Source organism: Adiantum capillus-veneris, chromosome 16 (assembly GCF_014529385.1).
Source record: "Adiantum capillus-veneris isolate H3 chromosome 16, ASM1452938v2, whole genome shotgun sequence".
Lineage (NCBI taxonomy): Eukaryota > Viridiplantae > Streptophyta > Polypodiopsida > Polypodiales > Pteridaceae > Adiantum > Adiantum capillus-veneris.
The window spans coordinates 41,076,136-41,148,224 of NC_140946.1; the positions used below are offsets into that span (position 1 = coordinate 41,076,136).

The window sequence follows — 72,089 nt, forward strand, 5'->3', positions numbered from 1 at the left end:
TGCACTTGAAAGCTTGTACAAGTTTCGAGCAAGTAACGAGAGAGGCATTGTACTTAGTGGATAACTGTACGGTTTATGGAGAGGTGTCAGCGGATACAGATTTTGCATCCAGTAGCTCCTCCTCCGTAGCGAGCGAGACTAACACTAAAAAGAATGTTCAAACAACAACCATGCCAAATGTAGAGCAAATGATAGAAGAGGCTCTAAAAAGGATGGCACCATACCAAAAACCATTGCCAAAACCGCTGAAATGGTGTGCTATTGAGCAAAAATGGACAAATCATCCAACAGAGGAGTGCTATTACAACAAAGGGTATGTAAGGGAGCGTCAGTATGCACCTCCTGCTCAATTAGCACCACCTCAAGTACATCCAGTACCTCGATACCCAACGGGAAATGTACCAGGACCTATGGGGATAGAAAGACCGCAACCGGTATTGGGACAACAACCACCTTTACCAGGAGCAATACCAGTAAGCATTAGATATGCATCAACCTTAGAGAATCAGGAAGAACAAGCCTTAGTGCCTGTTCAAGCCTATTATGAAGAATCTAGTGCACACATGTCTCCAATTGTGTATTACCCACCAGAAGAACCCAAACAACCAGAACCATGGGGCATGATTGGGAATGTTGAAACACCAGCAGTTACAAGTGCTTCTGATGAAGAGAGATACAATTTGGACGCAAGAACATTGATGTTCATAGCTCATGGAGGGTTAACAGGACAAAGACCATCCTATCCACAAAGGACGAATCAAGTGGGACCAAGACCAGCACTAGGACCCTGTTACAAGTGTGGAGGTGACCATCTGATGAATGTTTGTCCACATACGGAAATCATTAGAATTAACGCTTATTGCACTGAGTGTGGGGTTACTCACTTCATTGAGGATTGTTCAAAGAATCCAAACAAAGTGCAAAAGACGACATTGAATATGCTAGAAACTATTCCTACCAGCAGTGGGTCTGAAAATGAAACTCTGATACCAACGCAAGTTGTTACTAGAGCTCAAGCTAAGAAAACCACTAGAGAACCTGAGAATGGAAACTTAGCGACTGAAATGGTTACTCAAGGACCGCGGAGTCAGAAAAACACATGGAAAGCTAGAAAAGCACGCATGAAGTTGAGAAAAGAACGTGAAGACGCTATTTTAGCTGAGGAACTAAAGCGAACGAAAGATAGATTAGAAAAACTTGAGAGTCAAAACGGGAAACGAGAGATGAGCCCGGAAAGAACGAAACAAAAGAGTATCAAAGAAACAACGAGCTTAAGCTCAGGAGGATCAGTGCTAGTCGACAAAGTACACGAACCATTGGACGCACTGATGAGAGCTTACCAAGCTAGGTTAAAGAACAACCAAACACAAGAATAGAGATGGATGACATACCCAAACGCGGAATTGGAAAAGCAGAGACTTGAAATGTGCCAGAGAATGATCGAAACTGCACAAGCCTTATTAGAACCACCAAAAGAAACAATGAATTGTGCAACGAAAAACCCAATTCAGCAAGAGACTGTCGTTTCACGGGTAGCTGAAAAGACTCCCAATGCACAAAAGCTTGAAAATACACACAAGGATGACCGCATAGTGTTGAACACAACCGATCAGGAGATAGAGAGTTTTCATCCAGTCATACAGAGATCTTACGGAAGAGATGAGGATTACAATGAATTTTGGAAACAAGTGAGAGAGGCAAACTTTGCAAACGAGCTAAGTTGCCAAGCTAATCAGACAAATTGGGAAAAGGACATCAGGAACCCTCCCATAGTGGAATTTGAGGCAGGATCTCAAGTGGACTTGGATCTGCAATCTTACTGGGGAGATGGGGGCTCTGTTAGAACAATGGAGAGCAAACCTCACTCACTGAAAACCTTACCTTCATACTTAGGACAGTATGAAGCAAAATCCGAGATTAGAGCACTTCCCTCACGAAGAATTTCATCAGAAAAAGTCATGGACTCGCAAGGATTGATAGAGATCTTGTCAACACCAGTGACATGCACTATCACTCTAGCTGAGCTTTTGAGGCTAAGACCACATATGTGGACCACTGTAGGAAAATGCTTCGAGAAATTCGGGATAAAAGACCCAACATCGAGACTGAAAGAGGGTATACAAGAGCTGAGCAAACCACAAAAGAATGCTAAGCCTGTACCCTTAAACAAGGTCGGAGAGTATTGCGAAGGTGAAGAGGGGAATACAACCTTACCAGTTGAATTCCAAGGAGTGAACACGATGGCAATACTAAAGAGCGGAGCTGGGGTAGCCATTGCTACAAAAGAAATCTGGAAAAAATGGGGGAAACCAGCAATAAGGAAGACTAGGTTGAAACTCCAATTAGCAGATGGACACATGAAGAAACCTATGGGGTTATTAGAGAAAGTTGTAGTGACTTCTTGCGGCATTGAATTCGAACATACTTTTGCTATTGTCGATTTTGGCAAGGAGAATAACTATGATATCATATTGGGAAGACCATTCATGAGACAGTTGAAAATGGTCCAAGATTGGGGCTACGATCACATATACCTGAGAAATATGGAAACCACTACACGTGTGAACCTGAAAGACCATAGCTACAAAGATGTGAACCGAACACCGGTGGAGGAGTTTGATTCAGCTACTTTGGCGGGATCCGAATTTCCATCTTGGTTAGGTAAACCCAAGGAGTTATGGATGTGTGGAGCTTCGAAATGTGGAAGTCTGAAACGAGAAGAATGTGTTTTAGAAAGGGCTATCGAAGACGAAACTTATATAGGAGAACCCTTTCCAGAGGACACGCTTGAACCATTAGAATGGACACACATTCTAGCAACCCTAGATGTTTGTGCAATTCCGGATGGTCCCACAACAAAATTTTGCGACAAGGACGGGTACGATGTGATTCCGTACTTCATGTTGAGAACTGTACTCGAAAAAGAAACTGAAAAGAACGATACACTGGAAAAGGAAGATGAAGAAGAGGTGTTTCACAACATTCCTGATCATACTGAGTGGGGAAATGAAGCAGACAACGAGTCAACGGACAATTCAAGCGGAAACGAAGAAACTATAACGGATGTCCGATTTTATGATTTTCCAAACCAAACTAAACAACGCCAGAAACGCTATAGAGCAAAGAGAAAAACAAAGGGGGTTAGAACCAATCCGATGCCTAGAATAAGAGGAAAAAATCAATTCCTAATGCTAGTAAAGGCGGAAGATTGTGTTAAGGACAAGGTTTCTGGAAGAATGAGAGGCAATGATCAAAAGAGCTTACAAAAAAACAAAAGAGGCTCAAGAAATCAAGTTCAAAGGAATGGAACGAAAACAGAAACGGAAAAATCAGAAAAGAATAAGCGCAACAGAGAACACACGGAGTCCAAGTTAGAACGTAGAAACAAGTACAGAGAGCTCAAGAAAACTCTGAAAGAAGTTTGGACGACAGAATTTGAGAGTGGAGAGGACGAAAACGCCAAAATCAAGGAAAACATGGATGTTCCCTCTCACTATAGGAAATTCACAATAGAGGATAGGAAGGTGGTATTAACCCAACCTATTCAAAAGAGAAGGGAGAACGAATCTTATGACGGACCGGAGGATGCAAAAAAAGTTGATTTAGCAGCTCCAGGTGAGACACCTAGACCGGTGTACATAGCCATGGATTTGTCTCCAGGCGAGGAAGAGAGACTTTTGAGTCTTCTCAGAGAGTATAGGGATGTGTTTGCATGGTCTTATAAGGACTTAAAGGGAGTTGACCCATCGATATGCCAACACATAATCCCACTAAAACAAGACGCAAAGCCTAGCAGACAGAGACCATACACATATAATGATACATTTGCTAAGCGAATCAAAGAAGAGATAGATAAGCTAATGGAAGCTGAATTCATATACGAGATTGAACACACCGATTGGGTATCTCCGATTGTGGTAGTACCCAAGAAGAACGGAAAACTCCGAGTGTGTGTCAACTTAAAGAAAGTGAATGCTGCAACAATCAGGGACAATTATCCCCTACCGATAACTGATCATGTTCTAGAGCGTGTATCAAGGAAAACAGCATACTCTTTTCTCGATGGTTTTTCAGGATATAACCAGCTAGCCATAGCACTGGAAGATCAACATAAAACAGCTTTTGCAACGGAGTGAGGAATTTATGCTTATCGGGTTATGCCTTTTGGTCTAACCAATGCTCCCGCAACCTTCCAGAGGCTGATGATGCATGCTTTCAAAGAATACTTAAGGTTGTTTCTAGAAATATACATGGATGACTTATGTGTACATTCTCTTCTGAGAGATGAGCATCTAGAACACCTAAGAAAAGTATTTGAGAAATGTAGGACATATCGCATTTGTCTTAATCCTGAGAAATGTGTGTTTATGGTCCGACAGGGCAGAATTCTGGGACATATTGTCTCACAAAACGGAATATCCACGGATTTAGAGAAGATAAAAGTTATAGTGGATATGCCTAGACCAACCAATGCGAAACAAGTACAGAGCTTTATGGGACATTGCGGATATTATAGACGATTCATTTACATGTACGCTATAATAGGCCAACCACTTTACAGGCTAATAGTGAACTTTGAATGGACAGAAGAGTGTGAGGAATCGTTCAAGAAATTGAAAGAGGCACTCATTACCGCTCTAGTCTTGAAATCACCAGATTGGGAGAAGATATTCCATGTGCATATAGATGCTTCGGCATATGCAATAGGATGCATTCTGGCTCAGCCAGAAGAAGGAAACATGGATTTTCCTATCTGTTACGCCAGTCGACAGCTCAACAATGCAGAGAAGACTTACACCACAACAGAGCGAGAAGGATTAGGAATGATATATGCTGTGAAGAAATTTCGGCATTATCTTCTAGCCAACAAGTTTGTGTTTTTTACGGATCACCAAGCCTTGCTCTACCTAGTGAATAAACCATGCAATACCGGGAGAATAGTGAGATGGTTCATTATCTTACTGGAATTCGACTTCACGGTAGTAGTAAAGAAAGGAAAAACACATCTTAGAGCTGATCATCTTTCGCGATTGATGAATGGAGAAGACCCTATAGGAGTGGATGACGACATGCCAGACGCGTACTTGTTCAACATAGAAATGATACCGAAGTGGTCTCAAAATGTCGTTAGCCTATTAACCTATGGAGGAGAGTTTGATAGAAGAGAATACAACCAGAAACATATTGCTATTCAGCAATCCAAGAATCTTCAATTGATTGCAGGAAGGTTGTATCAATTGGGAAATGATCATGTTTTACGACTATGCATCAATCCTGAGGAATATAATATATATCTGCGCGAAGCACATGTTCAGGAATGTGCATTTCATTGTTCAAGAAGGAACACATATAGGAATTTGTTACAATTGGGAGTCTATTGGCCAGGAATGAAAGAAAGCGTACATGAATATGTCACTGTATGTATTGTATGTTCATCAAAACCGCCAGCAGAGTATTCGACATTATATCAGATAATGATCGCTCCAGAATGGAGTCAATATATTGTTGAATATCTCACAAATAGAACTTTCCCAGAAGGAACGTCAAAAGCTCGTCAGAAATCTATAGAGACAGAAGCTAGAGATTACGCTTTAATAGGAGATCAACTCTATAAGAGATGTAAAGACAGTCAGCTTAGGATTTGCGCATCAGAGACTGAGTATGTGATAATCCTGGAGCAAGCTCATGGAGGAGTAGGTGGAGGCCATTTCTCAGGTGATAAGACAGCAAAACTTGTCTTAGCCGCAGGAATATGGTGGCCAACATTACATATGGACGCTGAGGAATACGTTAAACGGTGTGATGACTGTCAGCGGACCAAAGTACCACTTAAAAGAGATGATATGCCGCTTAGACCAATGATGGGGGCAAGAGCTTTTGCAAAATGGGGGATTGATTATGTCGGACCCATTTCACCTCCTGCATATAAGACTCATGCACAATACATCGTTGTGGCTACAGACTATCTAACAAAGTGGGTCGAAGCAAAGGCCACTCAAAAAGCAGATGCCAGGACCACGGCACAATTTCTATATGAATACGTCTTTGTACGACATGGATTGCCAATAGAAATTGTGAGTGATCAAGGCACACATTTTATAAATGAAGTGATAGAGATCCTTCTAGATGAATTCATGGTAATCCATCGGAAATCAGCCCCGTATCATCCACAAGCAAACGGACAAGCTGAAGCAACAAACAAAACCATATGCACGGTCCTTACGAAGATTGTATCTGAGTCGAGAACTGACTGGGACCAGAAGTTGCATTCAACATTATGGACATATAGGGTAGCATATAAAACATCAATAGGAACGACCCCATATAACATGGTTTTTGGGCTAAATGCTATCTTACCAATAGAATTCTTGATTTCAACCTTAAGGGTGGCTAAGGATCTAGAGTGGATAGGGCACGAGCTTTCTGATAGAATAGATGACCTGGAAAAGCTAGATGAGCTTCGCCTAAAAGCAGTAGCTTCTATCTACGCTCAAAAAAGGCGACAAAAAGAATTTTTTGATAAGCATGTGCGGACTAAAGAGTTTAAGGTTGGGGACTATGTCCTAGTTTACACTCTGAAACAGCATGCTAAGAAGCTTAAAAAGCGAGGGATGGGACCTCTGGTGATTAAAGATCTATCACCAAGTGGATCCGTCAAGCTTGCTACATTAGACGGAGAAGAAATGCCCAATTGGATTAGTGGATGCAGAGTGAAAAAGTATCTTTTGCAGCTAACCCAAGACATGCTTCTCAAAATACATCAAGAAAAGTTGCGTGTCCAGAAAAAGAAAATGATTGTGGAGTAAGCGCAAGCCGAGGCGAAGGAAAAAATGGAGAAAATAAGACTACTGCGTCAGAAACAACGCAATGAAGGAGCAATACGAATAAACGCAGTCAGTATAACAGAAATGGATAATGACAAAGAAGAACCCATCATTGAATGCAAGGTAGGAACCAACCAAATCAAAGCCAGAGCACTATTGGATTCAGGAGCTCAAGCTAACCTACTTTCACTCAGTTTGTATAGACAATTGACAAATGACACTAAACTACAAACTGCCAAGCAAGAGTTAAAGAGTTACTCTGAGAATTCAATCAAAACTGTCGGATGCACAGTTTTACATATACAAATTAACCAGTATGTGTATCCTCATATGTTTTACGTGGTTGAAGACCAAGCTACACAACATCCATTATTGCTAGGACAACCATGGCAGAAGCAATACAATGCAATGATTGACTGGAGATCTAAATCAGTGCTTATAAAATACGAAGGTGAAAGTCAATCAGTTAAGTTCACCAAAGGAGCAGAGCCAACTCCAAAGGACGCATCCAAAGACAAAGGTAAACAACAACCAGAGAAAAAGAAGAAGCAATGGCAACCAAAAGTTTCTATACAACCAGATTACTCTTCGACGAGGAATTCTCAACAGTGGATAAGGAAGACAAACAATAATATAACAGCTCAACCTTGGGAAAAAACGGAGTCAAAGTTGGTATGGAGACCAAAAAAGGTTGTGTCAGAGAACACAAAGGTGGAAAACACAGTCTTCAATACCAGACAACAGAGCGCTTCCAGACAATCAAGGACAGTGAAACAGATCTGGATTCCAAAGAAGTTCCTGACGACACAAAGCTATAGCAAGCAAATTTGGATCCCAAAGATTTGTAAACAGGAACTCCCTTCAGTACAATCAACGGAAACTCCTAGGTATTTCAAGGCGAGGAAATCAACACAAAAAACAAAGCAGGTTTGGGTCACAAAGAGTTTGTGGCAAGCACAAGCAAAGCGGAAGAAGATTTGGATTGTGAAAAAGAACAACAAGGTAAAGAAGAATCCATCTACTGATTCTACTACCGAAGTGCCAAAACCAACCCGAAACCCGACCAACAATCTTTCAATCAAACAAAGAGCAGCTTTATTGGAAAGGATGTTGTATCGTCGCTCTACAATTGCATTTTGAACTTATGACCGAAACAACTACAATGCTTCGCCCACAGACACTTCATAGTCATCCGGGAGGACTCAGACTAGGAGGGGAGGAGGTATACAGGTATACAGGAGCTACAGAGCAGCTACAAGCGAAAAATAACCAAAAAAAAAAACAAAAACAAAAACAAAAATTATATTACAAGGGCAGTGTCTTACATGATTTTGCAATTTTTATGTTTGATTGCAGATATTGATAATATTTATGCCCTTATATACCTTGTTTTGCAACAAGAAGAGATCAAATGATGAATTTGGGTCTCTAGACGTGTAAATATCACTAAATAAAAGTGTTTTTGGAGCTAAAAAGTGGAAAAAAGTGGTAATCCAAGTCCAAAAATCACAAATAATTGTATATTCATATACACAGAGTTACCAGCTATTTATTGTGTATGTTTGGAATTTTTTGGCTTCAATTTGCTATTTTCCTTTATTTTTTATGATTTTCTTGATAAAAGTAAAAGAAAAATAAAAAAGCAGGTGAAATGAGATCGGAAAAAAGAAAAGAATAGACGGTGATGGTCCTAATGACAAGGGCAACCCATGGTAAAAATTGGGTACAATTCTGAAAAAATTGCGGAAAGCCCGAAATGACAGAATTTTAGCAAAGTGGACAGATTTCTCAGAAACAGGTCAAACGGAGTCCAAATTGAGAAATTTCAAATCCTAAAGTGCCTTTCACGACGAAATAGGAGCACATGTCAAATTTGGTAACAAGTGATCCGGGAAGCCCGAAGTTAAGTATTTTTCACATCACTTTCAAGCTCATTTCCACTATTACCTTCTTGGAGAGAGCAAAGAGCACACAGGAGCATCCGACCTTCTACCGCCTTCTACGACTGCTACGAGAGCTCAGAGGACACCAGACATGAGAGGTAGACTCATTCCCATAAGCTTTTGATGCTTATCGTTAACTTTTGTCGCGAAAACTGACCAAAACCAAGAAACAAGAGCAGATGGGGAATGGGAAAGAACGCTAGGTAGGGGCACAACCGCCTAACCAAACCTTGCAAGAACTTAGAGGTGGGTTACCCTAGCATAGAAGATGGGTTTCTAACACTCAAAGCTCGAGAAAGAACGACTTGAAAAACCCTAGGTCAACAGAGCCTGCAAGAGGCAAACAGGAAAAAGTTGTCGAAACGACACAAAACATCTCAGGAAGCTTAACAACATCGAGGGCAATGCAACCATGGAGTATCTCCAGGTTTGGATCACCAAAAGTAGGTCGGAACAACCAATTCGGTTGCGGACACACAAAGCGTCATTTTGGCATAACGGCTAAAATTGACGACCAAATGACATGAAACTTCACAAGCAGCTTCAAATATACATGGATGACTTATGTTTGCAAGCAAAACCCAAAAGAAAGCTGATTCACTTACCGATGGTGAAAAAGACGCTTTCGGGAAACCAAATGGAGAAAGATGGAGAACGGGGAGCCAAAGTCAAGTTCAACCAATTAGGTGGCTTCACAACATATCCAATGAGCTGGAAATGCAACTCTCGAGAAGAAAAGTTGAAGAAATTCAACTCCAAGGCAAAAAGACGACTTCGGAGACTGAAATGCCTATAAGGGGGCTTTTTAGCTAAACTGATGACTTTTTAAGTTGAAAACTAGTTAGCAGGGCTTAGGGCACTAGCACAAAGCATTCTTTGCACAAAAAGACCAACATTTCAAGAAAAGACATCATACGCGTATGATGTCTCACAGCATGATTTTCACATCCATTTCAACATTTGAGTGCATAGCCTCATTCCACATGTTAATCACATCCTATGAAACAAGTATCATGAGAATTGGAGTTAGAAAACCCAAGGAAAACCAAAAAGACGCAAAGTAGGCCATAAAATTGATTTTTGGTCCTAATTTTGTCAAAATAACTCCAAACTCATTGAAACTTTGTAGGATTGTTGATTAACACATCTATAAGCTATCTGGAACCAAAAAGCACCATTTTGACACAAAAGACATCATACGCGTATGATGTCTATTTGCACTTACAGAGCCAAAACTGCTCATTTGACATCATACATCCATTATATATATCTAATACATGCTACATATGAAATTTGGAACCATTTGGTCGAGAGGATCACCCCATTAGCCCAATTGAGGGAAAATCCTTCACCTAAAGTCTATTTTTGACCCAAATCCAGCATACTCAAGTCCAAACCAAGATTTGAGTAGGAACAGTCCTTCACTAGTACATGGGGAGTCCACAGAACCAATCCCATGCAAAATTGATGAAAAAGACATCATACACGTATGATGTCTCCAGAGCCATTTTTAGCCCAAAATCTATCCAAACTTCATAAATCCACTGAATAAGCCTATCTAAAGCCAAATCCAAGCTTATAGAGAAATTTGGTCAAAAATTACACTAAAAGACATCATACGCGTATGATGTCTCACTATGTGATTTTGGCACCTCAGAGCTTCAACCACCAAACAGAAGTGATCTACATGCCATTTGAAGGTGAACCACCAAGTTTTATCCAATTTGGATCATAAAATCCAATTCCCTTTCAAAATTTTGCCAAGAGCCTGAACTGGACTAAACTGGCCAAAACTTGACCAAATGGGATCCAAACTCAAATCCAAGCATATGATACTCATGTATACACGATCAGCTACAAGCACAATCAATATGAAGTCATTTTGACACAAAAGACATCATACGCGTATGATGTCTCCAGCATGATTTTGAGCCCAGTTTGCATATTTTTTCACCTACCCTGCATCCTTAGGCCCTGAATAGCTCATGTTTCAATTTTCAAGTCATTTGAATAGTTAAAAGCTTCATTTCGGCTTTCAGTACTAAAAAGACGCTAACTTCTGAAATTGGAGTTACAGGATCCATGGATTCCGCCAAGTCATCAGCAACAAAGAGAAAAAGACCGACAATCAAAGATGCTCTTGCAGAAGCAGAACCCTTTGACATTCCAGCAGAAACCCTCAAGCCAACCAAAACTTGGGTGGAGGAAGCAGTACTGGAACAAGAGGGAATAAAGATCTACCAGGGGACTTTCAGAGATCCTCAAGGGCAAGCGGTGGATATACCGATGATCCCAAAAGAATTGGTGGATTATAGCAGGTCAGAGAACATCAGCAGGTACCTGGAAAGGGCAGACTTGCACAGATTCTTCACCTCGAGACCATCAGGTGTAGATACAAGAAGAGTGTATGAGTTGGCAACCTCCATTCAGAAGGATGGGAAAGCCACATTGACAGCAATAGATGGAGAGAAAGGTACAGATCACTCCACAGCTCATTGCAGATGCATTGAAGCTGCACAACAAAGGGAGCTCTGTCAGGGAAAGAAGGGAGGCTATAGAGATTTATGGGTCCAAGAAACAGAATGCAACCTATGGAGATATGGCAGACCAAAGAGCGGCAACCCTTTGCCGACTGTTCAACCAGTTTCTCCATATTTGCAGTAAAAGACCGCAAAAGTATACGACACCACCCCATGCCATTGCAACTACCATCACATGGGCATTGAAGAGCAATATGCCAAAAGAGGTGAATTACGCTCAACACATCCACGAGCAAGTAATTGCCATGCACAACGAGAAGCCAAAGTATATAGGAGGAGCTGAAGTTCTGACAAGAATAGCTTATGAAGCTATTGGAGCCAGAGATCAATGGCCAAAGGTTCCCTCCCAGAATGAGTGGCTTAGAGAAGCCGATGAGGAGGAAGAACAGCTTAAAGTATCCAAGAGGGCGTCCACAAGAGCACGCAGGAAACTAGAAATAGTTTCAGAACCTGAAGAGGATGTGGATGAGCCGCTTATGAAGAAAGCAAAGAAGAAGGTTGCTCCCAAGCAAACCAAAAGTCAGAAAGCGGCAAGAATGGAAAGACTGGTGGAGCAGTTTAGAGCGGAAAGAGCTCTAAAGGGGGACTTAGAAGAAAAGTGGGTGCCAGACCCCACTAAAGTCGGAACTAGCTCAGCCAGGCCACATGTTGATCAATATGATCAATATATTAGAGCTTATGAGGAGTCAGAGGCTATACTGGAGCAGCAACCTGTCGAGCCATACACTGAAGAGGAAGTACAGCTTTTAAAAGCTGAGCTGAAAAAGGACGACAAGGGGAAGAAGAAAGTAGATGAGTCTACTGAACCTCAAGAGAAAGACGGGCAAGCAAACAAAGGGAAAGCCAAGATGACTGAGGACAATCAGCCCTCCTTTACTGATGTACCAAGCCCGAAGAAGACGGAAATCATTGTGGAAGAGACCACAGTAGAGATGGACACGGCTGGTATGGAAAAGCCGGAGGCCGGGACCAAGGAAAAGGAGATAGATCCAATTCAGCAAAAGAAAAACGATTATGAGGATCTAGTAGCGATAGGGTACACTGAAGAAGAGGCCCTTGAGGCAGTCTATGGGATCCCCCTACAAAAACAAGATGATCGGAGAGGGACAGAGGAAAAAATAAAGAGTACAAAAGAGAGTGAAGAGAAACTGGACAAGCAGAACGTACTAGAAGAGCCGAAGCCAGTGGAGGTGGTGGCAAAAAAAGCTTTAGAGTTGACAGATGAAGATGAAAAAGACATGCACATGGTGCATGAACTGCTCAGCAAGATCAAAGAAAGATCCAAGGCAAAGGAAGTGGAGATTGAGACAGCCAAACAAAGGGAAGCCGAGTTGCAGAGGAAATTAGAGGATGCTATGACTGAATCTGAAAGTCATAAAGCATCACTCTACAACGTGGAAAACGAGAGAGACATCTTGATACTCTAGCTAGCCGAGGCTTCAAGAGAAGTAACAAGTGCACAGGAAGCAAGGGAGCGGATGGAAGACGACTTGGAGGCGGCTAAAGATGAGCTCATTGAGCTAAGGGAAAGAGTCGAGCTCCAAGAAAGAACAATCACTAGACTCAGAACTACCCCTAGAGCTAGCAGAGCAGGAACCGAACAAGAGGGAGCTCTTGTACCAGCTCTGGAAGACCAGGTCCGAAGCTTACAAAGAGAGCTAAGATTAGAGCAAGTGCAAAGGTTGCACATTGCGGAGGGATCATTGGCAGCAGAGGAGAGGCTCACTTTATAAAATCAAACACTAAGAACAGAGAATGAGACCCTCCGCAAACAGCTCCAAGATCTACAAGAGCAACAAAGAAGAGAGACAGAGACACCACAAGAAGAATCAGGTGGAGCAGCCATAGAGCTACCGGAAACTGGAGAGGCAACCACAATTGAAGATCCAACCCTAGTTCAAGAGGTGACCTCAACTTCAGGAATCTCTGAAGAAGAAGAACAAAGGCTCCATGACCAAATAGAAAAGTCAACAGAGGAGAGTGCCAAGGCGGAAATGGAATGGGAGAGGAGACTCCTAATCTCCATTAGACTTCAGGGACTAGACACAAAAGTGTTCCATGAAAAGTGGATGCAACCCAGCCTACCTTTCCCTTCGATGAAGTTTGAAGTGTTAAAAACGAAAAAGAAAATAGAGGAGGAGCAGTATGTCGCTCTTTACGAAGGCGACATCACAAAAGAGGAACAATCAAAGAAGATTGTAGATTCGCAGCTTAGATGGAGGAAAGGTTGGCTGAACAAATACCCAGCCTACCTCATCTACTTGGTAGAGGCACCAAAGGAAATTCGGGAGGATGCAACCTTCTGCCCGGTGCCAAGAGTCAGAAGCTGGAAAGAGCATGGCAGGATTGCAGAAAAGAAGCCAAATTGGCTTAATTACCCCAGGATGCCAGGACCAAAGGCAGGAGAGAGAATAGGTAAAGCCTACATGGTGAAAACCCTAACGGGCACCATCAAGCTCTTTACTGGCTCTCCTGACCTTTCGTGTCAGATGCTCAAGAAAATATGCAGGACCCTCTTAGCTTGCATTGAAGTGTTCGTGCCAGATAAAGCCACGACCTCGAGTCTACTATCGACGGCCGACACAATGACTGATATGATGTATGATCTTTCATTGCAACCTTCTCCAAAAGTGTTGCACCTCCTATACCAGAGGATTATGTTTTTGCCTAGCTTCCACATGCAAACATTCAAAGAAGCTTTCTACACCGGATTTTTCACCCACGAAAGTAAAATATTCGGCCAAACCTTGACCATCGGCAACCTACGATACGAATCACATTTGCAGATGCTCAAGACGACAGGACTTTATTGACCAAGCATAAAAGTCATGTCAGGGATGACATGAACGCGGAGGGGGGGAGTGTTGAGCCAGCAGAGGATCACACCCACATTTTTCCTCACACTCATCATTTTTGTAACCATTGATTGTAATAAATGTCTTTTCGACATTGATTTTGAATTGATCCATTCATTAAGTAACGGGACTCAATTGAGTTTCCAGCTTGTAATCCCGAAGTAATTTCACTCGCTGATGTAATTAGTTAGAGATGTTCTCACCTCCAAGGCTGAGGTATATAAGCCAAAGTTTTGTAACCTAAAGGAGGATTCAGTTTTTAATCAAAGTGAGTTTTTGAGCGCCGTGACTGTATCTGAGAGAGTGAGAGAGAGAGAGAGAGAGTCTTATCTACTTGCTACGCGAGCTACGGAGCCGCCATTGGAGAAGCGACACCGCCATTGTGTTAGCAACGGCGAGAGCTACACACTGATACCAAGAGTGCGCGCTATCGGCTTCTCTGTGTGGTAAGTTCCTACGAGCTTCGGTGTGAGTTTTCTTCCAACTCGTATGTCGGAATAGAGCATGCAGCATATCTATAGAACCACAACGAGTAGAGCTACACATTAGTACCATCGGGGTCAAGTTTCGGTCACCTGTATTTTTCGGCCTGTCTTCATACGCATTTACCGCACGGAGTAGTTATAGGTTGATTTTGCAGTTCAAGTCTTTAGGGTGTTGTTCTTACCTAGTGCATAGACTTCCCCTTGAGTTTGAGATCGATTCAATGATTCTAGATCCTGTTTCGTATAGCATTCGTTCGTAGTACGGATTTCAGTCACTTGCGTATTTTAAAACTTAGATTTGATTTCCTTAGTAGTGATTGTCATTAGAAGGTCGAGTAGGTGATTTGACACCCACCTAGATGTTTCTATGCGCCTGCGGGTCAAGCTCCGTCCTCGTCTGACAAATTCTGTTGTTGGTTGAGTTCTCGCTATTTAGCTTCCGCTACGGAGTAACCGGCTTAACACTTGGCGCCGCTGCCGGGGACGAGAGCCCTAAGTAGGTGACCTTAGACTAATCCTACGAGGTGAGTCGTATAAACTACTTTGTATACTTTAGTTAGAAAAGATCTAGGAGTGGTGGACTCCGAAGATCTCGAGAGATACTAGGAAGTGGGGTATTCCTGGGTCTTCCGTGTTGACAGTATTTTTAGTTTAGCTTAGATTTGTTGGTTGTTTTGTTGGTGTTGAGTAGTTGTTGATAGAAGAAGAATTTGCTAGTCCGTGAGTGGCAGTGGATCTCTTTAAAATCACAATTACCAAACCCATTTTATGATTAGGAATAGCTTAGGTAGGACTTCATTTGATCCTGATCTAGAGCTAGTAATCATTGGAATATTTGCTTGATATGGTTGATTGCTTGTTAGATCACTAAACCGTCGAGTTAGTAGTGAAACTTGCAATAAACAAAAGTGAGAGAAATTTTCTATGTATCGGGGAGTTGCTGAGCACTAGAGAAAGCTTTAGGAAGGATTCTGTGCCAAAAAACTGGAAATCTGCAACTTTAGACATCATACGCGTATGATGTCTAAATGACCAAACAGAGACCAAAACAGAAATTTTGACTTTACCAGAGTATTCAAAAGGGGGGTTATACCCTAATTTCAACTTAAAACAAGAGCATTAACACTCAAAGAAACCCAAAAAGACAAGTCGGAGTCCAAGAAACGCAAAGAAGAGGAAATGTTGGATTCAGATCTTGTTTTTACATTCAAACCTGACAAAAACACTTGAAACTCAATTATAAACATTAGAGAAGGCTTAAAACCAAGAATAGTCAAAATCTGGGACAAAAGACATCATACGCGTATAATGTCTTTTGGCACATCCACTGCTTATTTTTTATATCTGACCTGACAAGATTGTTACAAGCACTCTAGGAAGCATAAATATCAAGTTTTGACCCAAATTGATGAAAAAGACATCATACGCGTATGATGTCTTTGACCTAATTTTGGACATATTTTGATACTTTGCCAACATAGATCCATTGTAATAGCTGTCTAGAGGTTATATTTCAAGTTTCATCCCATTTGGATCACAATTGACCCAAAAAACAAGTCAAAAGCGGAAAATTGCCAAGAAAAGCCTAAATTAGCCATAACTTGCTCAAACAGAGTTCAAACTGAATTTTGTGAGTGGAAAGAGCATAAGGGGGCTACTGAGAGTGAGCATAACCAAAATAGTCTAAATCTGTGAAAAAAGACATCATACGCATATAATGTCTTTTTCAGCATAACTGCAACAAAATTCTCACTTGATGAAACAGAAGTTGTCCAACTGACAAGATTAAACAATTGACAAAGTATCAATCAGTTTGGATCAATTCTGACCACAAAAACTTGAGGAAAACAAATTGCCCAGACGGAAAACATAAAGTCCTTTAGGGGAATTGATGAATTTGAGATCGGGCAGGAACCTCCAGAATAACCAACCAAAACAAGGGGAACCAGCAAGTGTCATATCAACCGAGGGAAGTGTAAACCAAAGTTGGGTGCAACCATTAGAGCCGATCTTTGAAGGAAGTGTCTCTGATACTTCTTCGGAGAGATCTTACGAGATTTTCACCGAACACGTGGAACACCTGAACCTGAACAACAGAGAAAATATGGCAGCAGGATCATCAAACCCTTCCGCCACAATGAAGCTATTGTTCATAAAATATCAGTACGACAATGAGCAAGGTGCCAAGATCTACAAGGATGGAATGGACCGCTATTGTGTAAAGATAGAGGAGAGACCTAGTGAGTTCAAGGACTTAGTGCCTGTGAGCTATAGTGGAGATAGATATCTAGATGACGAGGGTACCATGTACTTGGTAGTCCGAAACCCTAACATTGTGGACAAGTGGGGCTTGATGGGCACCAAAGCCAAAGTAGATGAAGAACTTGAGGAAAAAGCACCAATAATGAACTTCCCTGATGCGAGGTTAAGAAGAGAGAATGAAACTACAAGGATCAACACTGATAACATCTATGTGGGGCTATACAAATATAATAATGGGGAGCAAGATCTCTATTATAGATGTGAAGAACCCTACACCGGAGAGTTGACAGACCAAAAAAGACTTTATGTATTTACCTACACAGAGGGATTGGAAGTGAAAATTGCCGCTTACGACAAGTATGGGAGGCAATACTCAACAATGGGCAAGAAAGAATTAGAAGGATATACATACTTTAGGGGACCACTACATCAGTATTATGTTACTTCTAGCTCACAAAGACCAGCACCAACAAATGGAGTGCAAAACCCAATGACGACAGGAGGACAAAGAACTCAGGCTGCTGACTCTTTCAGTCAACCTCAGTACTCGAAACCCGGACCAATGGGATCATTACATTCCAGAGAGTCAATGGATACGAATCGAGGTAGTGCAGTTCCAATCCCCACGTATACCACTCCAGGTCCAAGGTTCGAAGCGGAACCATCACAATTACCTCCTAGTAGTAGATTCAGAGCAGGGGAACCGACAAGGGTAACCCATGAGGTCCATGATGCTAGAGAAAGCTTTAGCCGGGACACAGGAGCAATGAGATTGGTAGCAGACCATAGACGTATGAGACTATCTCAAGTAGCGAAGTGTATGCCAAAGAAGTATGGTGGTTCAGGAGATCCGTATGCACATGTGTCACTCTTAATGCAAGTCTTAAGAGCTGAGCAGATAACAGATTTCCATACACAATACGAGGGATTTGGTCTTACTCTAGAAGGTACGGCATTGACATGGTTTCAACCACTGAACATAGGGGGATTCCATGACATTGACCATTTGCTAAGAGAGTTTGCTGAGGAATTCTCAAAACGAGGGATTAAGCACAATACGGTCTCACAAATATATGCTTTTAAACAGAGAGAACACGAAAAAGTGAAGGAAGCTTCACTTCGCTTCAAACAATACATTGAGAGATGTCCTGTACGTGAACGACCACAAGATGACAGACTATCTGTTCTCTTTATTGAGGGACTGAGAAACGACACTCTCAAGAAGGACTTGCACTTGAAAGCTTGTACAAGTTTCGAGCAAGTAACGAGAGAGGCATTGTACTTAGTGGATAACTGTACGGTTTATGGAGAGGTGTCAGCGGATACAGATTTTGCATCCAGTAGCTCCTCCTCCGTAGCGAGCGAGACTAACACTAAAAAGAATGTTCAAACAACAACCATGCCAAATGTAGAGCAAATGATAGAAGAGGCTCTAAAAAGGATGGCACCATACCAAAAACCATTGCCAAAACCGCTGAAATGGTGTGCTATTGAGCAAAAATGGACAAATCATCCAACAGAGGAGTGCTATTACAACAAAGGGTATGTAAGGGAGCGTCAGTATGCACCTCCTGCTCAATTAGCACCACCTCAAGTACATCCAGTACCTCGATACCCAACGGGAAATGTACCAGGACCTATGGGGATAGAAAGACCGCAACCGGTATTGGGACAACAACCACCTTTACCAGGAGCAATACCAGTAAGCATTAGATATGCATCAACCTTAGAGAATCAGGAAGAACAAGCCTTAGTGCCTGTTCAAGCCTATTATGAAGAATCTAGTGCACACATGTCTCCAATTGTGTATTACCCACCAGAAGAACCCAAACAACCAGAACCATGGGGCATGATTGGGAATGTTGAAACACCAGCAGTTACAAGTGCTTCTGATGAAGAGAGATACAATTTGGACGCAAGAACATTGATGTTCATAGCTCATGGAGGGTTAACAGGACAAAGACCATCCTATCCACAAAGGACGAATCAAGTGGGACCAAGACCAGCACTAGGACCCTGTTACAAGTGTGGAGGTGACCATCTGATGAATGTTTGTCCACATACGGAAATCATTAGAATTAACGCTTATTGCACTGAGTGTGGGGTTACTCACTTCATTGAGGATTGTTCAAAGAATCCAAACAAAGTGCAAAAGACGACATTGAATATGCTAGAAACTATTCCTACCAGCAGTGGGTCTGAAAATGAAACTCTGATACCAACGCAAGTTGTTACTAGAGCTCAAGCTAAGAAAACCACTAGAGACGCTTGCTTGTTGCCAAAAAACTTCTATCATTAAAAAGTTTCCCTAGAAAGTAGATTTTCATGAGTGTAACCAATAATTTGAAAGTCACATTCCCTTTGAAACCAACCATGGTAAGTAGATTAAAAAATCACATATCCGTCAGCCAGTTAACAAGTCAAATTACGTTATCCATCAAGCCATGTATGTCTGCTTCCAAAAAATAGTGTAAGCATTTACAAACATAAGCTTCAACCAGTTTTTCAAGCCGAACAAGGGGCCGTAAAAACCATATTATTCTAGTCTCGAATCCCCAAACAAACCTTTTGATTTACTCAAGATGTGTCTATAGTAGCTGCTAGTTCAATTCCCAACATAAGAATAACCAACAGTTTAGCAAAAACATTATTGTTGCAACCAACCAACCAGTAAAACAAGAGTCAGTCGTCGAGGGTAAACCAACCAACCAAACCATATAATTGGCCAACCAGTCAGTAATTCTATTAGTGTTGCAGCCAAACAGCAACAATACAAGAGTCAATCAATGATAAACTAACCAACCAAGCCATATAATCGGCCAACCAGTCCAACCAACCGGCCAGATAGCACCAAGTCCTTCACACAGTCCATATGTTTTTTGTACACAATAGCTGGTGAAAGACATAAAAGAGAGAGAGAGAGAGAGAGAGGATTAACCGCAATAGCCAGGGCCAGTAATGTACAGCAAACATTACTCCTTCCCATCATAAGAATACCCAACAGTTTAGCAAAAACATTATTGCTGCATCCAATCGACCAGTAAAACAAGAGTTAGTCAAGGGTAAACCAACCAACAAAGCCATATAATCGGCCAACCAATCAGTAATTCTATTAGTGATGTACCCAGCCAGCAATAACACAAGAGTCGATCGAGGATAACCCAACCAACCAAGCCATACACTCGGCCAACCAATCCATCCAACCGGCCAGATAGCACCTAGTCCTTCACACCATCCATATGTTTTTTGTATACAATAGCTGGTGAGAGACATAGAAAAGAGATAGAGAGAGGATTAACCGCAATAGCCTTTCGTCACTTGCGTATTTTAAAACTTAGATTTGATTTCCTTAGTAGTGATTGTCATTAGAAGGTCGAGTAGGTGATTTGACACCCACCTAGTTGTTTCCATGCGCCTGCGGGTCAAGCTCCGTCCTCGTCTGACAAATTCTATTGTTGGTTGAGTTCTCGCTATTTAGCTTCCGCTAGCGGCGTAACCGCCTTAACATGTGGTAAGTGCTGTGAAGATAAAAGCTTTCAACACTGAGGTAGAGGTAAATGTTTTTGTAATGCCTACTAAGGGGGAGGGCTATCCATTAATCTTGGGAAGGCCATGGTTGATGGCCAAAGGGATTATACCCTTAATGGAGCTCCCGCCTTGCTTCACTCTCACCACCTCACACTCACCTTGTTGCATCAACTTCACACTATGAAATGTGTGTAGAAATGGCCTCCTTTTATAAGCCATAAGGGCTGCCCTCTCTTATGAGAGACAGCCATGTGTAGCCGCCCTTGTGCGAATAAGTCCAAATCGGACCCTCCAATCCGCCCATGTGTGGCCACCCTTGAGAAGACAAGTCCGCTTTTGAATTCGGCCACCGGCCACCGGCCATTGACTTCCGGCCACCGGCCAACCGACCGGTTGTTTTCCGACCACTTTCCAGCCGTTGTCCGGCCATAATATTCCAGCGAAGAAGAATATTCCGACGAAAAAAGTCTCGGGGGCCTCCGCCCTTGAGGCCTTTAAAGTTGCCCCTGATTCTTGTCCGTGAAAATTTTGGTTTCCGGTGAGTGATTTTCCTTCACGCACGATGGATTCTCCTCATAATGGGGGCCTTACAAATGTGCGCTTTTACCACAGAAAATTACAAAGGGTAAATCAGGCTCCATACTTAACAATCTCCCACTTGGAGACTGATCTCCAAACCAAACCTGTGATTGCTTTCCATTCTGGCTTCTTATCCTTGAATGCCGATTGAAGATGAGCAAAAGCTCAACTTCTCCTTGTTGACCACCTTTGTAAACATGTCTACAGGATTTTCACTTGTATGCACCTTTCCTAGCTTTAGCTGTCCCTCTTCCAAAAGAGTGTGTATGAAGTGATATCTCACCTCAATGTGCTTTGTCCTTGAATGAAAGGCTGAGTTCTTCGCAAGATGGATAGCGCTTTGGCTATCACTGTACAAAACACAATTGTCTTGTTTGAATCCAAGCTCTTCTAAGAATCTGTGAAGCCACAGAATTTCTTTGCTTGCCTCCGTCATTGCTACATACTCTGCTTCCGTGGTAGAAAGTGAAACCACTTTCTGCAGCTTTGAAGCCCAGCTTACTGCTGTGCCTCCAACCGTGAACACATAGCCAGTAGTGCTCCTTCGAGTATCTTTGTCACCTGCCATATCTGCATCAGCATACCCTTCTAGAAAAATATGAGTTCCTCCAAAATACAAAGCATTTGTTGTTGTCCCTTTTAGATACCTAAGTATCCACTTCACAGCTTGCCAATGCTCTTTACCTGGGTTGTCCATGAACCTACTCACAACTCCCACTGCATGTGCAATGTCTGGCCTTGTCCAGACCATAGCATACATTAGAGAACCTACCGCTGCAGCATATGGAACTTTAGACATATAGGCTATCTCCTCTTGTGTCTTTGGACACATATCCTTCGTTAGTTTAAAATGACCAGCCAAAGGTGTAGAAACTGGTTTTGCATTTTGCATTGCAAACCTTTCTAGTACCTTCTTGATGTAATCTTCTTAAGATAGCTTTATTGTCTTCTTCGTCCTGTCCCTTGATATTTTCATACCAAGTATCCTCTTTGCAGCACCTAAATCTTTCATTGAAAAAGATTTGGACAGCTCCTCTTTTAGGTCTTTGATGTCCTGCATGTTAGCACTTGCAATCAACATGTCATCAACATACAACATTAGGATGATGAATTTCCCATCTCCCAAATTCTCCGTGTAGACGCAGTGATCCGAGTTGCATCTTGTGAATCCATGATCCAACATCCATCGATCAAACTTCAAGTACCATTGTCTTGATGCTTGCTTTAAACCATACAAGCTCTTCTTTAATCTGCAAACCATTTTCTCCTTACCTTTTACTTCATACCCCTTTGGTTGAAGCATGTAGATTTCCTCCTCTAAGTCACCATGAGGGAATGCCGTATTTACATCCATATTTACATCCTCTGGAGGTCTACTTGCTCTTGTAGATCTTCGGGGAATAGGTTGAGGCTCTTCATTTGGTTGACGTTGTTGCACATTGTCACCGTTTGCAATCCTTGAGTCTTCACCATCCTCAAGCTCCATGTACTCATCACCTGTTTCTTTTGTTTGTTTTCTTTCCAAGTAATCTTTGTACATATTTTGTTCGTTAAAAATTACATCCCTACTCCTTAAGATTTTACCATCTTCAGGATTCCATAGGCGATACCCAAAGTCTCCTTCTCCATAGCCAATGAAGAAACACTTTTTGGACTTTGCATCTAACTTTGATCTTAGGCTTCTATCTATGTGCATGAAAGCCTCACACCCAAACACTTTGAGAAATGCATAATTCACCGGTTTACCTGTCCATGCCTCTTCTGGAACTCCCCCATCCAATGCCGTTGAGGGTGACCGATTGATTAAGTACACAAACGTACTTACAGCTTCCGCCCAAAGCTCAAGCGATAGGCCTGCAGGTAGCCGCATGCTTCGTGCTCATTCCATGATTGTCCTGTTCATCCTTTCCGAAATCCCATTTTGTTGAGGTGTCCTTGGGGTTGTCCTTTGCCTCCGAATGCCATTGCTAGCACAAAAGCTTTCAAAAGCTTGGCTGCAATATTCGCCTCCATTGTCGGATCTGATGCATTTAACCTTGGTACCTGTTTCATTCTCCACAAAGGATTTCCACCTTTGAAATATGGAAAATACATCGGATTTATTCTTCATGACATAAACCCATGTTTTTCTAGTCGCATCGTCTATGAATGTTACATAGTACAATGAGCCACCAAGTGATGGTGTACTTGCAGGACCCCAAACATCAGAATGAACCAACTCAAGTTTTTTTTTTTTCCTTTCATTTCCTGATTTTTGAAATTTTACCCTCTTTTGTTTACCATTAACACAATCTTCACAGAACTCTAAGTCCACTTCTTTCAAACCTGGTAGAAGCTTCTTTGTTTGAAGGATTTGCATTCCTTTGGCACTCATATGCCCAAGTCGGTAGTGCCACACCGCACTGTCAACTTCTGTAGTTGCTGCACAAGCTGAAGCTTGCGTGCTAACAGTACACAAGTAAAGTGTACCGACTTTTTCACCCTTGGCAACCACCAAAGATCCCTTTGAGATCTTCCACCGTTTGTTTCCGAATGCAATGTTGTGACCTTCATCGTCCAATTGTCCTGTAGAGATCAAATTTTTGCGAAGAGAAGGAACATGCCTAACATCTTTAAGCTTCCATTCATTTCCATTAGCAGTTTTGACAGAAACTGTACCTTTGCCGACAATCTCACAAGCTTCATCATCTCCCAAGTATACATACCCAAAATTACCTTTGGTGTAGTCTTGGAAATGTTGCTTGTGTGGTGTCGCATGGAATGAAGCCCCGGAATCTACTATCCAAGAATTAGACACATTGTCTAATGAGAGAATTAGAGCATCTTGCTCTACTTTACCTGCCACATTGGCCTCCGATGTTGGCTTGTTGTCTTGAGACTCTGTCTCCTTCTTCTTCTTGGACCAGCAATCCTTCTTGACGTGGCCCTTCTTGCCGCAATTCCAACATTCAAGAACTCACTTTGTGTGTGACTTACTCCGCCTTGAGCGATCACGACCCTTTTGGTTTTTGAACCTCTCCTTAAGCCTTCCTCTTGTTTCCACTGATAGTGCAGCACTTGATGATTCTCCTGTGCTTCTCCTTGGCATTTCCTCGCTTAGGAGAACACCCACAACATCATCAAACTTAAGAGTATTTGTGCCAGAGATAGAATTACTTACAGCCATCACAAGGCTGTCCCAACTATCCGGTAGAGATGATAGTATAAAGAGAGCTCGCACTTCGTCATCGAAATTGATTTTCACTGATCGAAGTTGACTCATGTTTGTGTTAAAGTCATTTAGGTGTTCTGCAACTGAACCATTCTCTGCCATCTTTAGATTGAACAAGCGCTTCATAAGAAATACCTTATTGGATGCCGATGGTTTCTCGTAGAAGTCGTCAAGTGACTTCATCAAGTCCTCCGTGGTCTTTATCTCCGAAACATTGAAGGCCACCATTGACGCCAAGCTTAACCGGATTGTTCCCAGTGCCTTTCAATCAAGGACAATCCATGCTTCATCTGCCATTGTTGCGGGCTTCTTCGCAAGACCGCCTAGTGGCAAATAGAGGTCCTTCTGGTAGAGATAGTTTTCAATCTGCATCTTCCAATGTTGGTAGTTTTTGTTGTTGAACTTCTCAATCTTGAGCTTCCCTTCCTCCGCCATAACTCCCACTCAATTCAAGGAATCCTTTCCTTGAGATAATTTAGCTACGAGCAAACCTTGCTCTGATACCAGTTGTTAGGAAATAAGACGTAGCTAAATAGATAATTGAGTAGATTACTTAATGGAGAGAGATAGATTTATATACACGAGATTATAGAGTAGAGAGAGAGAGAGAGAGAGTACACACGATATACGTGGTTCACCCAATGTGGGCTACGTCCACGGGAAAGCAACCACTCAATGGCTTTAGTACTTCAAAACAAGAAGTAGTTTACAAAGGGATTATACCCTTAATGGAGCTCCCACCTTGCTTCACTCTCACCACCTCACACTCACCTTGTTGCATCAACTTCACACTATGAAATGTGTGTAGAAATGGCCTCCTTTTATAGGCCAAAAGGGCTGCCCTCTCTTATGAGAGACAGCCATGTGTAGCCGCCCTTGTGCGAATAAGTCCAAATCGGACCCTCCAATCCGCCCATGTGTGGCCGCCCTTGAGAAGACAAGTCCGCTTTTGAATTCGGCCACCGGCCACCGGCCATTGACTTCCGACCACCGGCCACCGGCCAACCGACCGGTTGTTTTCCGACCACTTTCCGATCGCCGTCCGGCCATAATATTCCGGTGAAAAAGAATATTCCGGCGAAAAAAAGTCTCAAGGGCCCCGTCCCCGAGGCCTTTAAAGTTGCCCCTGATTCTTGTCCGTGAAAATTTTGGTTTCCGGTGAGTGATTTTCCTTCACGCACGATGGCTTCTCCTCATAATGGGGGCCTTACAATTGAGCGCTTTTACCACAGAAAATTACAAAGGGTAAATCAGGCTCCATACTTAACAAGTCTTCCACTTCTGAGGAGGAGACCACATCCACCGACGAAAGTGACAATTCCATCAATGTGATGGGTATCATCATAAAGAATCCACAAAGGGTAAGCACAACTGGTGATCCGTTACCAGAAGGGCAACGCAATGAAAAGGAGAGCAAATCACCTGGCCTAGGAGAAAGTAGGTTAAAGGGTATGTTGTCCACGGAATTAACACTTGAGGAGAAAGATAGTTTTTTGCAAATGTTGATGGGATTTCCTGACCTATTCATTGACAACTATGAAAGAATCACAGGTATTACAGTGGTGGAACATCATATTAAGCTGAAGGAAGGGGTAAAACCAGTTGTGCAAAAGCTACGATGACTGGGGGTCATACAAGAAAAGGCACTCCTGGCCGAGGTAAGGAAGCTGCTGGAAGCAGGTTTCATCTATCCTATAGAAAACTCAGAGTGGGTGTCACCCGTAGTAGTGATGCCTAAAAATAATGGTAATTGGAGGGTTTGCATTGACTACAAACCACTAAATGCAGCTACAAAGAGAGACCACTTTCCTCTCCCTTTCTTGGATGAAATTTTGAATGAAGTAGCAGGTTTTGAATGCTACACCGTGTGTGATGGTTATCCTGGATATTTTCAAATACGCATAGCCTTGGAAGATCAGCTAAAAACCACTTTCATCACGCCATGGGATTGTTTTGCATACAGCATTATGCCATTTGGTTTCACAAATGCACGTGCCACATTCCAAATATATGTCACATATGTCTTTCAACTGTTCTTTGGAACATCCATAAGAGTGTTCATTGATGATTTTTGTATATATAGCTCTCACATTTCACACTTAGAAAAGGTAACTGAGGGTTTGGCCAGGTTGCATAGCCTAGGCAAGCAATTAAATGTGGACAAATGCCACATTGGGGAGAGTAAAGTCATTCTATTAGGCCATGAAATTTCAGCAAAAGGTATCAACGCCGATCCAAGTAAGGTGTCCGCACTCATATCCCTACCTTCACCAACAACCGCACGTCAACTGGTCTCTTTTTTACAAAAGGTGAGGTACTTCAGTAAATTCATACATCTACTATCACAACTTGTTCTACCACTGCAACAGCTCACTCAAAAATCAACTTTCACCTAGGATGAGGAAAGCGAACATCACTACAACAAGGTAAAGGAGGTCTTAGCCACCCTACCAACTATCTCACCACCCAAGTGGGATGAAAAATTATATGTCACCTCAAGTGTGGGTGATGACTGATTGGGGGTTGTGCTACTCTAAAAGGATACAACAACATCTTTCATGAGGCCAATTTACTTCTCTAGTCGAATGATGACAGCAGCAGAGAAAGGTTTCACCCATGTAGAACACCTAGTCCTAGCTCTTAGATTTGCAACTACAAAGTTTAGGTCATATTTGCTGCCTAAGCAATTTGTGATTCTAACCACAGATGAGATGTTTCCCTACGTTGTACAACACATGGATGTGTCTGCTAGGATTACAAAATGGCTAGTTCGTCTGCAAGAAATTGACTACACGGTACAGGTGGAAAGCACGACAAGGGCAAGCTTGGGGGGACTCATGACCTACCAAGGCTTTGAGAGGAAGGAGAAGCAATCTAAAGGGGAAGAAATTTTATTACTTCTAGTACCACCGATGGTAGAAGGAGCACACTCTCTCTGCTTTGATGGAGCCTACAAGCGAGCATCCGACAAAGCAACTGCAGGCATAGTGGTCTTTGATAGCAAAGGTATCAAGGTATTTTCGCTTGGCCAATTGTTAGATTCACATTCTAACAATGAAGCTAAGTATGCAGCACTAACCAAGGGTTTAGAATGGTGCGTCTCGCAAGTGGTAAAACGCCTTAATGTATTTGGGGATGCTCTACTTTTGGTAAGGCAAGTAAATGGAGTATGGATATGCAAGAATCCTAGCTTGAGGACTCTCTTAAGCGGTGTAAAAACCTTGTTGGGTAAGTTTGAAGAAGTTCAGATACACCATATCCCAAGGGCTCCAAACCATGAAGCAGATGCCCTAGCAAGTGAAAGATTGCAGGAAGTGGTGGCTGGGGCTATAAAGCTAAAGCTCCCTCTATTTCAAGGTAGTGATGCCTTACCTGACATCATGCATTGTTTGGAAACAGGGGAATGCCCATCGGATTTAACAAAGGGACAGAAGCAATGGCTGATGCAAAAGGCCACAAGGTATCGGCTCATCAATAACGGTTTGTATTGTAAGGGTAAGGACCAAATACTTAGGAAGGTCCCTCTCTCGAATGAAATCACGAGAGTAATTGCTAGTTGTCATGACGGGGTTTGTCGTGGTCATTTTGCCCTAGACATAACAAGTAGGAAAATCTTGCAGGCTGGCTTTGTATGGCCTAGCCTCAACCGAGATGTACACCAATGGTGCAAGACGTGTAAGTTGTGTCAAAAGGCCAACACTAGGTCACTTATGCCTGAACCTCAGACACCTATCCTTTTATATGGACCGTTTTAAAAGTGGGGTATCGATGCCATAGGACCATTGCCTAGGGCCAACTCGGGGAAATTTTACATCATCATGGGAGTCGACTATATGACTAGATGGGCAGAAGCTACAGCCACTACTAGAATCACAACGGTAGAGGTAGCTAAGTTTATCTACAAGCACATATGTTGTAGGTTTGGCACACCATTAGAGATCATCTCTGATAGAGGGCCAGGTTTCAGAGCAGACTTGGTAGGAGAATTAATGCAGAAACTTGGCATTACAAGGAGGCACTCTTCACCATATTACCCTCAATGTAATGGCCTAGTTGAAAAGGTGAATGGAATGGTTTCTAAAATTATTACCAAGCAGGTAAACAATCATCCTGGAGACTGGGATAAGTACCTACTACTAGCTTTGTGGGCCTACAGAACCTCATTTCGTACATCCTTGGGATTCACACCGTATCATTTGGTATTTGGTAAGGAAGCAATCTTGCCCATTGAAGTGCAACTACAAAGTCTCAGAGTAATGGCAAGACAACTTCAACAGCCCAACATGCATTTGAGAGATCACATCATCAACTTGGAAAGACTACAGCTACAGAGAAGAAGCAATAAATTATTATGCAGCACAAGCAGAGCACAGACGTCTTAGCTTTAACTAGCATCTTCGGCAAAAAGAATTAAAAAAAGGAATGTTGGTGCTCCGCTACAACAATCGCTTCGACACTCACAAAGATAAGAAACTCCTACTCCGATGGGAAGTCCCTTTCATCATTAGGAAAAACTATGCCAATGGAAGTTACCAGCTTATGGAAGCTGATGGCAAACTTTATAAAACCAAGGTAAATGGGTTGCGGCTCGAACCTTATTTTCTTCGATTTTATCAGGCTCCACCTATCGACATTCGTGATGAGGATACACCATCAACCTCCACCTCCGACAGCAATGATCAAACCGATGAGTTAAAGGCATGAATGCCCCTAACCTAAGGGAGAGGGCTAATGACGTCGGGTTATCCGCACCGGCCAGAGAGATGAGGTTCTAGGAAACAAATGACGGACGCCATTTTTTCTCCTTCAAATTCTCTCTCTCTTTCATTATGATCCGCACTCTCTCTCTTATTCCCCCCCCCTTTCTTTGCCTCGCACACGCCTCTCTCTCCTCCCCCTTGTTTTCTTCCCACCGGCAGGTTGAGCCCGATTACCCATCTCTCCCCTCTCTCACTACCTCCATCCCCCCTTCTTTCTCTCTCTTTTCTTCCTCTCCCTCATTGTCTCTCGCTGTGTGTGAACAACCCATAAGAGGACAAAAATAATGCAACTCTCCCTTTCCCTCATATCCCATCCTTGACTCCATTAAACTCCCCCCCCCCTCACTCAGTGTCGGCCGAAAGCAGCCCTACCACCCCCCCCCTATCTCTCTCTCCCTTGCGCGTCCTCTGGACCAGCCCGCGAGGGTGCATGAGATCAACTCTCTCTCTCTCTCTCTCTCTCTCTCTCTCTCTCTCTCTCTCTCTCTCTCTCCCACTCCAGACCACAAGCCCGAAGGCCACCGTACCTCACTGAGGCCCTCTCTCTCCTATCCACACACACACACACACCTACTCTCAACTCCCACACCCTCTCCCTCACCTTCTCAGCCCCGCCATCCCCTCTTCCCCTCGCTCCCTCTCTCACACTCTCTCTCTCTCGCTCTCGGTGTCGGCACAGATAGCCAGCAGATGCAAGTTTACTCTCTCTCTCTCTCTCTCTCTCTCTCTCTCTCTCTCTCTCTCTCTCTCTCTCTCTCTCTCTCTCTCTCTCTCTCTCTCTCTCTCTCTCTTTCTCTCTCTTTTACCTGCACACACACACTCACCCATATACACACACAAAATCCTGTATATATATGCACATACACACACAAGCACCGACACGTATAAAACACACATACTCATACTCTCAAACATACGCATTCATATTCAATGCACACACGCATACACTCACGCACATATATATGAACACGAACACGCAGGCATATACAGACACACAAAGAAATAAAAAAATGAAGGAATCGACGCCAACGGAAAAAAAGAAAAGGAGGCTAACTCACGCATTGCCAACACCAAAACAAGAAGTGGCGTCGAAGGCATGCCCCAGCCATCACCGAAAGGAGGTAACACAAAACATCTCGGCTTCTCATGAAAAAAACCGACTCTAGCAGCACTAAAACCTCACACCGACCACCCGAACCATCGACAAAACCCTTGTAAATGCCCCAAACCCCACTTTTCCCTAATAACCTATAGTGTATTGTAAAAAAAACTCTCCCCAGTCCACTCTTTCCTCTCTCTCTATCTCTACCTTCTCTCTCTATCTCTCTTACTAGAGAGGCATCTAGACCTTCTACAGCGACCAGTGGATATTTGCAAGGACCATTAGGTAAGGACCACCTCTCAAGCCTATATAAAGAGGCCTCCACTTAGCACCAAAAAGGACACAAGTGAAGGATGAATACACTAGCTCCATGCACTCTACATTGTAAGCACCACTAATCACATAATGCACCCCAAGCTAAATAGCTCATGGCATCATGTTGAGTTGCACGCTTGGGCATTTTAGCATTGGCAACACCACTATTTTCCCCACCATGGTTGAGTTACTAGTCACGACCACTCCATGCACATAAGGTAGTCACTACACTCCTGCCAAGCAATATGAGCATGCTTGGATTGAAGGCATCAATGCCATGTTACCTTGGCCCGCTCTCAGTTGGTGATTGATGTCGTCGGTGGCTGTATCGTCTCGATGTTTTCCCTCAACTAACCTTCCCGCTAACTCCAACTTCGCCATGCACCATATGGCGCTTGCATTCCATGATGCATCCCTAATGCCAAGAGCCAGGTTTGTAGTCATCAAGACCACCACTTGTAAGTATCATCATCGTCAATAAAAGGGTGCCATGGTTATTTGATCTGTGGGGTCCATTCTCTATTTTGATTTTCCATAGTTACGGGATGTTTCGTCTCTTGTATATCGCCATGCTTGTGCTCCATCACGTGCGATCTCTCCAATCAGTCAGTGTGCCCTATTCCGACCTTGTCACATATCTCCCTCATGCACACACTAATGACTAGTGATTAGGCATCTTTTACATGTGGACATCTGTTATACCACCATTTCGTGTTGATTACCTAGAGGGCATCTCACTTCTGCTACCCTAGGTCATGAATGTTTGTGTCCTAATCGCACTTCTGCTAGGTGGTGCCCCTTCCTACCTATAGGATCGCTCCTACCTTGAGATGATGCTTGGGGATGTTCAGGCTATGTGTGGTGTAGAGGCTATCCCATATGGCATGTCATTTTTGGCCATCAGTGTGAATCCACTCCAAGGAAAAACCTCAAAAAAATACCTTTCACCATCAGTCATTGCCTTTCACTAAATTCCTATTTTCTACAAGTTTTTTTAATCTCTTGTAAATAAAGATACATCAATAAATACAAATGATTACCCTCCTCATTTGATTCTCTATATTTTCATATATTTATACAGCTAACACTATTCTAGATTCTATGAATTAATTATATACTAATCAGTTTTTTTCCATCATATCCATATATTATATGTGTGCATAATCCACAACCATGCATGTTTTCAAACCTCTAGAATTCTATTAGGTTATCCATGCAAGGAGGGGCTCACCTTTGGAGCCTTATGCAAATTCAACAAAAGGGAACCACTAAAGACTTTTTTGTGAAGAAAAATAGGCATTTTGGTGGGATTTTTTATATCTATCTCCACTCTGAATTTGAAGCGGTGACTAAAAGAAAAAATGTGGACCAAGAGTTGAATAATCAACTCAAAATTTTGATAATTTTTGGAGCTACCATCAGTGAGATATGATTTTTTTTGTGGACTCTATTCTGCCCAATTTTCTCACAAAGTATCCCATAAGTTTTCTCTCACCTCCTTTCCTACTTCCACACACACACAATCATTTCTCTCTATTCCTCACTCAAACTTGCAACTTCCATGGTTTTCTCTCACGCTCTTCACCATTAGCCTCCCCTCTCACACCCGTAGCTCTCTTTTGAAGCTCTACTTACATCCACCATCTCCATATCTCTCTCTATTACTCCCATATTACAATTTTATTCTACCCTTTCAAGAATGCAAAAAAAGTCAGCAATCCAACCATACTTAATCTCTACAAAATAGGAGTTTTTCATCAACAAACCCCTCATTCTCTTTGTGGTGATTTGACTATGGTGGCGGCAAAAGAAGGAGAACGGCGATCACTTTCGACAATCTACGCAAGGGTAAGTCCAAGATTTCTCAAAGATTCACCATCTCAAGGGTACACCCATCTCATTCACTCCTCTAAATAGAGCCCTTTTCCCTTGTAAATGGCATGGTCTCTACACTATTGCTCACTACTTTGAGCGTACCATCATTCTTAGTTGTAGGGAGAGAGAGTGAGCTCTCTATAGACCGTTACTTGTGGTAGGAAAGCTTCTTTGAGCTAGTTGTAGCATTGCAAGGGAGTGAGTGATTCATAACTCCAATCAAAGTTGTACCTACTCTTGCACATCAATTGAATCAATAAGTTGGGTGCAAGCGCGGTTCAAAATTCTCTTGAGTCTCTCCAATTCACAATTGGCAATTTCAATTTATTTGGTTTAAGGTGACAAATTTTCATTTTGAGATTCTTGTGTAGTATTTGCTTGTATGTGACTCAAGAGCTCTTGTGTTTGTTTTGTTGCTTGGGAAAACATTATAAGAGGGTTGTACGGTGAGAGGGTTCCCATAACCCTAAGATAATGTGTAGATCTCAACATCATCAAACTTAATTGTGTCTCTTGACTCTCCTCCAAGCTATTTATACATCCGCATCAATCATTTAAATTGAAGCTTAATTCTTGCACAAATCTGTCTCTCTCTCTCTCTCTCTCTCTCTCTCTCTCTCTCTCTCTCTCTCTCTCTCTCTCTAGGTGTTTGGTGTGTGTATTTGTAGCATTGATATTAGTGTTAGTGTATCCTTCCTTCTCACTTGTATTGCTCAAGGATTCTACTCTTCGGTGTCCTAATTCACTCTCTAACTAGGTGGTGCCCCTTCACTTGTTTTTGGCTACGGGCTTGTCCTAATTGAGCAACATAGGAGCCTTGAGGGGTGTTTAGAAGTTTCCTCTTTTGTTGCCCGCCGCCCCGGACCGCCTCATCACATCCATGTTCTCAATTGTATATAGAGCAAGATTCTTGATGGTACACAAAGGTGAAGGATGCCACTGCTATACTACTCCACTTGCTTGTTGGCTTAATAGGGAAGATAATGTTGCAAATCTGGAGAGGGAAGTAGATCCTCTCTAGAAATCTTAATGGAGAAGGAGCAAGAAACCTATTGAGGAAAGAAAGAGGGATGATCTAGCAGAAGAATATTGTGCAGATCTTCAGCTTTAGGTAGAGGTGTTTAGTAGGTCCATAGAGAAATGGAGAACTTCAGCTTGAGGAGGGAGAGGAGGTTCAAACTTTTGATGTAGAGCTTTTGGGAGGGAAAACTGAAAGGAAGGAAAGAGAAGCAATTGCAAGGTGAAGTGAAGAGAAGTGAGAGATGGTACAGTAGAGGGACAGAGGGAGGGAATGATCAACAGCTTTTTGAAGGGACCCCCTTTTAGGAGAGGGAGGGGAGAAATTGGCAGCCACTAGAGAGAGAAAGGATTGGTTTTTACTCAGCTATTTAAAGAAAAGTTTAGTTTTTTGAATTTAGAGATTTTCTCTTTATATTTTATAAAAGAGTACAAGTTTGACCACTTACTTTTAGGCCCTGCCATACCCACCATTTCAGTGCACATGGCATACACTCATTTGCCCCTTCCATATTGTCATAAAATCTAATATCTAACCAACTCAAATTATTTTCTCATATTAAACTGATCATTTAATGTGGGAGAATAGACGGGAACAAGGGTTAGAATATAGAAATATAGAAATTTACTTATGGGTCTGTCTCAACATGGGGCCAAGGCTAAAGGGGTCCAAATGAAAGATGGTATGTTAAAGAGCAATGCTACCTAATGGAGCTTAAAGACCTTAGGGTTAGCTTCATTAAATACCTCCAAAAGTTAGTGTTAAAAAGTCCTTTAACCTTAGGCAAGCTAGGACTGCCCTTTAGGTGGGAATCCTACCCAAGCATGAGGTGCTTGTCATGCTTGCTAACTAAGGTGCTTAAGGTGTTTTTGGGAACCTTTCCCAAGCTTGAGATGCTTCTCATGCTTAAATGCCTAAGGTTCTTGAAGTGTTCAAGTCAAACACGATTTCTCAAGGGGCATAAATGATTTTCATGCTTAAATGACTAAGGTGCTTGAAGTGTTCAATTCAAACATGATATCTTAAGAAGCATAAAAGACACATTTCAAGATCCTTCCCATTTGGCCCTCATGATGTGCTTGAATCCTCTTGGATAGGCTTTAAAGGGGTCCAATGAGAATTTAAATGCATAAAAAATAAATAATTAAGTTATTTCTCTCAACGAGGAAAAAGAGGACACATGTCCAAATGATATAATCAAATAATACGAGAGAGAGAGAGAGAGAGGGAGAGAGGTGGACCAAGCATGAGAAGGGGTATACTCCTCCCACACCCACACACACACTCTCACGTTGTTAGGCGCACTTCTAACACCCCGTTTTTTGTAAATTTGTACGTACGGACATGACGCCCGATGTCAAAAGGGTGTGTGGGCTTTCTTTTTTTGGGCTTTTTAGCTTACTTTAGCAAGCACATGTACATGCAATGCAAGTCGCTAGTCTAGTGACAGCTGTTGGGCTACTGTAAGTGCCCGTGACTGAGTTTTTTGAAGTGAGACTTGTATATAACTTAAACTCATCTACAAACTTAAAAAATTTTAGCCAAACTCCAGAATTTTGCAGGTTTGAGCTCGTTGTGCCTCCTTGATGGTTTCTGTTGCAGTTTTTGCCCTCACCTTGCCTACTCTACGTGTAGTCGTGTTGGGACAGCTCCCTGTTCGCGTCAATTTTTCATGTAGCGGCATGTAGATTCAAATTTGGTCATCTTCAGCTTTCTCGCCAGTCATTTTTCAAGCTTTCTCTCAAGCTTTAAAGTGCCCCAATTGGAGTTGTGCTCTTCAGGTTACGACTAGTTCTCTGCAGGGTTATGGCTATGGCAGCCTAGTGGCAAATTGTGTGCATGCAGATTCGGAGGGCATGTATGTATGAATTGTGGAATTGATGTTGACGTTGTGGATTTGTGATGTCCAATGGTGAAAGGGGATGCCCTTGTATTCATATGCATTGGTCAACGTGTGTTGTAAATCCATGCTTTGGCAAGGTTTCGCTCCTATGTGACGTAGTCTCTTGGATGGGTGACGGCTAGTAAATTCCCAAGGGGACTACTCTTGTTGGACTTGTGATGTTTCAAAGGGATTTTCCAAAGCTTTTGGTGTTGTTGTAGTGCTCTTTCAACGCTCTTGGGTGACATCGCTATAGAGGTGTTTCGGTTTGCTTGTTTCCCAACAACGTGAAGTGCAAAGTGCAAGAGCTCCATCTTCTTCTCCAAGGTTGTTGAGAAGTTGAGAGCCTACACTAAGACTCTTGGCTATGGAATGCAAATGCAACCAAGAGTCATGCTTCAATGCTTAAGCTTGCCATCTTCTTCATCTTCATTACTATGCTAGTATGCTATGCTAAGCAAGAAGAATGATGATAAGTGAGGAACTATTTCTTTCTCTTATGAATGATTCTTCTTCCTCCTCCCTACCCTCATTCCCCGCTAGCTCTCTCCACCTTCGAAGGTGTTTGAAGCCTTGGGAAAGTTTATGTTATGCTCGTGATACATGAAGTTTTCCATCTTCATTGCATCACCTAAGTCACATGGAACACAAAGATTGTATTGTACCAAGTCTCTCTTGATGAGAGAATCTATAATACAAACGCGTTTTTGGGGGGGGGGGGGGGGGGCTCCAAGTAAATCCGGTCCTCAACTATTGTCATGTTTTCTAATACTCTCTCTTGTAATATTATTATTCATGCGAAGTTAATTAAGTACTATGTTTATGTTGGTACCATCAATTAAGTTCACCCTCTATGTTCTCAAAGTAATCTCACAAAAATGCTCACTCTAATTCTCTTAATTTCACTATTTTCAAAGTTCATATGTCACTTCCATTTCATTGGTATCAAAGCATTTGGTTTCTCTTTTCTATCAGTTTTGTTGAGCCCACTATGTGGGATATGGTGCACACCTTGGAAGCTTTGGTTTTAATAATGGGGTCTTTTTAGACTTGCTACAGCTTTAACATTATTGATCCATAAGAAGTCCGAAAGGAGCTATTCCTTGGCAATTTTGCAATATTAGACCCACTCCACTACTCTCTATAATTAACCAATTTGAGCCGTGGATGTAGATACTTGAGTGTTTATTTTCAAAGGCTAAGAGGAGTAGCAACAGTAATAAAATATAATATCTAACTTTACCAAATGATTTTCTAATTTTAAACTTATCATTTAATATGGGAAGATAAAAGGGGAACAAGAGTTAGGATATAGATATGTGCTTCTAGACCTATCTCGATAGGGGACCAAAAGGAAAAATGGTTGCATCTTAATAGGGGTCCAAAAGAAGATGGTCTACCAAAGAGCAATGTGCAATAAGTACTTCTAGATTTACCTAAGCAAGGGACCAAGAGGAGAGCTGGTTGCATCTCAATAGGGTCCAAAAGGAGGTAGTCTATCAAAGAGCAACGTGCATCTAATGGAGCTTAAAAGACCCTAGGGTTAGCTTCATTAAAAGCCTTCAAAAGTTAGTGTTAAAAAGTCCTTTGACCTTAGGCAAGCTAGGGCTGACCTTGAGGTGGGAACCCTACCCAAGCATGAGGTGCTTGTCGGCTTGCTAACTAAAGTGCTTAAAGTGTTTGTGGGAGCCTTGCCCAAAGCGTGAGGTGATTTTTATGCTTAAAATGATAAAGGCTCTTGAAGTGTTCAATTTAAAGATAAACTCTCAAGAGCCATAAACGGTTTTCATGCTTGATTGACTAACTCCTTGAAGTGTTCAACTCAAACCAAATGACATAAGAAGCATAAAAGACACATGGAAAAATCCTCCACATGTGGCCCTCATGATGTGCTTAAATCCTATTGTATAGGCTTTAAAGGGGTCCAATGAGAATTTAGATGCATAAAAATAAAATATTAGTTCTTTCTCTCAAAGAGGAAAAAGAGGACACATGTCCAAATGATATAATTAAATATTACGAGAGAGAGAGAGAGAGGTGGACCAAGCATGAGAGGAGGGTACACTCTCCCACACACACACAGAGAGATTCTCTCATTGTGTGGAGTGCAAAGTGCAAGAGCTCCATCTCCTTCTCCAAACTTGTTGAGAAGTGGAGAGCCTACACCAACACTCTTGGCTATGGAATGCAAATCCAACCAAGATCCGTGCTTCAATGCTTAAGCTTGCCATCTTCTTCATCTTCATTACTATGCTATTATGCTATGCTAAGCAAGACGAGTGATGATAAGTGAGGAACTATTTCTTTCTCCTATGAATGATTCTTCTTCCTCTTCCCTACCCTCATTCCCCGCTATCTCTCTCCACCTTCGAAGGTGTTTGAGGCCTTGGGACTGAGGCTTGGGATAGTTAATGCTTTTTGCACATTTTATGTTATGCTCATGATGCATGAATCTTTCCATCTTCATAGCATCACCAAGGTCACAAGGAACACAAAGATCATATTGTACCAAGTCTCTCTTGATGGGAGAATCTATAATACAAACGCCTTTTGGAGGGGGGACCGGCTCCAAGTAAATCCGATCCTCAACTATTGTCATGTTCTCTAATACTCTCTCTCTTGTAAAAGTATTGTTCATGCCAAGTTAATTAAGTACTATTTGTATGTTGCTACCATCAATTAAGTCCTCTATGTTCTCAAAGTGATCTCACAAAAATGCTTACTCTAATTCTCATTATTCTGCTATTCTCAAAGTTCCTAGGCCATTTCCATTAGATTGGTCCTCAAGTAGCCTATTAATGGTTGATTTTTTTAATTATATTAGGGTAAGTGAAACTGGGATCTATTATCGATTTTGTTGAGCCCACTATGTGGGATATGGTGCACACCTTGGGAGCTTTGGTTACAATAATGGGGTCTTTTTAGAGTTTCCTACGGCTTTACCATTATTGAGCCATAAGAAGTTCAAAAGGAGCTATCCATTGGTAATTCTGCTATGTGAGACCCACCCCACTACTCTCTATAATTAACCAATTCGAGCCATGGGTGTAGATACTTAAGTGCTTATTTTCAAAGGCTAAGAGGAGTAGGAACTAAAGTTTTGAATTGCCAAAGGATGCACTAAGTAAACACGTAAGTATAATTAGTATGGCTGACAATAACCAAGAGAGTAGAATGAACATTGATAACTTTGATTTTGCACATGAAGGTGCTAATGATGATGCCCCCATGTTTATCAATTATCTTGTTACTAGGTTGCATCAAGCTATGGGCAACCCTACTTTGCAAGCCGAAGTTACCCAACAACTTCGGGCTTATGGGATTTCCCTTCCTCTCCAAGAGGAGAGAGAGTTTAGGAAGCCTCTTGATGAGACTCCCAAAAGAAGACTCTCTCCCATAAGAGACGAGGAATTTAAAGAACGAGAAATAATTGAATCCCTAAGTTCCTCTAAAGATGTGGCTCCATGAAGACGGCGGTCTAGACTATCGCCAACTCCTCCCAAGAGGAAATGGTCAACCCATAGTCCTTCTTCTCATCACTCCAAAAGGGAAGAGAGGAAACAAAGGAAGAAAGAGGTCACCCTCTTCTCCTTCTTCTTCACCTTCCGACGAAAGCTATGGATATTCTCCTAGAGAATACAAGAGAGGAGGACATCGCAAATCATACCCTGCATGGAGAAGATCACAAAAGCTCAAGAAGTTCAAAGAGGGAGGACCCATCGGTCCAAATCCTTCGACCGCCCGTGCAACCACCACCACCGCAACCTCTCATTCCAGTGCTACCTCCACCACCTGCTGAAAACCAAGCAGTAAGTGTCATCAGCCTTGAAGCTAAAGGAAAGGTAAAGGTAGAAGAGCGGGTCAAAGAGAAGGACAAAGGAAAATGAAAAGTAGAAGAAGTGGATGCCATGGGAGTGAAGCACGCTAGGCATGAAGAGGCCTCTCAAAGGGAGGAACAGATGAAAGGAAAAGGAGAGTCTAGAAAGCATACATCTAACCCTCAATGGAAGATCGACATCGTGGATTTTTTGATGGGTGAGTATGCTAAACCGTATGACGAGCGGGTCAAAGAGAAGGACAAAGGAAAATGAAAAGTAGAAGAAGTAGATTGACAACGTGGATTTTTCGTTGGGTGAGTGTCCTCAGCTTTGAAGCTAAAGGAAAGGTAAAGGTAGAAGAGCGGGTCAAAGAGAAGGACAAAGGAAAATGAAAAGTAGAAGAAGTGGATGCCATGGGAGTGAAGCGTGCTAGGCACGAAGAGGCCTCAAAGGGAGGAAAGATGAAAGGAAAAGGAGAGTCTAGCAAGCATGCATCTAAGCCTCGGCGGAAGATCATCATCGTGGATTTTTCACTGGGTGAGTATGCTAAACCATATGACCTAGTTCAAAATGTTTCGATGCAGGGTCCAAAAATAACCTGGCCCCAATCACTCCATCTTGCACCAAGGATGAGAAGGCAATGGACGAAGATGGTAAGTACTAGAAAGTCAAGACCGAGGATAGTTGGGGCTATCTCTGAGAGGAATCTTGATGACATTCTACCCATCATGGAAGTCAAGACCAAGGATAGTTGGCGCTATCTCCGAAAATAACCTGGCCTCATTTACTGCATCTTGCACCAAGGATGAGGAGGCAATGGACGAAGATGGTAAGTACTAGAAAGTCAAGACCAAGGATAGTTGGGGCTATCTCTAGGAGAAATCTTGATGACATTCTACCTATCATGGATGCCCACATCAAGGGGCAACATATCTCAAACGTCTACATAGATGGTGGCACACAGATATGTGTCATGAGTGAGAAAATGATGCACCATCTAGGCCTAGAGGAAGTAGGCCGGCACCCTACCGAGCTAAAATGGCAAATAACTTCAAAGTGAAGTGCGTAGGCATTGTGAATGCAGTCAAGGTGAGGGCGTTCAACACAGAAGTGGAGGTAGAAATTTTTGTCATGCCACACAAAGGGGAGGGCTACCCTATCATTCTCGGAAGGCCATGGCCCATGGCTATGGGGGCTAAACAAGACTGGAGTACCGAAATGATCCAAATGAAGGATGCTAAAGGGAAGACCATATTCTATGACATGAAGACTGGGAAGCAACGCAACATGATCTTGGAGGCATCGAAAGATGAGTTCACCAGTGACTCTTCGACCACCTCAGGAGAAGCAACGACAACAACTGAGGAGAGCGACAGTAGCATCGAAGTGATGGGAGTCATCCTCAGAGATCCAAAGAGATTGACACAATCTGAAACACCACCAGAGAACCAAGAGGGACCATCAGGTACGCAACCCTTGGTGGATACAAGTAAGTTACATCGGATGCTCTCCAATGAGTTAGCTAGTGAAGAGAGAGAAGAATACATCTCTATGCTAGGTATCTTCACCACACTTTTCATTGATGGTTATGATAAGATCACAGGCGTCACAGTGGTGCTGCACCACATAAGACTCAAGGAAGAAAGTAAGCATGTAGTACAAAAGCTCAGAAGGCTTGGGGTAGTTCAGCAAGAGGCATTGCTCAAAGAGGGAAGGAATTTTCTACAAGCAAGTTTCATTTACCCCGTCGAAGACTCAGAGTGGGTCTCTCCAGTGGTGGTCATGCCAAAGAAGAACGGTAAGTGGAGAGTTTGTGTAGACTACAAACGTCTCAATGCAGGAACAAAGAGGGATCATTTTCCCCTCCCATTCCAAGCCGAGATTCTCAACGAAGTAGCAGGTCATGAGTGCTACACAATATGTGATGGCTACTCATACTACTTTCACATTAGCATTCCAGAAGAAGACCAAAAAAGACAACCTTCATAACACCATGGGGATGTTTTGCTTACAGGGTGATGCCTTTTGGGCTCACCAATGCTCCGGCTACATTCCAACGCTATATAATTTTAATCTTCCAGCCATACTTTGGTAAGTCAATACAGGTTTTCATAGATTATTTTTGCATCTACAGTTCTTGCTCCCTCTGTTTGAGCAAGGTTTATGATGGCCTGTCCAGGTTGCAAGCCCTGGGTGGCCAGCTTAATGTAGATAAGTGTCACATTGGTGAAAGCAAGGTCACTCTTCTCGACCATGTAATTTCAGCAAAAGGAATTGAGGCTGACCCTAGCAAGGTTCAAGCTTTAGTATCTTTGTCATCACCCACCATAGCTAAGCAATTGGTCTCTTTCCTTCATAAGCTAAGGTATTTGAGCAGGTTCATTCACTTGCTCTCTCAAGTGGTTCTCCCTTTACAACAAGTCACCCATAGAGATGTCTTCCTATGGAGTGAAGAAAATGAGCAACAATTTAGCGAAGTGAAACAGATCCTAGCTACACTTCCCACCATTGCACCCCATAGATGGGACGAGCCATTTTATGTTAACCCTAGTGAAGGAAGTGATACACTTGGTGCCGTACTAATGCAGAAGGACCCCCAAACCTCTTTCATGCATCCTATCTACTTCTCTAGTCGTGTCATGACCCCATCAGAAAAAGGATTCACCACGGTAGAGCACATGGTGCTTGTGTTGATGTTTGCCACTACAAAACTCCGCTCTTATCTATTGCCTACACCCTTCGTAATTCTAACAATGAAAGAGGTCTTTCCGTATGTCATGAAACACATGGATGTCTCATCTAGAATTTCTAAGTGGCTTGTCAGATTACAAGAGATGGATTACACTATGCAAGTGGAAAACTCCACAAGAGCTAGTCTACAGGTATTCTTACTCATTGTCACTATGGGAAGAAGCTAAAAGTCAACACATAATAAGACAAAGGAGTGACACCAATGGTGGAAATTCCTAAGCTTACAAAATAACAATGGACCAGGCTGCAGGGCTGGCATTGTCATTCTCTATAAATGAAAGGAAAAGGTCATTTCTATTGGGTAGCTGCTACATGCCCACTCCAACAACGAACCAAAGTACGCGGCTCTAATTCTTGGATTAGAACAATGTATTTAAAAGGGGTTCAACGCCTAAATGTGTTTGGCAATGCCATGCTCTTGATTAAGCATATAAATGGCAGTTGGAGGTATAAAAATCAGGTTTTGGATTAGAACAATGTGTTTTAAAAGGGGTTCAGCGCCTAAATGTGTTTGGCGATGCCATGCTCTTGATTAAGCAGATAAATGGCACTTGGATTTGTAAAAATCAGGTTTTGCTTAGCCAATTATGCCAAGTTAAGGATCGGTTAAGGAAGTTTGAAGCAATGCAATTATTTCATGTCCCTAGGACGGAAAATCAAGAAGCAGATGCCCTAGCCAAGGAGAGAATACAAGATGTTCCCATAGGATCAATCAAACTAAAGTTGCCCCTCTTTCAGGGTAGTGATGCTATGCCTAAAATCATCAACTTCTTAGATACAGGAGAATGTCCAGAAGGGTATACAAAGGGCTAGAAACAATGGCTGTCTCAAAGGCAACAAGATACCGCCTTATAAATAGCACCTTGTACTGCAAGGGCAAAGACCAGATCCTCATGCGAGTGCCAATCTTGAGTGAAATCATGGAGGTGATCTCAAGTTGTCATGATGGTGTTTGTGATGGCCACTTTGCTCTAGATATTACTAGTAGGAAGATTCTATAGGTAGAATTCTCTTGGCCTAGTCTGAACAGGAATATGCATCATTGGTGTAAAACATGTAGAGCTTGTCAAGTATCCAGTGATCGAACACTAACCTATGAGCCAGAGACTCCTATCATCTCATATGGTTTGTTTGAGAAGTGGGGAATAGATGCAATTGGTCCTTTACCAAGGGCCCAATCAAATAAACTATACATTCTAGTTGGTGTAGACTACATGACCCGATGGGCAGAAGCAACAGCCACCACATGCATTACAGCCCAAGAAGTGGCAAAGTTCATATTTGAGCACATCTGTTGCCATTTTGGCACACCTCTGGAGATAATATCTGATAGAGGACCAGGTTTCAGAGGCGACGGTGGGAGAACTAATGAAAAAGCTAGGCATCACACGCCGACATTCCACTCCATACTATCCACATTGCAATGGTCTAGTAGAAAAGGTAAACGGCATGATCTATAAGATCATCACAAAGCAGGTGAATAACCACACAAGTGATTGGGATAAGCATCTCCTGGCCGCTCTTTGGGCCTACCGCATGACATTCCGAACATCTCTAGGTTTCACCCCTTTCCATCTGGTATATGGAAAAGAGGCCATTCTACCCATTGAGATACAGATAGCCAGTTTGCGAGTCATGTTTAGTTAGTTACAGCACCCAATTGCCCATCTCCGCAACCACATCTTGGATCTAGAAAAGCTTCAGTTAGACAGGGAAGATGCGATCAACCACTATGCAACACAAGCAGAACAACACCGACTCACATTCAATCAAGGGCTTAAGGAAAAGGGTCTGAAGAAAGACATGTTATTATTGAGATACGACAACAGCTTTGACACTAGGAAAGATAAGAAGTTTTAGTCCAGATGGGAAGGGCCACTCATCGTCAAAAAGCCATACGCCAATGGTAGCTACAAATTGATGGAAGCAGATGGTCGAATTCACAAAACGAGAGTCAATGGATGGAAGCTCAAAAGGTACTTCTTAAGGTTTGATCCCGAATTCATACTAGATATTCCAGAGGAGGGAGAGCCCTCCAACTCAGCTACTAGAGAATTAGAAGCAAAGCTAGAGACATGAATGCCTCTAGCGAGAAGGGGAGGGGTAATGATGGCCAGCTTTGAGAGGCTACGGCCATGGGAACGAACCCCACCCGGGGTTATAATAAACAAAAAAAATGTTTTTCTTTCTTCTTGATTGTAGGCTACCGCCATCCCCCCCCCCCCCCCCCCCCCCTTGCTCATGTGCATGCAGAAGGGACCCCCCCCTCCCCCTCTGGCATCACCCTCTCCCGATCCTCCATTATCTCTCTCTCTCTCTCTCTCTCTCTCTCTCTCTCTCTCTCTCTCTCTCTCTCTCTCTCTCTCATTTACACACACACACAAACCCCACACCCATACACACACACATACACTCTCCCCATCTCTCACTCTCACCATCCTCTCTCTCTCTCTCTCTCTCTCTCTCTCTCTCTCTCTCTCTCTCTCTCTCTCTCTCTCTCTGTGTGTGTGTGTGTGTGTGTGTGTGTGTGTGTGTGTGTGTGTGTGTGTGTGTAGTAAAATACTCTCTCTTGTTCCCACACACACACACTGACGTACACACACACACACACACACACATGCCTACACAGATATACATACTTACACCCACACACACTCCCACACAGCCAGCAGAATCTCTCTCTCTCTCTCTCTCTCTCTCTCTCTCTCTCTCTCTCTCTCTCTCTCTCTTACCATGCACATACACACTCACAAGCACATACACACATTTACACACACTCACGATCATGTGCACATACACACACATGTACACTATGCGCATACACACACACATACATTCAAACAAACACACGCACGCCATACGCATGCACAAGAAGAAGAAAATCAGAAGCTCGACAATTGAAGCCCAAAACAACAAAAAAGGATGACCAAATCACACGATGGCGACGACGAATCAAGAAATGACGCCGAAGGCATGCCCTGACCGGTCCCAAAAGTGACAAACGCGCTACACCGACGCACCAGCAAAGCCCACCATTCACCGGTATCTCATCCACGATGCATCTCCGCAATAAACATTCGTAGGGTAATCTACTTTTCCGTTTTCAAGCCAAAACCTTATATAAAAACCAATTGTTTGTTGCCATCTCTCTCTAGCTAATGGTCACAAAGGCCCACCTAGGAGATACCATTTTAAAATGCTCCTAAAACAAAGCAAGGGTCAACCATCTGGGACACAGCTCCTTGCTTTGTCTCTCCTGATTAGGGCCCTAACCTAATCAGATTATCATAAACTAATGCAGCCTGCACCTATAAAAGAACACTGAGAGGTCACTATCAGGGGCAGCACTTGAGAAGGAAGCCATGCACACACACTGACTCCAAGGGTCGCCACACACAAGAGTAGGATCTCCATGCATATGGAAATTTTCCTAGAGAATGCACTATAATCTCTCTCTCTCTCTCTCTCTCTCTCTCTCTCTCTCTCTCTCTCTCATTATTTACACACACACACACACACAAACCCCACACCCATACACACACACACACACACACTCCCCATCTCTCACTCTCACCATCCTCTCTCTCTCTCTCTCTCTCTCTCTCTCTCTCTCTCTCTCTCTCTCTCTCTCTTACCATGCACATACACACTCACAAGCACATACACCCACACATTTACACACACTCACGATCATGTGCACATACACACACATATGTACACTACGCGCATACACACACACATACATTCAAACAAACACACGCACGCCATACGCACGCACAAGAAGAAGAAAATCAGAAGCTCGATAATTGAAGCCCAAAACAACAAAAAAGGATGACCAAATCACGCGATGGCGACGACGAATCAAGAAATGACGCCGAAGGCATGCCCTGACCGGTCCCAAAAGTGACAAACGCGCTACACCGACGCACCAACAAAGCCCGCCATTCACCGGTATCTCATCCACGATGCATCTCCGCAATAAACATTCGTAGGGTAATCTACTTTTCCGTTTTCAAGCCAAAACCTTATATAAAAACCAATTGTTTATTGCCATCTCTCTCTAGCTAATGGTCACAAAGGCCCACCTAGGAGATACCATTTTAAAATTCTCCTAAAACAAAGCAAGGGTCAACCATCCTGGACACGGCTCCTTGCTTTGTCTCTCCTGATTAGGGCCCTAACCTAATCAGATTATCCTAAACTAATGCAGCCTGCACCTATAAAAGAACACTGAGAGGTCACTATCAGGGGCAGCACTTGAGAAGGAAGCCATGCACACACACTGACTCCAAGGGTCGCCACACACAAGAGTAGGATCTCCGTGCATATGGAAATTTTCCTAGAGAATGCACTATAATCTCTCTCTCTCTCTCTCTCTCTCTCTCTCTCTCTCTCTCTCTCTCTCTCTCTCTCTCTCTGGTGTGTTGTATTAGTGTTATTTTAATTACTGTTGTTCGCGTCCTAGCCACTCAAAGCTAGGTGGTGCCCCCTGTTTACTCCCCGTGATAAGTTCGGCATGTACGATCCTGGTGTAGAGGTTGTTGGGGTCCCTTTTGCGCTTGCGCTTGTCAATGCTAATGATTCGAGGAACACCATATCCCTAGTAAATACGTTTGCTTTTGATAAGTCAATGAAAAGCTCTATTTTTGCGTTATGATTTTTGTTAGAGAATCTGTAAATGATTCTAACGTTTTCACAAGTAGCAAAAAGCTAATCAAGAGGAATAGAGTTTTCTAATTTCCTAAATGGGTTGCAAGATGTTTTCATTGATGACATCCCTAGTGAGCTACCTCCAAAACGAGGGGATGACCGCAATAGAGCTTCTATTAGGAAGCTCACAGCCTAATAAACCTCCTTATTATTGAGTTTCACAAGCTCAACAAGAGGAGATCATGAGGCAAGTGCATGAATTGGTGGAAAAAGGGATGGTGAGGCCTAGCTCCTTTCCATTATGTTCACAAGTACTTTTAGTGCAAAATAAAGATGACACATATCACATGTGTGTCGACTATAGAGCACTAAATAGGATCACTATAAAAAAAAAAGATTTCTCGTGCCGTGGGTAGAAGATCTATTTGATAAGTTACAAGTTTTGGCCTTGCAAATGCTCCAGCCACATTTAAACTCACGATGGACAAAAATCTTCAGGCCACTCAACTTCTCTTGAGGAGTACAAGTGACATCTCGAGGTAATCTTTCAAGTTGTGAGAGAGAATAAGTTTTTCATTAATCAAAAGAAAAGTGAATTTTTTCTACAAGAGATTAATTATCTCTCAAGATGGTATCTGTTGGATCCATCAAAGTTGGAGGTCATAAAAGCATGGCCTAATCCAAGGCATCTATATGAGCTAAGAAGCTTTATTGGTATGTGTGCATACTATAGACGCTTCATAGCAAAATTTTCTCAAATAGCAGGACCATTACATGACTTAACAAAGAAGAACGTAAAGTATTCATGGACTGCTAAGGAGAAAAATGCTTTTCACAAGCTGAAAGAGAAGCTTACCTCTCAACCAATCCTCGTGCTTCCGGATCTCTCAAAGCCATTTGAGGTTCAATGTGATGCTTGTGGTGATTGCCTTGGAGTAGTTGTGCTTCAAGAAGGGGATGCCATAACATATGAGAGCCGAGGCTCGATGCCGAACGATGAACGGGTCTTGGGTATATATGAAAAAGAGCTTTTTGCTATTCTACATGCCCTAGACACATGGAGACACTATCTCTTGGGGGCTCCATTCATCCTATGAATGGATCACAAAGCCTCAAGAAATTCATGACGCAAACCAAGCTCTCCGACAAACAAATGAATTAAGGCACATCAAAGGGCAACCCTCTTTAGATCTCAAATTTACAAGTATCATGGCTTGCCAACATCCATAGTGTCGGACAAAGATCCTAGAATGATCAGTAATTTGTAGAAGGCCGGTCTCTTTGAAAATCTAGGAATTAGATTAAATTTCTCTTTTGGCCTATAATCCACAAATGGATGAGCCAAAGTGAATGATTCTTTAATCTACAAAAACCCTATGTCATGGAAGTAGATCAAAGTTCTCAATGAGAGAAGTACTACCTCTTATAGAGTATGCATACAATGGCATTGTACATACTTCTATGGGGAAATCACCTTTCACGGTCAAAGAGGGAAGATCCAAAATTCCCTTACTACTTAAAGTATATGGGAAGATCTTCGTTGTTCCAGATAAATATAGCGAGACTACAAGAATCTTTTCCAAAGATTAAAAAGGTTATATCCATCTCACAGCAAAGGAAAAAAGGAATGCTTCTAATAAGCACAAAAGAGCCTTAGCCTTTAAGAAAAATGATTGGGTCTTACTAAAGTTTCTCAAGGCTCATCTAAGGCATAGTACGGGCAAGAATCCTACGGGCCACCAAGAGTATTATGCTAAACTAGCAAAAAGATACTATGGTCCTTTCTTTTAAAATTCTTAAGCCAATCAATGACATGGCTTATTAGTTAAATTTGCCCAGCCATTGGCTGATTCACAATGCTAACAATGTGAGCCTACTCAAGCCTTACAAAGAAGAGCCACCAAAAGAACCAACAACGGAGGACGTGCCAGAGATCGAAGATCAAGAAGAGGTGTTGTTGTTATGGAATTGACATTTTACTATTTATTGCAGCTGACAAGTGGAAAGGGCTTGACCAAACTAGGCTATTGCAAAAGGATATTATATTTTATGTACATGTTATTATTCAAGTGCTCTTTTATGAGCTTTGGCCATTTATGACCGGCCGGCCAGTTTGTACTCATTTTTGGGCATTCAAGAAATCTATAAATACATCCGTGCAAGAGGAAAATGCTCACTCTTGCACGGGGGGAGATTGCACCCAATGCTTGTGTCTATTCTTCTCCCTCTCCTCTCTTTCTCTTGCCGTGTCGGTGTGGCACTCCGCTCTAGGAGGCGCATCTGCACATGCTCTTCTTCTCTCTCTCGCTCTATGTCTCTCTCTGTTCGCGTACATCGTTGATTATGTGCTTGTGCGATGATTCACGTATATCGATATATCGTTTTATGGTATGTATTGTGCTATTATGATTATTTTGCAGGGCCATCGCGCATCCATTTGTTGCAGTGGTATCAGAGCTAAGACTACATTCTTGGATTCGCAACCACCATGGCTATGGAGAAGCTGTTTTCCTAGAGAGATCAAAGCTAAGTCATGTTTCTTCTTAAACTTCCTTCTTCATATTCACATTTGAATACGAGATGCATGTGTATGATTTACCTAATTAGCTTGTTTGGTTTTCCTAATCACGTGCGTTATATTATTTGATGGGAATTATTTTAACCATGTATATCGAGCTATGTATGAAATTCAAGGGAGTAAATATGGCAAAGAAGAATTAGGTCATTTGTAATGTCGTAAGAACAGTTCAAAGAGACCTAGTCAAAGATATTTTGATGAGATTTGAACTCGAGACTTGAACTCTTGGGGGAAATGGGAATACCATCCTTCCCATGATTGTGAAGTAGAAGAGGAGGTGCTATATACATAAATAGATTTATAACACCTGAGGGACATTGATACATAATATTAGCTATTGCATGGTAATAAAATTACTGCCTTGGGTTTAAGTAAGCTATGAGCTGCCACTAAATATCCCAATTTCCATCCGAACTTTTTTCGGCTCCTAGTGAGGATCGAGCTAGCGACCTTTCGCTTACAAGGCGAGTGCACTGCCACTGTACTTTATTTTTGTAATAAGATATACTGTCTGAGTTTTCGGTGAGCTCCAATTAAGGGTGGCTGTCGGAGTCGTAGCCAGCAGTGCACGACAATGGATGGCAACATCACCACCCATCTCCCTCCATCGGCTTGGTGGTCCTCAGCAGCATCCAATAGCGGCATCAAGAAATAGCAACATGATCGCAACAGTTCAGCCGATGGCAGAGATGAAACTACGAGGACGTTCAAAGCCGAGCAATAGTTGGTGCAGTAGAACGCGATGGATTCGACAACGAGTGCCACATGATGTGGCGAATGTTGCAGAGGTTGTGGGAATCACCTAGCTCAGAAGCCGTTTTTGACTGGAGAAAGTGGAGGTGCGCGTTGTTGCATGTTTGCCACCATAGGCAGTCGAGTCACAAATCAGGGGACGCTGAGAGCATGTTATCCAACCACCTCTGCATGGCGGCCATATTGATCACACAGTTTCTTATTCATCACACAGTTTCTTATTCATCTCTCTCATATTGATCACACAGTTTCTTATTCATCTCTCTCTCTCTCTCTCTCTCTCTCTCTCTACCTACGAGATCCACTCATGGCCGTCAACTGCCTCTCGCATGCATTTGTTGCCTTCCACCTGCTTAACTACTAGTGTTCAGTGATCTCTATCCCCTCAGTCCTTCTCGGTGCCAACACAGGCAGTGCTGGTAGGTGCACGAAGTGAGAAAAAAAAAATTCTCGAAAAGCTTTCGTGGCATGCAACACCACCCAACCTGCACCACTCATTTGCATGGCATGGAAAATGGAGATGCAGGAACACAACCGTTCGTGCTTTTTTTTTAAATCGGCGTCAACTAGCCCTTTTGAGTGACCACAACCACTGATCACCGATGACTCCCAATCACTCGTTTGCCCACCTGCAAATGATGCAAACTCTGAGTCTCTCTCTCTCTCTTGTTTATTGCCCACACCTGCATGCACAAGGTGGCTGCCTACTCTATCAACCCTCTCTCTTGTCCTGTGCCGAACAACCCTCCTTGGGATTCCTCCTCACACTTATGTTTCCCCATATCCTGATCATGCTCTCCTCTCATGCTTTGCATGTGCTCCTCGAGGCTCCTCCTTCATCATGCGCTTCATTGACACCATGGAGGTCATTTGTGCCTTCGTTGCAGCATTGACACTAGCAGGCCCTGCCCCAGTGGGTGTGGTCCAAGGTGCGGGTGAGCGTTGGTGCATCTCTCAGTAAGCTGGCGTTTGGGGAGCAAGGAGCGGTGCCAAATCTTGAAGCACACTGGCGCAACCTTGACTCCCTGTTTCTAATCTTCCAATCCTACCTCCTCCGTTGTGAGGCCACGATGACCCCCATCAGCTCATCAAACTTCCAGGGACCTTCCTGCACTACCTGACATGGCATGGCAATGAAGCCGCTATTGCTATAACTTCTACATCTCTGTGTCCTTGTTCCCAAGCCATGCCTAAAGAGAAAGCATGAACCATCACTAGGGCTCTCAAAGGAAGGACGGGGACTGGCACAGAGTAAGCCTTCTACGGCTTCACAAATTGTTGCACAATAGCATGATCACATTTTTTTCCTTTGCTTGTAACATCGGAGGAGCATTCTATCACTACTTGTGAAATCTGCCAGCTTGTAGCTCACCTGTACTTCTAATCTACACTAGTTTTAGGGCTTGCTTTTTTCAGACGCATTGTAGTCGTCCACAAGACTACAATGCGTAAAATTTGAGTTAATATTTGAAGGGCTTCCAAATGACGAACCCTTCATTGGGTAGGGTTCTTTTCCTAGAGAAATTGCTTGTTGAGCACCTTGCGCGTCAGAGGTGCCATGCATGTGATGGGAAGCAGTGTTAGAGACAAATCACTTTCCTAACCATACACAAAACAAGGAACGTTTAGAAGACTGACTAAGACTGACTTGATTTTTCTTCTTTTTACAGTATTTCTCTTAAATTTCAAGCGGAATGATTCTTTTTCCGCCTGCTCTCAAGGGGCATTATTGAATTTTCACGCAGCATGATTGTAAGCTGAGACACACTTTCCCCAGGTGGCAAGGGTTTGTAGTTTTCAACCTTGCCGGTATGTGCCTATTTTTGGATTTGAGATTTGTGTGTCTATATTTAAGGTGGAGATAAGTGTTGCTATGTCTCTTGGTATTTCAGTGTTTGTTGTATCCATTCAAAGATGACCATCAAAAGTAGTTCCTACGAAATTTTTCAGAGAAGTTCTCCTTGAGAGTGCAATGCTGGCAATCAAAGTTTAGATCAGACTAATCATCACAATGTTTGTTGATCAAGTTCGAACTTGCCAAAAAAAACAATTTTCCTAATTAAAGAAAATAAGGGCACACCTAAAGCTCTTTTGTTTTTTAGGTCAAAATTCAAAGATTTTCAGGTATTCACACTAAAACTTGTAGAACTTTACCGATTTACTTGAAGGAACGCTTGGAATCTAGCTGATGTTTTGCAATTTTAGCTAGTTTACATAACACCGGTGCACTTTTACAAGTTTGATCATAAATACCGATAGAGGATTCAAAATTTAAACTACTAGAAAGTAGCATTGTATTATGACTTCTGAATGATTCTTACTCGCTATGACAAATGTATTGATTGTTATCCCCAAGGCTACTGTAGCACTCATGTAGTAGTACGTGATATCTCCCATGGACATGGGAGATGGGACCAAGACCTCCATTAATCTAGGGACTTGACATTAAGTGAGCATTTTAAACCTTGTTGCGATTATATACTTGGGTTACTTACCTTTGTACCAAAAAAAAAAAAAAAAAAAAACCCTCGTCGTACTCCATTTATACACAGACTTTGCTTTCATAAATTCCTTATCAGTTTCATTACTAAGTGTATTTTTAGGGTATATATATATATATATAATGCATGAATATTTGGATATATATATCTAGCAAGAGTATTTCAAATTTTTGTAACACAATCCCCCGCTCTAATATTCTTGTTTGATAAATGCTCCATTAACTTTGCTCTTATTAATTGCTTTGTTTATTTGTGACTCAAGTTCATCTATGCTATTAAGTTGAATTGCAGAGTTTTTCTTCTTGCTAACTTGTCTCCCATTTCAGTCTCAGTAAGGTTATGTATAACTTTTTATTTGTATTCCAATTTAATTTTAACTTTTCGATTGTCGAGTCAAGGTGCCAACACTATACATTCTAAAAGTGTAATCAAACACTAATATTGAATCGAATTCTAGATAGGCAGGATATCCTTTTATTTCATTGCAAGTTACTAACACCAAATTATGAGATTTTGGATTTGCTAACTATACTTTGATATAAAATGCTAGTTGCAGCACGTGTACCTCTCCCCGTCTGCCAACAATGGTATATATATTTTCAAATATAGTATACCCTCTTGGTATGTACATCAAATACGTCATGACTCCTCTCTTCCTATTTTATTTCTTTGCATTGTGTTCTAAGCTGAATGCTCAAACACTATTAAGGTCATGGCTTCTAATTATATTGAAAGAAATTTTTATTGAGATGATTTGTCAAAAAGCTATGCAGCTACTCATGTGAGCTAAGGTGCTCTGGATAGTGACCAACAATTTGTAAGTACCTTGCTATACTCCAAAATGGTGTCATACACATAGTAAATACTTTTCCCTTTTATGCATGTCTTGTCTAGTCCATTGGTCACGGACACACAGATTCGCCGATTTAGGCAGTGTGTAGATACTCATCTTAATTGGTGCGGATCCGATCTAGGCAGCACATTAATAAATTGCAGATTCATGATTTTTAAACTTATACCAAATGTAAATTCGCCGATTTAGATAGCATTACTGCAGATTCGCCGATTTAGGCAGCACGTCCTATTGGTGTAGATTCGCCAATTTAAGCAACACCAATCACGAAATCATGCTGCAGTGACTGGCCACCACTGCAACTGGTATGATTTTGTTACCCGGGTATAGAAAATGAAAGATATTTTGGATTTGGATTTGGAAATGGGATTTGAAATTGGTATATGATGATTTTCTATCGCGACAGTATTTATGGAATTGGACTTGAGATTGATGAGATCAATGGATTATTGAATGATGAGTGTGACCAATGATATTCTGATTCATCAGGATATGACATATACTGCTTATTCTAGTGGTATGGGACACTAGAATAGGTAGTATGTGGATGACGGCAGGCATAAGCAATGTTGTTTAGTTTCACTGTTTTTACTATATGTTAGTTTTTGACACAGATTTCTAATCACTATTCTTGACAAGTATCGTTTGCAGAATTTTTTTTTTTAATCTTTGCAACTGAGGATAGTTGCTTTCCAACGGAGAGGTATGTTATGGAATTGACATATTACTATTTATTGCAGCTGACAGGTGGAAAAGGCTTGACCAAGCTAGGATATTGCAAAAGGATATTATATTTTATGTACATGTTATTATTCAAGTGCTCTTTATGAGCTTTGGCCATTTATGACCGGCTGGCTAGTTGGTACTCATTTTTGGACATTCAAGAAATCTATAAATAAATACATGCAAGAGGAAAATGCTCACTCTTGCACGAGGGGAGATTGCACCCAGCGCATGTGTCTATTCTTCTCCCTCTCCTCTCTCTCTCTTGCCGTGCCGGTGTGGCACTCTGCTCTAGGAGACGCATCTGCACATGCTCTTCTTCTCTCTCTCGCTCTATGTTTCTCTCTATTCACGTACGTCATTGATTATATGCGAGTGCGACGATTCAGGTATACTGATTTATCGTTTTATGGTATGTATTGTGTTATTATGAGTATTTTGCAGGGCCATCGCGCATTCGTTTGTTGCAGTTGCAGCCCCAACCGATTCTTCAACACGAAGACAAAGTACTAAGAAACGGTAACGCTGTCGAGAAATTTACGGTCTTGCCAGGAAAGCACCAGGCTTATCGCTGTGAGAGTTTTGAGAGAACTCAACAAAAACTATATGAAGGAGTTAAACCATAGATGCCATGAAGACTAGGGTTAGGAAACAAGTGCAATCAAAGAAGATTCACTCTCTCTCTCTCTCTCTCTCTCTCTCTCTCTCTCTCTCTCTCTCTCTCTCTCTCTCTCTCTCTCTCTCTCTCTCTCTCTTGCACTCACACACACAAAGAAAGAACACAAAAGAAAATGTCAAAACAATACGAAAATGAAAAAATCAAGGCTATGGTCATATCGTATCATGGGTAATATGAAAGGGTTAATAGATGAGTTAATGGCATTCAATCTTGGCTGACCAAATAGGCTACGAATTGTTCTTTGGAATTGTAGTTTTGTGCTTACCATAATATATATATTTTGTCGAGTGATTGGGATTAATTGTGTGTACAAATCCTCTTGGTTCATAGCAAGATAACTACGCTTACATCAAAAGAAAAATTATAGTCTATGAGAGGTAGTATGATGGGATCCGGTGATAGAAGTATTTCATTGAGCCTTTCAGGGCCGAAGAGAAACACTATACGTTGTTGAAAGTGTATTTTACGGCTAATTCTAATAGGTCGTACAGAGTGAAAGCGATAGAAATGATCATCATGTGGGTTATTCATCTAGGATAGTATGTGAGAAATGTAGATATGAGAGAAGTGAAGAGATGAGAAGTTTCCCTCCCAAGCCCTATTCTTGCCCGTAGGCAATAAGGATACTGCGGGGAGAGATGTACCTGTAGCAAAGAGAACCTAGAGAGGATGAATTACTAAGAATGAGAGAGATAGGTTTGGTTAAGGAGATGAGATTAGATGCATATATATATATATGTTGGATTAGAGATGAAAATGAAAACAACAAGAAATCAAGAAAACGTCAATGTAGAACACATCTTACTTGAAACCCTTCGACACCATTATTGATGGGAGAGAGAAGAAGAGGGGAGAATTCAACGTTGATTGATACGCCAAGCACAACACCTTCTTTGATTAGAGTTGATCTTCCAAGGATAGCGTACAAGAATTTCTAGTCTTCCTCTAGGAGAAAGTGTAGGCTTGGGCTTATGTTAATGGGGCTAAGTACAATTAGGCATTACTACTCACTCCCTCAAGAATTCCTCTCATCAATGGCTTGAATGCTTGAGTTCCTTTTCAAGGAAGAAGATATCCCCTTTTATAGGTGAAGGGAACCCCCAAGGGTTTACACAAGAAGAGAGGAGGCAGTGTGAATAGGAATTGGAAAAGTTGGAAATGAGCTGTCCCTGCATGATGTGGGCAGACTGGGGTCCAGTATTTTGATTGTATCTCCTCAACCGTGGCTCCAAATAAAAAAGTAAAAATATGGGCAGAAACTTCAGCTCATTAGCTACGATTTTTATTTTAAAATCATTTTCCAATTCGGATTGGAACCTTGTGTAAAAAATTCATCAAAATAGGGTCCATTTCTGGCAGCAAAAGTCTTCCCATGGTCCCCTTAGCCTAGACTTTCATTTAATTCCAAATGACACCTCATGCCATATGAAAGCATGACATTGCTCCTTGACAAAGTTTTGTGATCATGCTTGCAATAATGCATTAAAATAAGTGTATCTTTGAAATCATGCCACCTAGTGTCCCACTAGGATTTGATTCCCTCCTAGTAGCTATTTAAAAAGAAATATAAGAAAAGTATTAAAAATACATAGAATATATATATATTGGAGTTTACCCTAGATATAGAATCTAGCTAGGGTGTGAGATGATAATGAGATAGTAGAAATAAAGAATCAATGCTTTTTGCCCCCAAGTTAAAGAGGCGGAGCTATTGAGCTTTTCCCATAGTATTTTCTGATGGTAAAGTAAGGATACGTTACCCTTGAGAAAAATAATAGGATGAGATAGAAGGCTTATTATTATACTTAAATATGCATATGTACATTATAGGAAAGATAATTATGTATCTAAAAAGTTACAAGATAGATCTTGTAGCATGCGTTCCCACTATGTACGTGTCACAGCACGACATCCACCCCCTTTAAACCTGCACATCCTCCGGTATGTGCCACATTATTTCTTTGTAAGATCAGCCCTCTTGTACATCTTCCTTGCTTTCTTCTTCACTGGATGATTCCAAATCTTCATCTTCACTTTGATCTTTACCTGTGGTTTGCTCTTCTTGCTCATCAACATCTTCTGGATCATTGTCTCCTCTTCTCTTAAACATTTTGATCCTTTTTCCTACAATGGGAATCTTTACTTCTGTACCATCTAGTTCAGACAAGCTGTAAGTAGCATTTTCTTGCACATGCTTTACAACATACGGTCCAAACCATCTTTTTGAAAACTTACGCATGACTGTGTGTTGGTTATCAAGGCTACTATCATACACTAAAACCCAATCACCTTTGTCAATTGCTTTGCCCCTGAGTCGATGTCGCTTATCAAAGTAGTCCTTGTTTTTCAACCTTGCATTTTTGAGTCGTTCTTTTGCAGCTTCAATGTCTCCAGGTCTTCTCTGTAGTTGCCTTATACGCAGTGCAAGGAGATCTTCCCTGCTAAGCCCCTCTTGCCAAGGTAGTACATTCCATGTGGGAATTGTATCTTCAATCGGCATCACTGGCTTTTGACCATACATTAGCTCCGCAGGCATGTAGCCAGTTACTGAGCTATGTGTTGTACGATCAGCCCATAAAGCATATGGTAATAGTTTTGGCCACTCACCAACTCTTCCTTCGCAAGCCTTGGCCAAAGCTTTGATGATAGGAGGATGTCCTCTTTCACTCTTTCCATTGCCTTCAGGGTTGTAAGCTGTAGTAAGAGAAAGCTTGATTCCTAATCTAGAAAAGAACTCCCTTGCTTCTTCGGCATCCACTTCACCTCTATCTGCAGTGATTTTTCTCACACAACCATAACGGCAAATCACCTCATCAAGAAGGAATTTGCACACAGCTTCTGTGGTTTTAGCTCTTAATGCTCTTCCTTCAACTTGGTTAGTTAGGTCCTCTCGTGCAAGAACCAAGTATCTCATCTGCCAGAGTCCTAGAGGCATTGTGACTATATCCACAACCCATTTATAGTGCAGGGCTAGTGGATATGTAGGGTGCAATCCATCACGATGTCGAACATTTGAATACATTTGACAAGTTATACATGACTCTACAAACTGAGATACATCTTTATACATACCCTTCCACCAGTATTTTTCTTTCAACTTGGAGAAGGTTGCCCATACACCCCTGTGTCAAGCCCATAGACTCTCATGAAACTCTTGCATGAGCTTTACTTGAGTCTCTTTTTTACATATAACCCTTTGTGGTGTAGCACCCTTTTGTTTAGGATGCTTCCACAAGTAACCATCCCTCAAAAAGTACCCATATGATTTCCTGCGCATCCTCTTGAATTCTTGTTCAGACCAATCATCCTGTTTTGTTAGAGTACTCAAGTAGCTTCCAATAAGAAGCCAATCACCTTCATAAAGCTCTTTCAAGAATGATTCAAGTAGATTAGTCATGCAGACATTGTTACCTTTGACATGAGAGATAGAATAGAACTTTGTGCCTACATCATCTCCCTCATCAATCATTTGTGACTCATCTTCATACCTTGCCCTTGATAGCATATCTGCCACTGTATTATCTTTACCTGCAATGTGCTTAAACTCGGGATTTAAGGACTTAATGTAGGAAATCCACCGCAACATAGCAATGTCTGGTGTTGAGCAGCTTGTAATCATCCCAAGAAGTGGTAGACAATCTGTTTCTACAACCACACATGCACCAATTAGGTACTCTTTCCCACTTTTCAAGGCTGTAACCATACCCCATAACTCTCTCTTTATTTGTGGATAGTTTCTTTGGCGAGCACTTAGTACCTTTGCTCCAAATCTTACCATATACATGTGTCCTTCTTTGTCATCTTGCTCTATTGCCCATCCAATCCCTGTAGGACTGGTATCTACTGTCACAATCACTGGCCTTTGACACTCATAGTCTACCTTTCTCAAAGTCGTTGCTGATTGGAGCAACTCCTTTAGCTTTTTCATGGATTTTACATGTGCTTCTGTCCATTTAAACTTCTGATTCTTTCTAAGCAGCTGATAAAGAGGATCAGCTACATGTGCATAATGTGGAATCCAAATAACATAGAAGACACATGCTCCCAGAAACCTTCTAACCTCAGTGATGCTAGTGCACGTTTCTTTCATTCTTTGGATGGCATCTACCTTTGTTGGACAAGGTTTCCTACCATATGGCCCGCACATGTGCCCCACAATAAGCACTTCATTGACACCAAACATAGACTTTTTCCCTGACAATGTAAGATTCACTTCTTCCAACCTAGACAAAATTTTATCACAATCATTTATGTGATTTACCACAAACCTACGACATCCCTTGAGATCCAAAGCTTCATCTTTGTCACTTTCTTCACATCCTTTGATAGGCAAATCATCAATGAAAGGCATTGCGATTTGAGGAATAAAGTCACGTAAGACCTTATTCATCCCACTCATCATATGTGCAACCGAGTTGGTTGCTCCCTGTGGCAAGGTACACATCCTTACCAAACCCAAAGGTGTCCTCATGGTTGTCAAGTCTCTGCTTTCGATTGCAAGCTGAAATTGATCATACCCTGAGTAGAGATCCCCCATTGAGTAGATTTCCCTCCCTACAAATGCCTCTGCAAACTCATCCACAATTGGACCTGTACCTACATTTCTAATTGTCACCTTGTTCCCTGGTTGCATATCTTGGATGAAGCGTAGAGAACCATTCTTCTTCGGAATTGTGAACCACCTGTTTGAGTATGGAGCACAAGAAGGCTCCAAGATTCCCATTTTGATTTTCTCATTCAGTAGCTCTACTAACTTTGGCAAATGAGCCTTTGGAACCGGAATAGGCCGCAGATTCCAAGGCACATGAGGTATTGTGAAAATTACCATAGGAGCTACAATAGAAGGATCAACACATCCTATCTCATGTGGCTCAAATGCAAAAGCCTTACCATGCTTTGAAAGAATTTCTTTGAAGCACTTTGTCTCCTCCTGTGTTAGAAACTCCTCGCAACCAATCTGCAACTCTTGAAAAGACTCCTTTGTGAAGGTATGCCCGATCTTTTTAGGATTCCTCAAACTTGGTTGTAAAGAAGCCTGCTCAATCTTTTCCCTGTTGTTGGGTGGTAAGGGTGAAGCTACTGGTTTCACCTTCTTTGCTATACTCTTGTATTTAGTTTCAACATGGACTTCTGGGCCAACTCATGTTTGGCTTTCTTTAAAGGCTTCTATTATTTGATACATTTCCATAGAGAAAACTTCCACAACTTCATTTTCAAGATGCAAACTAGACCCCATTATAGCATTAAGCTCACCCATAGTATCTACAAAAGAAACTTGTTCACACAAACCCAAAACATTTTCAGTAGGCTCTAGCAACCCACTCTTTTTCATGCCTATTTGTACATTATGCACATATTGCCTCTCACATCTCTTCAAATCTTCAATTTTTGTAAAACATACTGATCCATTCTTTGTTACCAAGGAGCTCGCTGAAAACGCTTCACCTATTTTTGGATCAGGCGAGACCCTTTTTCTTTCTGTACCACTTCAATCCCGCTTTACAATGGTACTTGGCCAAAACCCATCATTTCTCTATGATCATGAAACTCTTTGCTTACCTTTGGTAGAGGATATTCTCTGAGGTTGTCACGATTTCTTTCATGGTTTACACAGACTCTGAGAAATTGGACAGCTCGTTTACCATCTTTGCTGCGTATTCTAGCATATGCTGAACCATCGTCCATTACCTTTGTTTCCATTCGAACTCCCACAATGTAGGGTTGTCCAAGGATGAGATGATATGAAGATGTATCATGTACAAAGAAGTTTAATTGGTCAATCTTTACATCACCTATTGTTACCTTCACACCTGGACATGCTGCATACAATTCACCGGATGAATTGTTTGCCACTTTTACCATCCAGCCATGATCTGTGTCCATCGGCCATTTGCACTTGTTGTAGAGACTCTTTGACATTATGTTTATTTTTGAACCATGGTCAATCAAGGCAACAAATGGCTCTTCAAGATCACCTACCTTGACCAAAGTTTCTGTAGTAGCCCTTGCCCAGTGACTTCGTGAATAGTAGCTCCTAGGAATATCTTCAACTTCTTCATCATCATTTGAGAAATGCACTTGCTTCACTCTCCCACTAGATTGGTAGCATCCTACCACAGCTCCATCATTCTCCTTATTTTGCAGTTGCATCCCTTGTGTCTTTGAGGTTTCCCCTTCAACCTGTGGACGAGAAACTTCAGCAAGGGTTTGCCTCTTCCTCTTAATGATGTCAATGATCTCCTCATGGAATTCACGCTTTGCAATGCCAAGAACTTCTCCCAGAGAAAACTCAATCTTGCTATTCAAGATCCTTTCCTCCAAGACTTTCTTTAAATCTGTAGCAACCTCAATATCAGATTGTAGTTTATAAGTTGGGCTTTTTTTCTTACCTTTCGTTGGCTCTTTCTTCTTTCCTGTTGTAGACTCCTCCATGAGTACTTCAGGTGGAGATGCTCCTTGTGTTGAGCGTGTTTGAGAAGGCATTGAGTCGCTTCTTCCCCCACTTCTAGAAGCTCCTTTTGATGGTCCTTCATTAGCATTCTCACGTATGCGCTTCTCTTCTACAATTGCCTCATTTTGTTGGCATTTTGTAATGTAGGCATGCACTGACAATGAGTCCACTGGATCATTCCATCCTGTTTCTAGACGTATGCAATCACCTGCTTCATGTAGAATCTCTTTTTGTAAGCTTTCCCTTTTTAGCTAATTGCATGACATTTGGCCAAATTTGACCATGATGGTCACTCACCTCTTCATCACAAAAATGTTCAATTTTTACTCCATAAGTAGCTGCCTCAACTGAAGAGGTGGCATGCTTGGTTGCCATATCTTCAACTAAGGTTTGCATTCCCCCCTTCCCAAAGTTAGTTCTCAAGGGTAGACCTGTCTCTCTTAAGTGAATTTTACCATCCTTAAAAAAGACAACATCTTTTGACAAAGCATCACTAAAATCATCACAATCCCTTCTTACATGGTCTGTACTATCACACCAAATACATCTATTAACAAACCCTTCTTTGGGCTGTTGTCTTTGCCTAGGAAGTGGCCCTGATGGTTGGCCTTTTTCTTCAAGCTTTGCAAACTTCACCTTCAAGTCACGCATTCCCTTCACAAGCTCATCTAGCATGGACTCATCAAACTTAGGAGCGATAAAAGTAGGCTTTACCATTTTGTCAGAAGTTGAGGTGGAAGAACTTGTAGTGTTTACTACCATCTTGTCCCTTCTTCTTTGTCGTTTGGCAAGCAGTGAGACAGCACCTTCAACCTCATTCCAGTCAGTCTTTAGTCCTTGCTCAGTATCTTTATCTTCAAGAAGAAGCTCCAAATTTTCTTGAAACTCTTTACCTGCAGCTTGTAAAAAAAGATCTGTCTTTCTGCATCTAGTGTGGCCCTTTCTGTCCTGGTGAGTTATGCATAGCGCCGCTCAAATTCCCTAAGTAGCTCTGTTATTGATAGTCCTTGCTTTGGCTTGACTACCCATTCTAAGAATGTCCTTTTGGTCACTCTCTCAGAGTCCTCCATGAAATATTCCTCCTTTAAAGCTACTTTGAGTTCTTCCCAATTTCTCCCATGCCCATCTTTAATTACCCTAACATGCTCTCTAATTTCTGGAGCAACAACTAGCTCAAAGCTTTGAATCATCTCACCTTCTGACACACGATGCAGCTCCATCTCCTTCACATACTCGCGTAAGTACTTGGTTACATCTTTGCCATTGAACTGATCCATTATATTGACGACTGCTTGTATGGCCTTCGTTGCTGAAATCTCCCTTATTTCAATGGCATATTGTTGTTGCATGAACATTGCAAATGCTTGAAGCATTTTCATTGTTGCTGGGTCAAAATGCATACCATGTTGCTCAACATGATCACCCATGGTTATCCACAAAATCTCACCCTGACAGTTTCGCGTCGGGTTCACCAAAAATATGTCGAGAAATTTGCGGTCTTGCCAGGAAAGCACCGGGCTTATGGCTGTGAGAGTTTGTGAGAGAACTCAACCAAAACTATATGAAGGAGTTAAACCATAGATGCCATGAAGACTAGGGTTTGGAAAGAAGTGCAATCAAAGAAGATTCACTCTTGCACTCACACACACAAAGAAAGAACACAAAAGAGAATGTCAAAACAATACGAAAATGAAAACATCAAGGCTATGGTCATATCGTATCATGGGTAATATGAAAGGGTTAATAGATGAGTTAATGGAATTCAATCTTGGCTGACCAAATAGGCTACGAATTGTTCTTTGGAATTGTAGTTTTGTGCTTACCATAATATATATATTTTGTCTAGTGATTGGGATTAATTGTGTGTACAAATCCTCTTGGTTCATAGCAAGATAACTACGCTTACATCAAAAGAAAAATTATAGTCTATGAGAGGTAGTATGATGGGATCCGGTGATAGAAATATTTCATTGAGTCTTTCAGGGCCGAAGAGAAACACTATACGTTGTTGAAAGTATATTTTACGGCTAATCCATACGTTAATTCTAATAGATCGTACAGAGTGAAAGCAATAGAAATGATCATCATGTGGGTTATTCATCTAGGATAGTATGTGAGAAATGTAGATATGAGAGAAGTGAAGAGATGAGAAGTTTCACTCCCAAACCCTATTCTTGCCCGTAGGCAATAAGGATACTGCGGGGAGAGATGTACCTGTAGCAAAGAGAACCTAGAGAGGATGAATTACTAAGAATGAGAGAGATATGTTTGGTTAAGGAGATGAGATTAGATACATATATATATGTTGGATTAGAGATGAAAATGAAAACAACAAGAAATCAAGAAAACATCAATGTAGAACACATCTTACTTGAAACCCTTCGGCACCATTATTGATGGGAGAGAGAAGACGAGGGGAGAATTCAACGTTGATTGATACGCCAAGTACAACACCTTCTTTGATTAGAGTTGATCTTCCAAGGATAGCGTACAAGAATGGCTAGTCTTCCTCTAGGAGAAAGTGTAGGCTTGGGCTTATGTTAATGGGGCTAAGTACAATTAGGCATTACTACTCACTCCCTCAAGAATTCCTCTCATCAATGGCTTGAATGCTTGAGTTCCTTTTCAAGGAAGAACAGGTCCTCTTTTATAGGTGAAGGGAACCCCCAAGGGTTTACACAAGAAGAGAGGAGGCAGTGTGAATAGGAATTGGAAAAGTTGGAAATGAGCTGTCCCTGCATGATGTGGGCAGACTGGGGTCCAGTATTTTGATCATATCTCCTCAACCGTGGCTCCAAATAAAAAAGTAAAAATATGGGCAGAAACTTCAGCTCATTAGCTACGATTTTCATTTTAAAATCATTTTCCAATTCGGATTGGAACCTTGTGTAAAAAATTCATCAAAATAGGGTCCATTTCTGGCAGCTAAAGTCTTCCCGTGGTCCCCTTAGCTTAGACTTTCATTTAATTCCAAAGGACACCTCATGCCATATGAAAGCATGATATTGCTCCTTGACAAAGTTTTGTAATCATGCTTGCAATAATGCATTAAAATAAGTGTATCTTTGAAATCATGCCACATAGTGTCCCACTAGGATTTGATTCCCTCCTAGTAGCTATTTAAAAAGAAATATAAGAAAAGTATAAAAAATACATAGAATATATATATATTGGAGTTTACCCTAGATATAGGATCTAGCTAGGGTGTAAGATGATAATGAGATAGTAGAAATAAAGAATCAATGCTTTTGCCCCCAAGTTAAAGAGGCGGAGCTATTGAGCTTTTCCCATAGTATTTTCTGATGGTAAAGTAAGGATAGGTTACCCTTGAGAAAAATAATAGGATGAGATAGAAGGCTTATTATTATACTTAAATATGCATATGTACATTATAGAAAAGATAATTATGTATCTAAAAAGTTACAAGATAGATCTTGTAGCATGTGTTCCCACTATGTACATGTCACAGCACGACAACGCTATCCAATGATAACTTGTGAAGTTTAAAAATTATCGCTTTAAAGATGCTAGATGGATGTAAGGAACCTAGCTTAAGGATAATATGAACCTTGTCAATGCTTACAATGCTACACTAGAGTAAGCAAATGAAAATGCATTTTAAATGAACAATGTTTATGTCTTATCAGACTCGTTCTCTTTCTTTTATTGTGCACAAAATTTAAAAATTATGCATGCTTAGGATCATGTTCGTGGTGACAACGTCTCCCAAACACCAAGCAGAACTTATCACTCTACTTTGGAAGTATGATATGGACTAAAGAGCAGACATGCTTGCGGCAACGAAGTCTCTCGAGCACCAAATGGATTAGTCATCCATTCTGGAATGATGTCGTAGGGTAAAAAGGGATCCTCTACCCGCTAAGAAACATGGATAGGCTTTTATCTTCTCTACCTCATAGTCAAGGACGACTATGATTTCAAGAGAGCGGTAATGCCATAAAATATAATATCTAACTTTACCAAATTATTTTCTCATATTAAACTGATCATTTAATATTGGAAGATAAAAGGGGAACAAGAGTTACGATATAGATATGAGCTTCTGGACCTATCTTAAGAGGGGACCAAAAGGAGAAATGGTTACATCTCAATAGGGTCCAAAAGGAGGTAGTCTATCAAAGAGCAACGTGCATCTAATGGAGATTAAAACACCTTAGGGTTAGCTTCATTAAAGACCTCCAAAAGTTAGTGCTAAAAAGTCCTTTGACCTTGGGCAAGGTAGAACTGACCTTGAGGTGGGAATCCTACCCAAGCATGAGGTGCTTGTCGGCTTGCTAACTAAAGTGCTTAAAGTGTTTGATGGAACCTTGCCCAAGCTTGAGGTGATTTTCATGCTTAAATGACTAAGGTTCTTGCTTAAATGACTAAGGTTCTTGAAGTGTTCAATTCAAAGATAAACTCTCAAGAGCATAAATGGTTTTCATGCTTAATTGACTAAGTGCTTGAAGTGTTTAATTCAAACCAAATGACTTAAGAATCATAAAAGACACATGTCAAAATCCTCCACATGTGGCTCTCATGATGTGCTTGAATCCTAATGGATAGGCTTTAAAGGGGTCCAATGAGAATTTAGATGCATAAAAAATAAATAATTAAGTTCTCTCTCTCAAAGAGAGAAAAGAGGACACCTGTCCAAATGATATAATTAAATAATACGAGAGAGAGAGGGGGGGGGGGGGGGTAATACTCTCCCACACACACACACACATTCTCTCATTGTGTGGAGTGCAAAGTGCAAGAGCTCCATCTCCTTCTCCAAGCTTGTTGAGAAGTGGAGATCCTACACCAACACTCTTCGCTACGGAATGCAAATCCAACCGAGAGCCATGTTTCAATGCTTAAGCTTTCCATCTTCTTCATCTTCATTACTATGCTATTATGCTATGCTAAGCAAGGAGAGTGATGATAAGTGAGGAACTATTTCTCTCTCCTATGAATGATTCTTCTGCCTCTTCCCTACCCTCACTTCCCGCTCGCCCCTCCACCTTCAAAGGTGTTTGAGGCCTTAGGATAGTTGATGGTTTTTGCAAGTGATGCATGAAGCTTTCCATCTTCATTGCATCACCTAGGTCACAAGGAACACAAAGATTGTATTGTATCAAGTCTCTCTTGATGGGAGAATCTATAATATAAACGCCTTTTGGAGAGAGGACCGGCTCCAAAGTAAATCCGGTCCTCAACTATTGTCATGTTCTCTAATACTCTCTCTCTAGCAAAAGTATTGTTCATGCCAAGTTAATTAATTACTATGTTTATGCTGCTACCATCAATTAAGTTCACCCTCTATGTTCTCAAAGTGATCTCACCAAAATGCTCACTTTAATTGTCTTAATTCCACTATTCTCAAAGTTCATAAGCCATTTCCATTACATTGGTTATCGTTCTTGTCCCAGAAGAAATGTACTCAATGACACTCCTAGAACTTTCATGGTTGAAGCTCCAAAAGACGATACTCATTGCAAAGGCTCGTCGCTCTCCTATGCTTGGGAAAAAGTAAGGGAGCATGATTCCTTCATCTTGTTTGACCCTGGCTCTACTCACAACTTCATATCAACGGAGTTGGCCACCAAGTTGGGCATTCAAGCTTTTGAGATGGGAGATACTGTAATTGCTGACACGGCTTTCAAGGGATAGCAAGCCTTTGTTACTTCCTTGATTGGGAAGTTGAGGCTTCATATCCAAAGCTACATCGACAAAGAATACTTTTTTTATCTCTCCTCTCCAACATGAGGATGTTATCCTAGGGGCACCATGGTTCAACCGCATGGCTGCCAGCATGAAGGTCCCTGAAAGGAGAATCTACTTCACCTATAGGGAAAAGAGCATGTACATAGATGCTAACGAATTGGGGAACACCATATCCCTGTTAAATACGCTTGCTTTTATTAAGTCAATGAAAAGCTCTATTTTTGCGTATATGATTTTTATTAGAGAATCTATAAATGATTCTAATGTTTTCACAAGTAGCAATAAAGGGAATCAAGAGGAATTAGAGTTGTCTAGTTTACTAAATGGATTCCAAGATGTTTTCATTGATGACATCCCTAGTGAGCTACCTCCAAAACAAGGGGATGATGACCATGCAATAGAGCTTCTACTAGGAAGCTCACCGCCTAATAAACCTCGTTATTAAGTTTCACAAGCTCAACAAGAGGAGATCATGATGCAAGTGCATGAATTGGTGGAAAAAGGAATGGTGAGGCCTAGCTCCTCTCCATTATGTTCACAAGTACTTTTAGTGCAACAAAAAGATGGCACATATCACATGTGTGTCGACTATAGAGCACTAAATAGGATCACTATTAAAAAAAAATCACGTGTTGCGAGTAGAAGATCTATTTGATAAGTTACAAGTTTTGGCCTTGCAAATGCTCCAGCCACATTTAAACTCACGATGGACAAAAATCTTCAGGCCACTCAACTTCTCTTGAGGAGTACAAGTGACACCTCCAGGTAATCTTTCAAGCTATGAGAGAGAATAAGCTTTTTATTAATCAAAAGAAAATTGTTTTTTTTTAATACAAGAGATTCAATATTCAAATCACATTATCTCTCAAGACGGTATCCATATGGATCCCTCAAAGTTGGAGGTGATAAAAGCATGGCCTAATCCAAGTAATGTATGAGCTAAGAAGCTTTATTAGTATGTGTGCATACTATAAATGCTTCATAGCAAAATTTTCTCAAATAGCAGAATCATTGCATGACTTTTAACAAAGAAGAACGTTAAGTACTCATGGACTGCTAAAGAACAAAATGCTTTTGACAAGCTCAAAGAGAAGCTTACCTCTGAACCAGTCCTCATGCTTCCGGATCTCTCAAAGCCATTTGAGGTCCAATGTGATGCTTGTGGTCATTGCCTTGGAGCAGTTTTGCTTCAAGAAGGGCATGCCATAGCATATGAGAATGAGTCTTGGGCATATACGAAAAAGAGCTTTTAGCTATTCTACATGCCCTAGACACATGGAAGCACTATCCCTTGGGGGCTCCATTCTCCTATAAATGGATCACAAAACCTCAAGAAATTCATGACGCAAACCAAGCTCTTCGACAACAAATGAGGTGGGAAAATTTTATTTTGCAATTTAAATTTCATATTGATTACATTGCTGGCAAGCACAATCAAGTGGTCGATGCACTTTCACAACTTTCACAACGGCCAAGGGTAAATGTGGTGTCCAAAGGAACTCACAATGATCCATTTTTTATGATAGATGAGTATGCTACTGACCGAGACTTTAAGTAGATAATTACAGCCTTGCATTAGGAAAGAAAAGAATAACCATTCACCTTGAAGGATGGTTATCTTCTAAACGGCAAGAGGCTATGTGTTACTCTCACCCATACAATAAGAAAGTCATGTAAACATCCCATGCTTCTCTTTATGCGGGGTAAAGAGGGATTCCATAATCTACTCTTCGAGGAGTAGAAATGTATTTCTATTGGTCTATCATGAAAAGTAAACATGCAAGAGTATGTTTCAAAATGCGTGGTATACCAAAAATTGAAATTTGATCGAGGGAAGCAACTAGGATTGTTTCAATCGATAGGCTTAGCAAGAAAACACACTCTATGCCTGTCAAAAATACTATTAAGGCACATCAAACGGCAACCCTCTTTGTGATCTCAAATTTTCAAGTATCATGGCTTGCCAACATCCATAGTGTCGGACAAAGATCCTAGAATGACCAGTAATTTTTAGAAGGGTCTCTTTGAGAATCTAGGAAGTAGATTAAATTTCTCTTTCCACCTATCATCCATGAATGGATGACCAAAGAGAAATAACTAATCTAACGATTCTTGAATCTACTAAAAGCCAATGTCATGGAAGTAGAGCGACGTTCTCAATGAGAGAGTTACCTACCTCTTATAGAGTATGCGCACAATGGCATTGTACATACTTCTATAGGGAAAGCACTTTTCAAGGTTAAAGAGGGAAGATCCAAAAGTCCCTTACTACTTAAAGTACATGGGAAGATCTTCGCTACTGATGAATATACTCGAGACTCACAAGAATCTTTTCCAAAGATTAAAGAGGTTATATCCATCTCAAAGCAAAGGCAAAAAGGGTTGCTGCTAATAAGCATAGAAGAACCTTAGCCTTTAAGAAAAATGATTGGGTCTTGCTAAAGTTTCTTAAGGCTCATTTAAGGCATACTATGGGCAAGGATCCTACGAGCCACCAAGAGTATTATGCTAAACTAGTAAAAAGATACTATGGTCCCTTCTTTTAAAATTCTTAAGCCAATCAATGAGATGGCTTATTAGTTAAAGTTTCCCAACCATTGGCTCATTCACAATGCTAACCATGTGAACCTACTCAAGCCTTACAAAGGAGAGCCATCAAAAGAACCACCAATGGAGGACCCGCCAGAGATCAAAGATCAAGAAGAGGTGTTGCAACCCGAATCAATTCTTCGACATGAAGACAAGGTACTAAGAAATGGTAACGTTATCCAATGATATCTTGTTAAGTTTAAGAATTATACCTTTAAAGATGCTAGATGGATGCAAGGAACCTAGCTTAAGGATAATATGAACCTTGTCAATGCTTACAATACTACACTAGAGTAAGCAAATGAAGATGGATTTTAAATCAACAATGTTTTTGTCTTATCAGACTCGTTCTCTTTCTTTTATTGTGCACAAAATTTAAGAAGTATGCATGCTTAGGATCATGTTTGTGGTGACGGCGTCTCCCAAACACCGAGTAGAACTTGTCACTCTACTTTGAAAGTATGATATAGACTAAAGAGCGGTCATGCTTGCGGCAGTTAAGTCTCCTGAGCACCAAATGGATTAGTCATCCATTCTGGAATGATATCGTAGGGTAAAAAGGGATCCTCTACCCGCTCAGAAACATGGACTAATGACTAGGCTTTATCTTCTCTACCTCATAGTCGAGGACGACTATGATTTCAAGAGAGAGGTAATGTCACAAAATATAATATCTAACTTTACCAAATGATTTTCTCATATTAAACCGATCAGTTAAAATGGGAAGATAAAAGGGGAACAAGAGTTAGGATATAGATATGTGCTTCTAGACCTATCTCAACAGGGAACCAAAAGGAGAAATGGGTGCATCTTAATAGGGGTCCAAAAGGAGATGGTCTACCAAAGAGCAATGTGCAATAAGTGCTTCTAGATTTACCTCAACAAGGGACCAAGAGAAGGGATGGTTACATCTCAATAGGGATTCAAAAGGAGGTAGTCTATCAAAGAGCAACGTGCATCTAATGGAGCTTAAAAAACCTTAGGGTTAGCTTCATTAAAGACCTCCAAAAGTTAGTGTTAAAAAGTCCTTTAACCTTAGGCAAGCTAGGGATGACCTTGGTGGCAACCATACCCAAGCATGAGGTGCTTGTCGGCTTGCTAACTAAAGTGCTTAAAGTGTTTTGGGAACCTTGCCCAAAGCTTGAGGTGATTTTTATGCTTAAAATGACTAAGGGTCTTGAAGTGTTCAATTCAAAGATAAACTCTCAGGAGGCATAAACGGTTTCTATGCTTGATTAACTAATTGTTTAAAGTGTTTAATTCAAACCAAATGACTTAAGAAGCATAAAAGACACATGGCAAAATCCTCCATATGTGGCCCTCATGATGTGCTTGAACCCTATTGGATAGACATTAAAGCGGCCCAATGAGAATTTAGATGCATAAAAATACATAATTAAGTTCTTTCTCTCAAAGAAGGAAAAAGAGGATACATGTCCAAATGATATAATAAATATTACAAGAGAGAGATAGAGAGAGAGAGAGAGAGGTGTGGACCAAGCATGAGAGGAGGATACACTCTCCCACACACACACACACACACAGAGATTCTCTCATTGTGTGGAGTGCAAAGTGCAAGAGCTCCATCTCCTTCTCCAAACTTGTTGAGAAGTGGAGAGCCTACACCAACACTCTTGGCTATGGAATGCAAATCCAACCAAGATCCGTGCTTCAATGCTTAAGTTTGCCATCTTCTTCATCTTCATTACTATGCTATTATGCTATGCTAAGCAAGACGAGTGATGATAAGTGAGGAACTATTTCTTTCTCCTATGAATGATTCTTCTTCCTCTTCCCTACCCTCATTCCTCGCTAGCTCTCTCCACCTTCGAGGGTGTTTGAGACCTTGGGACTGAGGCTTGGGATAGTTAATGCTTTTTGCAAAGTTTATGTTATGCTTGTGATGCATGAAGCTTTCCATCTTCATTGCATCACCTAGGTCACAAGGAACACAAAGATTGTATTGTATCAAGTCTCTCTTGATGGGAGAATCTATGATACAAATGCCTTTTGGAGGGGGGACCCCGGCTCCAAGTAAATCTGGTCCTAAACTATTGTCATGTTCTCTAATACTCTCTCTCTTGCAAAAGTATTGTTCATGCCAAGTTAATTAAGTACTATGTTTATGTTGCTACCATCAATTAAGTTCACCCTCTATGTTCTCAAAGTGATCTCACAAAATGCTCATGCTAATTCTCATAATTCTGCTATTCTCAAAGTTCATAGGCCATTTCCATTATAAGCAACTAAGGTTTTGAATTGCCAAGGAATACACTAAGTAAACACATAAGTGTAATTAGCATGGTTGACAATAACCAAGAGAGTAGAATGAACATTGATAACTTTGATTTTGCATATGGAGGCGCTAACGCCCCCATGTTTGTCAATTATCTTGTTACTAGGTTGCACCAAGCTATGGAAACCCTACTTTGCAAGCCGAAGTTACTCAACAACTTCGTGCTTATGGGATTTCCCTTCCTCTCCAAGAGGAGAGAGAGCTTAGGAGGCCTCTTGATGAGACTCCCAAAAGAAGACTCTCTTCCATATGAGAGGAGGAATTTAAAGAACAAGAAAGTAATGAATCCCTAAGTTCCTCTGAAGATGTGACTCCATGAAGACGACGGTCTAGAGGATCACCAACTCCTCCCAAGAGGAAACGGTCAACACATAGTCCTTCTCCTCGTCACTCCGCAAAGGAAGAGAGGAAACAAAGGAAGAAATGGTCAAGAAAGAGGTCACCCTCTTCTCCTTCTTCTTCACCTTCCTCCTCTTCTGATGAAAGCTATGGCTATTCTCCTAGAGAATACAAGAGGGGAGGACATCGCAAATCATACCCTACATGGCAAAGGTCACAA

General features: G+C 41.6%; 1 protein-coding gene across 1 annotated transcript; it reads left to right on the top strand.

Annotated features, from left to right (window-relative positions):
* The first annotated feature begins 13,301 nt into the window (after positions 1-13,301).
* LOC147438895 (uncharacterized) lies at positions 13,302-49,782 on the top strand. Its single transcript, XM_086483940.1, has 2 exons — positions 13,302-13,840; positions 49,515-49,782. The coding sequence occupies exons 1-2, from the start codon at positions 13,302-13,304 to the stop codon at positions 49,780-49,782; spliced, it is 807 nt and encodes a 268-aa protein (XP_086340066.1).
* Positions 49,783-72,089: the final 22,307 nt, after the last annotated feature.

Coding starts and splice junctions, on each gene's coding strand:
- LOC147438895 (XM_086483940.1), top strand. CDS start 13,302: ATGGAATGGGAGAGGAGACTCCTAATCTCCATTAGACTTCAGGGACTA. Junction 13,841..49,514: donor CTCTTAGCTTGCATTGAAGT/GTTCGTGCCAGA, acceptor GCTCCAATTAAG/GGTGGCTGTCGGAGTCGTAG.